This window comes from Nipponia nippon, unplaced genomic scaffold, assembly GCF_047370975.1.
Source record: "Nipponia nippon isolate SJK-2023a ecotype South Korea unplaced genomic scaffold, ASM4737097v1 scaffold_6, whole genome shotgun sequence".
NCBI lineage: Eukaryota > Metazoa > Chordata > Aves > Pelecaniformes > Threskiornithidae > Nipponia > Nipponia nippon.
This window is the reverse complement of record NW_028262380.1, coordinates 30885833-30957507: the sequence shown is the minus strand read 5'-3', so window position 1 is coordinate 30957507 and position 71675 is coordinate 30885833. Positions and strand designations below refer to the sequence as shown.

General features: G+C 43.4%; 1 protein-coding gene across 1 annotated transcript; it reads left to right on the top strand.

Moving 5' to 3' along the window:
* Positions 1–15613: 15613 nt before the first annotated feature.
* On the top strand, positions 15614–47623 carry KDR (kinase insert domain receptor). Its single transcript, XM_087736969.1, has 30 exons — positions 15614–15817; positions 17101–17191; positions 17706–17902; positions 19083–19207; positions 19535–19703; positions 20952–21091; positions 21287–21455; positions 22405–22516; positions 22610–22773; positions 23601–23757; positions 24861–24981; positions 25580–25688; positions 26414–26758; positions 27680–27826; positions 27979–28110; positions 29773–29879; positions 30284–30419; positions 30691–30795; positions 32031–32144; positions 33374–33462; positions 35193–35349; positions 36829–36929; positions 38276–38398; positions 38534–38645; positions 39034–39133; positions 39250–39355; positions 41237–41388; positions 44836–44932; positions 45039–45127; positions 45908–47623. The coding sequence occupies exons 1-30, from the start codon at positions 15766–15768 to the stop codon at positions 46125–46127; spliced, it is 4038 nt and encodes a 1345-aa protein (XP_087593095.1). The 5' UTR covers positions 15614–15765; the 3' UTR covers positions 46128–47623.
* Positions 47624–71675: the final 24052 nt, after the last annotated feature.

The window sequence follows — 71675 nt, the reverse complement described above, 5'->3', positions numbered from 1 at the left end:
AACAAGAGACTATGCAAAAAATTTTGGATATCTGTGGACTTATTTCCCCCAAGTAAAGCTACTGAAAGAAACCTGTTAAAAAGGAATTAGATATTTAGACATATACAGCTTCCTCTAATGTTTTTTTCTCAGATAGTGAGTACTTGGGCAGTAGACAAAACGAAGGAAGGAATAACTTCAAAATGTGGGAAAAAAGTACCAAAGCCTTGTGCATAATTTCTTCCCGGACTGCGCATTGGGAACGTGTAGAACCATTGAAATCAAAGGCAAGATTTCAGCTTGTTTCACCATCAAAAGAATCGAGCCCCAAATGAGTGTAACTAATCCACGAAATTTAGCCGGTACACTGGTGCAGTGTGCTGGACTATCTGTGAAGAGCCTGCTATTTTCTGTAAGTCTAGTTCCACTTTAGAGCCTTGAGACACTTTAACTTACATTATGCCTTACTAATTAATTGCTCTCTGATGACTAGAAATCCAATAGGCTGGCAATTCTTAATGAAAATCCATCTGAGGGAAAATTATAGGAGCCTTCCTGGATTTTTCTTTCTTTACTTTTACTCAAAGTTGATAAGTTCAGAAGTTTCACCATAAATTATGTTTTCACTTTCCCCTTACTTAATCTTTAGTCTTGAAAGCGCAGTGTGCTTTAGATGATAATGGAAAAATGTATGGTAATCTTCACTAGGCTGGGATATAGAGCAGCCCCTTCTTTAAAATGCACTATAGGAAGTGGGATGGGGTGGAACTGCGTACAAAATAAGAGCTCTGCTTCCTGGCAGTTTATTTTCCGTCATTTTATTTTATCTAGGTCTGGGTGTGCTTGCCACTTTCACTGGAAATCCGTGTTCGGCTCTGAGTTTTAAGGCGGGATTCAAGAAGTAAAAATCAAATGGAAGTAGCCCCCATAATGAAGGGGGCTATCAGAGTCTTTTGCTACAAGATTCCTTTTCTGTGCGAAGTATTTATTAGTCCTTGCCTGTTCATTACTTGAAGGGATATCTGAACTGGTGTACCCTTAGGGAATCATGAGGGGAGCAGAGGGAATGTTTACAATGAAAATGGTGCTTAATCTCCATGAATGACAGGAAAAGATTAAGCAAACTACAGATAAACCATCTTATCATTCAAAAGTATACACGCTGAATGCGTTGTAAAATAAATACACAGCTGCTCTTTAAATCCTTTGTGCATCAAAGGACCAGAAGCACAAAAAGGACTTACTCACCTCAAACAGGATTTACGTGGACTCTCCATCCAAAGATTTAAAAGAACTTCCACTGATCAAGCACCTCAGTCTAGCATCTAAGCTGGTTTGGAGGTCCCTGTTGGAAACCAGACCTGCTTGTTGAGCTGCCTCCATAGCCAGAGTGATGCTGGCTTCAGCAGCTCTGTACCCCTCTCCTCCACTGAAATTCAGAAACGAGGCAAAGTGGCCTCTGTTCCTATGCTGGCTTCACTGGGCTATTATATGACTATAGAGCCTTTATTTTAGGAAAGGCTGCCCGTGGTAGCCCATTTTATATATAACACAGTAGTCAACTCACATATCCAAGAAGTGGGTGGCTTGGGTTTTATGCCCTTTCTGGTTGATGGTACTTCAAAATTGTAGTTGCTAACACTGGATTATGACTGTCAGGCTCTACCTGAACCTATGAAAAACCTAAATATTTAGAGAACATGACCTCTTGATTGACAAATGACATTTTGAGAAGAGTTTCATAGAAGGAAAAATTTCTGTGCCTATAAGACGTTTATCAATAAGGTGAGAGCTCATCAGATATTTTTCTCACTAACGTGTTCAGAAGGTTGTCTAACCGTTCAGATACTGTGTTATTTTCCCACTATAACATTCTCTCTGACAACTAGAGCATTTTTCTACTACTAAAGTTAACGTACCAAACCCAGAGATTTCCAGCCTTCATAAAAGTTCATTTTGCAGAGCCTTTCCTGGTGTCTGACACTAGACGAAAGCTCTTCTTCACGCAGTCCATTACAATTCCTCCGAGGCTTAAAGGCTGCATTTCCAAAGTGCCATATGGCTGCCACTAAAGATGATTGCAGTGGCTGAGCTAAAGATAGGGGCGGTTTCATCTGGCCCTGGAAGAGGACAATGTACAAAACCTTGAGTGGGATGGGTAAAGCGTGGAGCTGCCTGATTTGCTGTTGTGCCGTGTCATCTCCCAAAGTACATCTCTTCCAGGTTAAGACTGTCCCCAAATATCACCTTCAAAATTTGAGACAAGGATTTTCCAGTATCAGAAGCTCACCTGTCTATCACTGGGTGTTGATGTTCACTTGGAATAAAATGCTCTCTCTGTTCCTACTGCATAAAACGCCCCACCATGTTTACGATGGATGATTAAATCTTTCTCTACTCTAATTGACAAAAGAAATGACTTCAGGTAGATACTTGATGAAAGCCAACCATTAAGAATGAAATCTAACCTATTCATACTGAAGAAATCTAGACTGACTCCATGGGTGGAAATAACCTTACCATATATTCAAACCAATTGTAGCTGAATTCTACATATATGTTCCTGCCCCAACACAACTTTTTAAGTTGTGGTTCTTCTGTTTATAAAACCAACAGATTTCTACAGGCTGGGCAAACACTTCATGATAGGTGAAAGTCAGTGTCCTTCTTTGCGTAGGTCCTTTCTCACACATAACACTGACCGTTGTTTTTAAGAAAATAGATCTGACATCAGCTCAAGGGTGAAATTCTTTTTACTAGTTGGTGGAAGCGTCTGTGTGAGGACTCTAGACACTGCAACCAGAATATCATATTTCAGATGAAGAATTACTTGGCATTTCTACTTTCGTCACACTGAGCCAAATTCATTATCAACTTCAGAGAAATTAAGGGTTACTGAATTTGGGCCACTGTCAAAAGGATTATACAGCACAATAAGTCTATCAGAAATGTTGGGGATTTTTTCTGTGTCTTTTGGCACCCTCAGGGGGAGTTAGCTTTAAGTGGCATTTTAGACACGCTAACACTAACCAGTGAAGGATGTTCATGCAGAGTTTTCCAGTCTGCATCAGTGCAAACGAGATCAGAACCAGACTGACAGAAGCCTAGTTCCTTTGGAAGCACTGTGGTTTCTTTTTGGAAGGCACCGGCCTTCCAATATAGACGTGCGATAAATAAATCCAAGGCGCTTTGGCATTTGGCACCTGAAGTACATCTGAACACAGTAATGCATTAACACATCGGGTTTTTGAGTAGCAGAACTAGCAGAGCTTAGTTTCCCATGGACTTGTGTCCTCTCAGCAGTCTCCCAGCATGACCCCGGCTCCCACGCCTATTTCCATGCCCGCTGGGCTGGAGCTGTACCTGTGCTGCGGGCAGTCAGGCGCTAGGAACCTGTTGACTGGCAGGCTGATATGTGTATGCCCTTTAGCTATCTAGCTGCTGTCAAAGAGATTACCTGTTCCCTAGAGGGATAGTGAACTGAGTCTTGCTTCTCTGTCTAGCCACCGGTTTCCACAAACATAATTATCTGTGCTATTTCTAACCCCCTTTCAACTTTAACAGAAATTGGCCAATGAATTCAAAAGCTCGTAAGGAGAGTGGGACTTACAGATGGACAAACATTGTGATGGCACAGTTTATTTCCTTAGGACAACAGGCTAAAGCTCCAGAAGTGTGCAAATCTCTCCCAAGAGGTTGAGCTATTTTGTTTGTTTCCCGTTTGAGCTGGGCATGGAAAAAATGGCAAGTCAGCACATATTAGACCACTTCCAGTCCTGCCTAGGGGAGACATCCAGCTGTGAGCAGTAGGATTTCTCAGAGCAGTAAGGTTTAGTTAGAAGTTCCCCATTCCCATCTGGCCCAAAAGAGACACAGAATGATCTTTGATTTGAAAGCATTCTTGATGCTCAATCTGGATTTCTTCTGAGTTCAGTTGCTTCATTTATGAAACTCATTTTGTCCACATGTAGCCACAAGTACACAGAAGATGATCTCAGCATTGAGAGAGATGCAGTCCTGGTCCTACTGCCTTGGTGATAAGGTTGGAGGAACTGAAGTTAGTAACTATTTCTAGACAAAGGAAAACTTTGTGGTGAAGCCCGCATTAATATGTTTGGGGCTCCCGTGGCTTCCCAAAGTCATTGTGCAGCCAAAGGGTGTTGTGCTACTCTTTGGCCTGCCTTGTCCTCTTGGGGAACACAGCACTGGGGACTCATCTGGGAGGACCCATCTCCACTGTTCAGTCGTTGTCCTTCAATGGTGCAGCCCAAACAACAGCAAATGGGCAGTAATTTCATCTTCTATAGCACCAGGATAGCAGCCATCCTGTGAGTTGGATCAATAAAGGTAAGAAAAAGATTATGTTGAACTCTAATGAGACTGAAGAGACTTTTTTTCTTCCAAGCCTGAACATTTGGGGACAGACACATTTCTCCTCCTGGCTCTGCCTTTTTAGGCTGGTTTATTTCTCCGTTAAACTACCTCCTTGATGATGTCTCCTGCTCAGCCTCTAGCTGCAGCTGTTCTCTTCTGTTTTCTTAAAAGAAACATCTCATAAGGAGAGATGCTTATCCTGGAAAAATTACCAGAGAAAAAAATTGGGGGGAAAAAAATGGGATTGGGAATATTGGAGAAAGTGTAAATGACTCTTTTTCTGGCACTCACAGCAGCATCTCCCTTGGAAGAAGAGGACAGAAGCATTTGGAGAAATGGAGCTCTTCTTTTTCACATGTACTGTCACCACTGTGTGCCATTTTGCGAAGGCCAAGGTCTCCATCCCCATGAGGCATTCATCATCCTACCCAAAGAGGCAGCAAGCACGATGCTACGTGCTTCTTGGTTCCTTTTTTTACTGTTCAGCTATCCCTGCCGCACATTGCAGTGGAAACACTGCTTTGTTTTCCAATCGCAAGGATGGTTTGAACCCAAATACATTTCCATCACGCAGCTATCATATGGGCCGATGAACATAACGAACCCTGGACACGGGGAAGGTACAGGATGTGGCTGTGCTAGCAGAGCCGGTGTGCAGGTGGCGAGCCCTCTCAGCAGAGGAGCCAAGGGTCAGGAAACATGTGGAGCTAAAGGGGCGGAAGAGAAAGTATTGAGCCCGGACTCAGTTTTCCTGATGACATGCATATCCAAAAGGAAGGCTAGAGGCTGCAGAAAATGACTTTCGCTGACTGAACCAAGCGAGTGTGGTAAACCTCCCTACTTATCTGTGTTCTCCTGGCTGGCTGGGGCCGTGTTCAGTAGGTCAAATGGATTAAGGAAGTGAAGCAGAACGCAAAGTCCTTTAACAGCTTTTAATCAGGACCTGTCATTTTTTTTCCCCTACTAGCTAGAAACCATATACCTATATTTTCCCACTTGCTTCTTTTAACAACTGGATAATGTTATTACATACCAGTAGGTGTGTTATTCCCTAGCATATTTTGACATCCATACCTTGGGTTTGCCTGAAATATTTTTGCACCAGTTCAATCAAAATATTTTCACAGGTTCACATGAAAAAAAAAAATCTAGTGACTGAAATGATGACAAGAGGGTAGCAAATCTGAAGTTAAACTGTGTGAATAAAGTAAATGACATTATAGATGAGTCAGAAGGAAAGGAATGAGGAGACAGGATTATTCAACATAGTGAATGTTCATACATCTGTGGATGTTAGAGAGATTTGTTCTTCACTGACTGCAGTTGCTACATTTTCTGGGTTAAAAAAAAAAAAAACTTCATTGTGATTTTTAAGAATTTAGAAATGGCAATTTTATGCTTAGATTCTCACCCTTTATAAAACACATATTCCTGTACCTCTAAGTCATCTAAAATGAAATAAGTCTTGTTGGCAGGTATCAGTGACCCTGAGCTCAATGTCTTCCTTCCTTGAAGTGCTCAGTTAGTTACCTTTTTCTTGGCACATGACAGTCAGCAGATGTCAAAGAATAAGGAGGCGAGTGGTGCCAATGCTTCAGTGCTGGCATAGTATTTCCTGCAATAAAGAGTCTAATTTCAGGCTTATGGAGAATTCCTGCTGAGTCTCATCCTGTGTCATTTTATGGAAAAAACTCCAAAACCAGATAATCTGAAGTCCATGAGAATCCTGCAAGGTTTTCACCCTAAATGGCTGCTTGCACCACTCATTTCTGAGTGGCGAGAGCTGTGGCTTCAGGAGGAAGTCCTTCCTACCAATATAAGCCTGGAGATTTGGCATCCCTGTCTACTTTTGCATCTGTGTAGCTTGCACCATGTATTTCTTGGACTCACAATTCCCATCTCACCTCTTCTCCATTGCCCAGCACTACTCTGCTAGTCTCAGATGGAAATGCTACCGCTGAAGCATAACCTCTGCAGAAAAAGCAACACCCGAGAGGACAGCCTGGCAGCGCTCCACCACATGGCCTCCTGTGTATCGGTTTTCCTGGTCTGTGATGTTTTGTATCCAGGGCTTGCCTGGAAAATGTGATCCTGAGGATGGAAAAGAACAGAGCTGGGCGCTCTCCCAGGCTGCTCCCTTTGCTGCAGGATGGGTCTCTAGGAAACCCTCCAGCCCCTCCCAAGGGTCTGGGCTTTCCTTAGACCTTCATTGGCCTTATTAGCCTTAAGCAGCTCCCTCTGAGTCTGGGCAGGAGGAAAGGAGTGTCAGTTCTTCCTCACTGCTTGCTATGAGTGTTACAGGGTAGGGTCACCTTTTTTATTCCCACAACTGAAAGGATGGGGATGGTAACGCATTTCTTGCAAGCACTGAACCAGCAATTCAGTGAAATGAAATAATTTAAAAATGCTGATCAGCTATGTTTACTGTGTAGTTAATAAATGCTGTACTAGTAGAATTCCAGAAATACTCCTGACCTCCCACAAAGTACAGATATATATGCATATATGTACATGTATATGTATATATTATAGCCCCCATATATATGAGTGTACAGTTATTGTTTGTCTTTTTAGAATATTCTCAACACAGTGGTAAGGTTGCAATTACATACGATCCTAAAATCCTCCTGGATAACATGCAAGCTCTGAGCCCCTCACAAACTATTCACTGTCTGGCTCTAACTTCAGTCAGGCTCAAGCTGCTAGTAAATAGTCCTAATAGCAAAAAAATTGCACTTAAATAATGAAGAATGGCGCTCCACTGGGCTCCCTGTATTGCCTGCAGTTTCCAAAGGTCAGACTACATGTCCTAATATTTCCTTTTGGCCTTAATGATGATTCTATGAATTTTGTGCACGGTTTCTTTGGGCGTCCCCCTCCACAAAACAAAGTGGAATGTATTTTTTAACCTTTGGTTGATGACAACCTTTGGTGAGACAAACTCAGTGGGGAATACAGCCAGCGCCTGGTGACTTCCTTTTCCTTCCTGTTGATGCTTTTCTTCTGGGAGCCGTACTGCCACACATCAGCTACTAAATGTTCAGAGGATTCATTTAGCTACAGCCACAGCAGAAAACAGGGGGAAGGTGGTATGATATTTGCTATGATGTTCCTGCTTGGATGAGACGTGTGAGGAAATAGTCAGGTGTTAAAAAAAAAGCATAATCAATCAGTCAGCTTGTTCACAAAGGCAAAATGTGTAGAAAACAGAGTTTTGGGTTAGGGTTTCTGGTTTTGTAGTGAAGACTCTGGTTGCAAGAACTGGGGCAGTCCACTTCTCCAGACTGCAGAAAGTTGATTTGCATCCTTGTACATAGAGGAATTTGATCAGCAAATAAGCTGAGACATTCTCCCTGTTCCTTTTCAAACCTCATTAATTTGTGTCCTGGAAGGGGAATCTGAACAGAAGCAGAACTTGCCACTAGTGGAGCAGTTCTTTTCTTTGGGACAAATGATGGCCAGTGTCTCATAAAAGTGGGTATGAAGTAAAACAAGGAAAAAGATTAACAGGCAAATAGACAATTAGTTGCGATGAACTTTTATACTTTGTAAGAAAAAGGCTTTTGGGACATGGGTGTTAAAAATCAACTTGTGTATTACAACTTTAAATTGATGAATCACATTTCGGATATCAGCTGCGCAAATAAAAGTTGACTGTAGCATACCGGAAACAAGGTCACTACTGAGATAAAAATAGTTCTTCGGAGGCACTGTGAGAGCCAGGTGTGCTAGTACCCCAAAAAGTCTTTAGAAGAATGGTAGAGTGATGGAGATCGCTCCTGTGTCTGTAGCAGCCCTTGCTGTGCGCTTTTCTGGATCTCATGGTTCTTTATGTTCTTATGTCCCTACATTGTGAGGACCCTACATTATGTCCCACAAGACTATTCAGTTACCATCCAGTTCTCCTGGCTGTGAAAATATTTGTGAAGAAAGTTAATTACCTGGAAAGAACCAGTTTGGACGTTTCCCCAAATGCTGTTTAAATGGACTGGCAAGCATTAGTTGAGAAAGAAGTCACGCACTATCGACACATGTGGTATAAACTGCTATTTGCACTGATTTGAGAAAGTTGTTTTACATCATTCCAAACCATCGCTATAAAGTGCTGCTCATACTTTGGCAACTATTGACACATTTCAGAAGTCCCCATCAACTTGTGCTCTGAGGTCTCTCCCAGGAGTTCCTAGCTGGAACTAGGGCTGTGTGAATAATGGTTTGGAGGTTGGTGGGATTTTTTCAGTTTAGTTGCTGAACACAAAAAAATGACAACAAATCCACTCACTCAAAGGTACCTTCCAAAAAAAGAAGTAGAAGAGGTATCAGCTCAGACTGATCATATTAGTTCTCCCAGCTGAAAAGAAATACTGAAATGTCGTTGTAGGCTGGATGAAACATTACACTTGACCCAATGAAGAAGTGCTTCATTTTGGGGCTGTTTTACTGAAGAACAGGAAACCACAAATTGTATTCCTACCAATCATGAATACATGGGACTTGAATAAACCTGATACCTACTTCTATTGTAAACCAGAATTAAACTTCGTCCTTGACAGAGATCTTTCAGACCCGATCTTAAACACCTCAATTGATGCCAGTCCCAGACTCCCCAGACAACTATATTCAGTGCTTAACTGCCCTGAAAGTCAGAAAATGTTCCACGTTATCTGAGATAAATCTCCTGTCCAGAAAATTTGATTATTTCCTCTCTTACCTTTGGTGGCTATGAGGATAATTGATCAGGGACCTCCAGCCTTTCCCCACTGGAAGGCTGTTATCACACCTGTCTGTCTGATCTCCTCTTCTTCTAGATTGAACAGCCTCAAATCTTTCGGCTTTTCCTTGTAGGTTGGGTTTTCACAATTTCTGACAGTGCTTTGCTCTCCTTTGAGTTGCTTCCAGTTTCAACTTCTAATCCTGTCCTATGAAGTGCTGGCAGTTTTCTCCAGTTGGTGTGACTTGTAAATTTTAGGCTGGTTTCCTAGGGAAATAGGACTTACCTAATCATGTTTTATGTCTCTCTTTATTTTTCTATCATCTATTTGACTGATAATTTTTTAACCCTTCTTCCAGTTTCAAGCAAACGTGACAATGGTCAAATATCTCCAAGATATTAAGCCCATATATATTTCATTTAAAAAGTGGTGAGATGCAGGAGAGACATCTCATTAGAGCCCTCACCAGTCAAAGGCTGCAACATGATAAAATCCTTGGCAGACACTGAGGCACCTCCATGGCAGAAAGGTGCCGCAAACAACCCCAAAACCTTCAGTTGGAGATTGTTCCTTATGCAATATGGGGGACACAAACCCCCTGGGAGCTGGGGGTGCATTGCTTCTACTCCTAATCTTAAAGGTCTTTTCCAACCTAAACAGTTCTATGATTCTATGATTCTATGCCTTGTTGTAAGAATACGTTGGATAGGCTGGCTCCTTGTCAGATACATTCATAATTTTTCTTTATTTCATAACAAACCAGTAACATATATTTTTGGCAGACTGTTTCCCAAGCAGTTAGACTTCCACCACCGTGGAAATTCACCTGTGGAAGGCCTGGCTTCAGGTCAATAGAAAGCCTCAGGCACCATGCTATAGCGGATGGGCATTTCAGGTTTCCTGATGCCAGTGTTCCACATGGAACAAAATCCTTCAGTATTTGCAGGTGCAAGGGCCAGAATCCAGGTCTCTCCTTCAGGACCCTCTTTGTGAGTAGTGTGATGTTTGCTCTCTTGTTCCGCTTCTCCTTCACTGAATATTAAGGGAATTGGCATAAAAAAGCAGCCGTGTGGACAAAGCGATTAAGGATGCTACTTTCCATTCCTGCAGCATGGAGTTGAGGGTACTCTTGTGAGATGCAAATCTCTTCATGGGACAGGGTGCAGTGAGAGCATGCTGCACCAGTGAGCTATTGAAAAAAAAGATTTTTGTCTTTCTCCGGCAGTTTTGTCAACTTAGGCTTTGAGACTTTGTCACAGACTATCGACTTTGAGCACCCTCCAAAAAAAAGACAAAAATGAAAAAAAAAAAAAAAGAGAAAAAAAAATATTACGTGTAACTTAGTTCTGTGTAAGAATCTGTAGCTTGTCCCTGTCACCAGTTGCCCATCCATTAGCCTGACTGACCACACATCCAGGGGCCCAGACGCTGAATTACCCTCTGCTTCCTGCTCAGAAAGTGACGCTTCAGAGCTCCTTCCTGCTGCAAGCGGGAGAGAAATTTCCAGAGACTTCAGCCACATAAACAACTAAAGGCATTTGCCTCCTCCCCACAGAGCCCTTGCCCTGCAAAGCATTTGGGGGGGAAAAAATGAACAGCTCCTTGAATGGAGGGTGCATAGGACCCAGTTGTCCTGGCATGATGTACACGTACAGAGTTTTAGGACATGATGGGGGCAAGCAAAATAAACGGTGAAAGAAATTGAGTTTTTCAAAGGTGTGTCCCTAAAATTCCACGTGCCTCCAACCATAATTAGGTGCCTAGGAGTGCAGAGATGTATCCAAGGCAAGTTAGACTAGTCTGGGCCTTGACAGCAATGAACCTGCTCCTCCAGTTTTGTTACCATCAGCATCCAACCAAGCTAGAATAAAGCCGCTTTGGGGACGTCCACACATGCCGAACTCACACCTCCTGTTTATAGCTGGACATAGCCAAATACAAGTGACACGTTCACAGATTCCAGCAAAGGTCTCAACATTTTTGGCATACTCAAAACAGGGTCATTCAAATTTCTACCTTTAGGCAACTCTGTCTGAAAATGAGTGGGTTTATGCTTTCTCATTCCTGGTTCCATAGCTTTTCTCACCTGGGACAGTTATTATTTCATTTCTAGCTGACACAGTAGATTTTGTCCTTTGCAATGCCACTTGCACACATTTTTTGGGGCCTATGCATGGAGTATGTGTCATGCTAAATGTATTTCTGCTTTTGCATGTGGTTTATGAAAAGTGATGGCATTCAATATTAAATGGATGCCTTCTCATTTTCTTCTTGTAGTGGCATCTTGAACATGCTTCCATGTCTGCCTTAGCAAGGTATATCAGTGTACTAGTGAAGCATGCCTGATGAAAGCCACACTAAGGCCATACTGCCTGGCTCCAGTGGTTGTTGCAAGGGTGCAGGTTGTTGCAACAGGGCAACCTGCAGTGTAGACAGAGCTGATGGTAGCTTCCATGCTAGATTGATTGCATATTAATACAACTGTGTACAGTGTTAAACCAGCTCCTTCAAGCCAATCTCTTAGTTTCTTAGCTTCCCCTGAGAGCTCTCAGGGCTGCTACCCACAGCCACAACCTGCCTCCACCCTTGCATTAGGCACTGAGGTACTTGCAGCCCCAGATGTGGCACGCAGGTGTGACTGCTTGCGAGTCCGGCCGCTGGCTGCTGCATCCCAGATGTGTTCTACAGGGCATGCTGAGCATTTGCAAACTTATTGAGCTACGTGAGCAAGGAAGCACATAATCAGTGTTCCCAGTGCCTGCCCTTATCTCCCCGCAAGTTGTTATTTGAATAATTAAGCAAACAAAAGGCGGCTCCTTTGTCTGCTCCTGTGGCCACAGTTGCTCTGGCCAGGCTTCTCGATTGGGCTGTCCGGGAGGCACTGATGGAGCTGGCGAGCCCGGGGGAGTCGTGACAGGTTGGGGAGGAGAGGGGAGGGGGGTTGTCCGGTTCCTCTGCTGCTTCTTTGTGTCTTGTTTTTAATGAGCCTTTGAGCGACCAGAGGAGCAGATGCGTAAACAAAAGCTTGTTGGCCCTGTTTGCCCAAGGCGGGACTTTGTGTCCCCTCACATCACACAGACTGTTCCCAGGGTCCATCCACGGACACAGAGTATCCCCTGCACAGGGGCTATGGCAGAAAGAAGATGCAGGGAAGGAGGAAAATAACCCTAGGGACTGGAAACACACTGATTTCAGGATAGGAGCTGCTCTCTGAGGGGCTCTGGGAGATGCTGTGTGAGCAGGGAATTGGTATGATGAAACATGGAGTGATGCACATGGTCTGATCGCATCCCGTCTGTCAGCTACCTGCAAATATCCAGGTCCGGTCCCACGCTGGGCTGAGATCTGCTCAGCATGGCAGCAGGGCTGAACATTCATGCAGCTCCTTCCAGCCCCCTGTTTCTTTACTGGTATTGTCTGGCCAAGACAGGGGAAGACTTTTCTGAACTAAGCCAGATTTTAAATGTCTTGATGGGATTGCCTGTCATTTAAAGCAAGTGAGGGTGGTGAGACAGAGAGTGGGATAGCCTTAGAAGCCATTTCATGTTATTTTCAGGATCCTGGGAAGTTTCCCAAATTGAACTGTCTCTGAGGAGGGAGGAAATCCCACCCTCTACTCACTCACTAATGCAAATATATTTGGCTTCTCTCACTAGCTCCCCGTGGTTCAGCACTGATAGTCTCTGCTGTAAGCTGGGCTGTGCTAGATACTGTACAAGTCTGAAGAGTGGCACAAAGGCTGGATAAGAAAGCTTCCATCACTTGAATCACTGGGGTTTTCGTTTTGTAACCAGACATCTGTTGTCCCATAGCTATCACCGTAACAGTGTATTTAGATGAATACATCACTTGGACTTTAGGTGACTGTCTTTCTTATGTGCTCAGGCCGATTTTTCTCTCAGAGGTTCCCCATGGCATCTTCCAGTGGCAACCCACTTGAGAAAGCCCCATCAAAGCTCAAAATAGAAAAATCAGTGTAGCAAAACACATATGATACCATACACGTTGTGTCGGTAAGGTCACTTCCCATCTTTTCTAGCTCTCACTTTCCCCAGACACTCATCATTTCCAGTGGTTCTTGGCTATAGTTTTTACTTGATCTTATTAGAGGATTAGTCCCACAAACTCCATGTAGATAAGTAATTTGATTCACATGAAAAGCCCTGCATCTGTAGAATGACTCTCCAGAGCCAAGTTATTCTTGTGCTTAAATGTTTACGGGGCTGGGACGCCACTCAAGTACCTGGAGGGTAAAGAATTTATCTTCTAGTTTGCTCATTGGTATCACAAATGTCCCTGGTACTATAGGAATGGCATTTCATACAGTGAAGCAGCAGTTCCTGCAGCATTATTCTAATTAACAAGATTATACTGACAGCCAGGCAAAGTACTGAAGGATTGTGTCCCATTTAGGAAGCACAGTATAAAACTGAGATCTCAGTGGGATCACTCAGGGAGATAAAAACACTTTGTGCTTTTGAAATGTGCACTTCTCTGTGGATGCCCAGCATTCACAACATGCAAGCTCCTCACTGCCAGCTGCTCAGTTCAGTGTGTGCACTGGCCAGCCAGGAGGTTTGTGTGTTTGAGGGGTCAACCTCCCTCCTTTCCTTCCCTTCCTCAGCACACCGCAGGGGAGAAGGAGGCAGGGGATATGGCAAACGCCAAAGGGCCTGTGGAAGGCTAGCATTCATCTATCTTTGCTTAGATATGCTTAGGGCAAACAGTGGGTATTTGTTCCCATAAAGCTCAGGCACCAAAATAATTTTCAACAATGAAACCAACCTCCCCCTTCCAAACCACTGACTTAATAGCAACGACTGTGCATGAAAACAGAGCTTAAACGGAATTGCAGGAAGCTCTAGTTGCACATCATCTGACTAAATTTCAGAAAAGCCACTTGTTAAAATCAATATAGTGGCATGTTTTCTACAGATCGCGTTTTTGGAAGCTCAAGTGGGAGTGCAGAAAGCACTAAGTGAGCTACCAGTGATGCTACTGTATTCTATGGATCCTATAATACTTTTATGTGAACATTTTTCAACTTACCCTTATAATTTAGTTTGCTTTGTTGACTAGCTAAACTGCTTTGGAGGCAAAGAGTTCTTGCAGGTCATCCATCCCCTATCAAAATGTTGCTCTTTGTAGTCAAACCCAACAAAACCAGCACCACCACAAATAAAGTTATCCAAACTGGCTCTTTAGCAGTCGGTACCCTTGGTTCTTGCTAGGTTTTTAGCACTACCACATAACCCTATGTGCAGCCTAGTCTCAGCAAGGGTCAGTTGTTTAGTAATCACTGCCAGAGTTCCCAAAATCACAGAAATACCAATGACCTGACCTGCAGTATGATGGAGGTGGGGATATTAATGAGGGCTACCAATTTTCTGGTTTAAGAGCTCATAAGAATAGCAAGAACACATTTTATTTGCACGGTGTCGACTTGCTGCCTCTTGAACCACATGACTCTTCTTTGACTTTTCATGGGTTTTATTGGATCTCTGGGAAAAATCAGTATAGACATTTGGCTTCTCCCACTCCCTGTATCTTTCTGTGAGCAACAGGGGTGTAATTTCGAAGGAAATTACACTCATCCCCCAGTACAGTGAAACAGCTGGAATTGCATAGCATGCAAAATAAAATCACTTCTTCATTAACTTAGTCATTTGTGGATAAGATCACACGCAGATTTGCAGGAAAGAGAAAAATGTAGCATGTAAAAGTACATGTATGTATACGCATGCGTAGCTATGTACATAGCTGTGTGTTTCTATCGACCTGATTATCTACCTATTTGTCTATGTATCTGTCTACACAGATGTATTTATTTCCCCCAGAGGCTTTATGGTCATGTGTATGGATAAAACCATTAATAACCACGTGTTTATTTTCCCCGAAGGACTATCTCACGAACTTCTCTTTCAACAGTCACAGGTTAATAATTTTGATTAAAAGGTACATGATTAGCTGGGGGTTCATTTTCGGAAAAAAATCAAACCTTTGGTGTGAGAGGGGAACGGTTACTGCCACCGGGTAGCATCCCGCAGAGAGCGGGGGTGGGAAGGGTGGCTCTCGCAGGCGGCCGCTGGATCCCGTTAGAGGCGATGGGGCCGGTTAGGCTGGTGGGTACATGCTACATGATTCGGGGGCTCCCACGTTGTGAACTCAGCACTGATACCGCCAGGCACTTCAAGCCCGGCTGGATGAAGTCGCAGCCAGCAGGAAGGTGGCTGCGCCTCACTGCCTGTGCCCCGTAGGGTCCGTCCTTAGGGTGATTTCTGTTGAGGGGATGTTAAGAAACCCCAAACATGCGCAACGAAAAGCCTGGCGACGTTGAATTGCCCCACCCCACCCCGGGGCCCTCCTGCCGCTGACAGGGAGGCGACCTCCCGGGGCCCCGCTCCGAGCCCAGCACCCCCGCCGGGGCCCGCCGCGGGGCCCTGGGGCGGGGCCGAGGGGGCGGGGCTGCGCCGGGATAGGCGGGGCCGAGGCGACAAGCCCCGCCCCTGGGCACAAGAGGGGCGGTGCTGCTCGCCGGGGTCCCGCATCCCCGCCGTGCGGTGCGGCGCGCCTCGGCTCGGCTCGGCTCGGCTCGGCGCGGCCTCGGCCCGGCTCGGCTCGGCGCGGTTCGGCTGCCTCCCCGACGGCGCCGTCGGGCAGCGGGTTCGCTTCGCGCCCCGCAGCGGCCGGCGGCCGCGGGATGGAGCTCGGTGCGGCGCGGCTGCTGGCGGTCCTGCTGTGCCTGGCTCCCGGTAAGCCCTCGGGGAGCCCCGCGTCCCCCGGGTCCGGCCTGTCGGGGAGCCGCCGGGGTCAGGCAGCCCCACGGGGCCCCGCGGAGAGGGGGCGCGGGGATGATCGGCGCGGGTGCGGGTTTCCCGTGGGGCTGTCAGGGCTGGTCGAGTGGGTGAGGCAGTGAGAGCCCCGGGGTGGGACGGGGCGCCCAGCGCTGCGGGCGTGCTGTCCTCTCCCGTCCTGTCCTGTACTCTCCCATCCTCTCCTCTCCTGTCCTCCTGCCCTCTCCTGTCCGGCCGGTCGGTGCCGGCCGGTCAGAGAGGGCTGCCTGCCATGGCATAGTGTCCTGCTCGCTTGGCTCCAGCACCAGCCGTCGTTTCCGAGAGCAAAATGTCCCTGGAGCCAAATGCGGGAAACCCGTCATCAGCGAAGAACCTGCTCGGGATGCCAGTGATTAAAGCGCGGGGAAATACTAGGGAAATAGGGAAGGTCCCGGTCTGGCCTCACTTTCTTGTTGCCCATCGTAGCTGGCCAAGCTGTCGTGGTTGGGGCTGCTGGCTCGCCCCGGTGAGGCGGGATTCCTGACGGTGCTGGGAGCAGCCAAGGCGGACTGAAAATCTCTCCCTGTGGTCCTTGCAGATGTTACACAAGCTGGGCTGTTGCCTCAGAGCGAGCACGGGCACCCAGATCGCAGCCTTCACAAGCACGGGTGGCTCGGGGTGGGCGCAACGCAACCCCTCGTGTGAATAACGTCTGGGAGAAATAGATTTTTGCCTAACTGCCTAGAAGGAAAGAGATTACCCTAGAAAATCATGGGATAAAATAAATTCATGTGATTTCGAATTTGTGACAAACTGGGTAAAATAGTTTCTTCACATAATTTGTTGATCAGTAGTCTCGAAGAACATAAGTATATTCGATTTATTATAAGAAAATTTGGTAATCCCTTTCCCCGGGGAGTGAGATCATCAGATGAAGGTTCACTTCATTTCAATGTTCCACATCCTCTTGTTAGACCTTGAAGTTGGCAACACAAGAAAACAGGAACTCCACCCTGGCTGGCTGAATTGTAGTGCTCTGCAGCTAGCTCCTGACCATCTGCCTTTGCTTCCTGTTATGACAGAGTTTTTGAACTTTCTGGGATGTGTGAAAAGTCATTATTTACCCTTCTCTGCTAAGTAGGTGATGTGAAAGTGTCCGCTTAAAACATATCGCATGTTGCTGTATATGAGGCTTTTCTGACTGAGTAGCATTTACTTTGTTTGTTGCATTGATTTGAGGGTTTTTATACATTTTTTTGCAGGTTTATTTAGTTCTCTGGATCAGCCAACCCTTAGCATCCAAAAAGATGTCCTCACAATAACTGCAAATAACACTCTAAATATTACTTGCAGGTAAGGGCAAATCTGTCCAGCATGATTTTGATGGGGATAATTTATGTAGTGAGTTTTTGTACAGAATCGTAGGTGATTCGGTCTCTCTCCCATCATCGCTCTTGTTTCTCCCTGGTCCCTCTGTGCCCCCGGCTCACTTTTCCCTGGCAGACTGTAGAAATGATTGATCTTAAAGGGTTGCAGAAGGAAGAGGTGGGGAGCGCAGGGTGTCCGGGAGGAGGAGGCATCAGCCAGGTCCTCGTGGAGCCGGCTGGTGGGCCACACTCTTGACTCTCCCTTTTGGGTGCTGTGTCACTTAGATTCAGCAGAACATAAATCTCAGGTAGCTTCCTTATAGGTAGTAACGATAGGTCGATTTACGTGAATTTATCCTATGTGGCTTAATGCTCCATGTGATGGGATGAAGCCTGTTCCTCTCCAAAGCTGTAGAGACTAGTGGGGCTGAGGTTCACCACCTTGGATCAGTGCTGGTGCTCATCGCATGCTGACGCTCCTCTAACGTTTGCTGTCCCAGCGGTCAGAGACCACTGGAGTGGTCCTGGCCAAGCAACCAGAGCAGTGCTGAGAAGCGTATCTCTGTGACAGACTGCAGTGATGGCCCCTACTGCAAGACACTTACTCTCCTCAAAGTCATCGGCAATGACACAGGGGACTACAGGTGCCTTTACAGGGACAACCAGGCAGCTACAACCATTTATGTCTATGTTCAAGGTAAGTGCTTACACAGTTCTTAGGTGGCTCTTCCCCTAGCCTCAAGAGAAAAAAGGAATATCAAGTATCTCAAGACGGTTTTGACATTAAAATTTCTTAATCTTAGAACGTTTGATCCTGTGAAACTGTTATTTTTCTTGTTTTCATGTTGAGTAATTACATAACCAGTACGCTAGTTGCCATCAATAGAAAAGCCTTTGTACCTATAATTTTGAACTGACCTGTTGTATGCAGTACTTGGTCTGCTCTTCTCCTCCACCCAGAACTTAGCATACATATCTCCACTGCGCTCTGAGCCTGTCCTTATGAATGAAGAGCTGTTACTGACCTCAGCAGGAGTTTCATATGAGGGAGGATTACAGAGATTGTATACAAAATGTATATAAATATATATATAAAACAACAGATCCGATCCCTTCTACAATTTGTACTATCTGATACCATTCAAAAAAAAAACCCCAAAACATAAACTTCCATATATTTGCTGACCGTAATGGTAAAATCTATTTAGGCTTTAAGAGCTAAGTTTTCAAACTCAGGCGGTCGGTTGTATTGGTAGGAATGGAGCTGAGCATCGCAGACACTGCAAAGCCTCCAGTTACACACTCAGCTTAAGTAAGCGCATTCATTGAGGCATCTGCCTTTTTGCACCGATGGCTTGATACCCCTTTTCTGGTGCGCCCTGCTTCCTTTTTATTGTTAACTTACAGTTACCGTTTTGAAAAATGGAATGTTATTATATACACGGGTTAGCTTGTTTTATAAGATCACAAACTTACATTTTTTTTGGTCTGACTTTGGAAAGGGTGCTGCCATTGGGGGAGCCAATATAGCATGTCACTACTTTTAACTGGTATTTCCTGTAATACTTAGGCAAGGAAAGTCGCACTAGGGTAAATTGGATTTTTGTCGGCACAAAGACTGCGGTGGCAGGAAGCTATTCTCCAAAGTGCACGCTGCTGCTGATAGCTGTTTTGAGAATAATGATATGGTAAAGCTAGGGAGAGGGTCTGTAAAAATATGTCCCCCCTATTTAGTCTCATCGTTTAAGTGTTTTACCACATAGAAAAGAATAAAAATTATTTGAGAAGAAATAGACAGGGAAAGAATAGAATTGGAAAAGTTTCCTCCGTAATCACATGACAAATAATATCCATTTACCAACTGAATATTCTTCTAGATTACAGATCTCCATTTGTGACTTCTGTTAGTGATCAGCTTGGCATTATATACATCACTAAGAATAAAACTGTGGTAGTGCCGTGCCTTGGAACCGTATCAAATCTCAATGTATCTCTACATGCGGTAAGGGAAAAAAAAACGTTATTATTATAAGAGTTAGTTGAAATCACTGTGACATAAATACATTGCCTGAAGTATAAATATGTTTCCTAAAAACTTCTTTCCATCCTTGGGAATTTTACAGTCTCTGATTACAAGGTGAGTGCTGTAACTGTACGTGTCCATGATCCTGCACTCTCAAAGTGTGGAGTGATGGCCTATGAAAGGGAGATTGCCTGAGCTAGGATGTTAAAACTGGGACCCTGTGGTTATGGAAAATGCTGGACTTGAAAATTCAGGGTTTTTTGATTTTTGAAATCTGACTATGTATTTTATCAATATTTCAAACAGAAATATCCAGAAAAGATATTTGTTCCTGATGGTAAATCAATTTCATGGAATAATAAAAAAGGCTTCACTATACCCAGTCATTTAATCAACTATGCGGCCATGGTCTTCTGTGAAGCTAAAATAGATGATGAAAGCTATCAGTCTGTGATCTACATAGTCGCAGTTGTAGGTAAGCCAAAGGTTTTTTTTCCTCTATAGCCAATGTTATTTCGCTCACTACAACATACTGAACCAATTACATTTGGTTGGACCCTAGGTTATTCAATACTGACAGTGCAGCTAATGCAAAATGGATGTTGTGATATATATTACTTTTCTTTTAAATGCAATGTATTGTGTTCTTTCTGGTTGATCATTGGGATAAGTGCTTCTATTTTTAGTGTTACATAGATGCCAGGGATTTTAATTTTTTTTCCTGACAATGCAAGCCTTTTTCATAAAATCACTCTATTCTGTACTTTATTTGCTTATCCAGGATCCAAGTCATAGTTGAAGGGAACTAGAGGCAGGCATCCATCAGCAGCAGATAGGAGGGAATTGGTCTGAGGCGTTACCAAGGGAATGGGGGATCTGAAGGTCGAACTAGGAACTGGGTTGTCTTGTCTCCTTCAGACCTATGTCCTGACTCTGACAGCGGTTTATGCTGTCCTGGTATATTTTGTCAGTTGCTCATCAAAACCTAGAAATACCAGGATGATTCTGTGGAGGCTCAAGCCTGAGCTGAAACTGCAGCTATTTCTCTTTTGAGTCCAAGGACACAATGACCACTTCAAGTGGCCAGTTGGCACCAAGGCAGTCTTGCCCTGCTTGGCAGGAAGACATAGCAGCCCTCCACCCTTTACTCTGTGCAGCAGGCTCTTGCTTCTCCACCAAATTCATCAGTCTTCACTCGATTCAGAGCAAATTCAGAATTTCTGCAGAATTTCTGCATTCAGAATATTCTGGTTTTTAATATTTTAAATATTTTATTGCACAAAGTAAACTCGGGATGATTTTACCAATGCCAGACTGTCATTCTTAATAAAAAGTTCCCACTTATTATTGGGGGTGGGGATGTATCTCCTTTAGTTTCAGGTCTCACAAGGTTAAGAAGAAGGTGTCTAAGGCAGAGGAACTGTGTGGATCACCATCTCCTGCCTGCTCCCACTGCTGGGGGGGCTCCGATCAAGTGCATACATCCTGCTGTGCCGTGTCTGACACAGCTCTCGGATGGGAAGTGCTCAGAGCAGGCACATCCCATCTCTCCAGGCTCCTTTGTACGCCTGTCATTGTGCTGCACTGGGGCATTGAGAGGCCTCTTTGTAGCTGGGGTTTTGGTTGGAGTTTCGGTGAATTCACCTGGGAAATTTGGTGCTGAGTGCTGTAAAGAAGTCTTTTCTTACCCCCCTGTTTTGTGTGTGCCTTTTTCTTCCTCTAGGATACCGAATTTATGACCTGACGATGAACCCGCACTACCAAGTAGAGCTTGCAGTGGGAGAAAAACTTGTTCTCAATTGCACCGTAAGAACGGAGCTGAACGTAGGAATTGATTTTAAATGGGACTACCCTTCTGTCAAGGTAAATCCATGATAATGTAAAGGTGCCAACATCACAATGAAATTTTATTTAATTATAATGTCACTCCCCTCTTTATAATATTGACAAAGCAGATGATAATATACAAAGAAATTGCTAGTATATACAGGTGTGCAAAGTGTGACAGGAGGAATAACAATAAAATTCCCAAACACTTCTGTCTTTTATTTATTACAGGAAAAACGTGCAACCATAAGGGATTTAAAAACCACTGCAGGGGAAGTAAAGAAGTTTGTAAGCACTCTTACTATTGACAATGTGTCCTTAAGTGACAAAGGTCGATATACTTGCGCAGCATCCAGTGGCCGTATGAACATGAAAAACAGCAGTTACTTCATTATCCATGGTATGGCATCTTCCACTTCAGTTTTGTTGGTTGCTTCGGATTTGGGATTGATTACTGGGATGCAGAAGGCATCTCAGTGATGAATCAAATGACAGCAATGAACCAAACTGCAGCTACGGTATTTCTCTTGCACCCACTATAGGATTATTTTTATACCACAGGCTTAGCTAATTATAAGATTTTAAAGGATTGCCAGCATGAGAATGGCCCATTTTTAATCACTGAGTCTGACAAAGGGTTTTCCTGAGGTCTGATTTCAGGGGCCTGAATATTAATGGCTCTTTTTCTTTTTTTTTTAACATTCAAACTTATTATGCAGCACAGTGATTCAAGGTAGACTCAGTTTTCTCCTGGGTTCTTTCTGTTTCCCTTCGGGAACCAAAACCAGATCATGTGCTATAGTGAGTGTACCAGATATTAAGTTGATACCATCCTAAATCTTAGCCAAAAGGCTAATCACTGTCTTAGTCTGAATGCAAGTTTATAACTTATAACAAGTAACGTAAATCATTTCAAAGTATTCTGTGACTGCAATGGTTCACATACATACTTGAGAAGAGGCTGAAAATATCTAACTTTATTACATTATAGTTTTGAATACTATTATTTCCTGGAATGAGTAGATCAAGCCAGTTTTATGATATTTATTTATTTATAGATATATATAGGTCTGACAGTTGGTGTGCCATCCTGAGAGATGAGTCTTGTCTCTGCTTTCCAGACCTCCCCGGTGGGGGAACTGGTCTGCTCCTCTGTGCAAGGAAAAGGACTGGGTTTTCATGGTGGGTCCAGAGCCCACCAGCTCTCTCCAGTTTGGAGACGACTGTGCTTTACCAGTGGCGTCCTATCACTCTCCTCTATTTGTCATCTGCTCTTAAGTGCTAACCCAAACAAAGACCACTTACGCTTTTGTTTACGTGGAAAGACAATTTCATTTAATTTTTTTCAGAAAGTCCTTTTATTCACCTGGAAAGAATGGAGAATGCAGTCGAGACAAGGTTAGGTGATACAGTCAAAATTCCCGTCAAGTTTAAAGGATATCCTCCACCAGAGGTGAAATGGTAAGAATCGGGACACAATGTGTTTGAAAAACTGAGCTATTCTTAGTCAAGGTAAATCTCTAAAGTATTCAAAGTGCTCTATATTTTCTTCAGGTATAAAAATGGAAAAGCCATCAATGCAAATCATACAGTTAAACTTGGCTACACATTAGTGATCACTGAAGCAACTGAAAAGGATGCCGGGAATTACACTGTTGTCCTTACAAACCCTACTAACAAGATGCAGAAGAGACATACATTTACCCTGCTTGTGAATGGTAAGTGGTGTACAGGGATACCTTTCTTTCACGCGTGGATGTGGTGTATTGCCATTCTTAGGATTAAATTCATCCCAGAACTATGAAGATTTAAGTGGGGGTGGTGGCCGGGAGGAGAGCACTTGAACCTGAGCCCTAGGAGGGCAGAGGTGGCTTGTCTCTCCTGGCTCGAGAATGTGCTGGTCGAGAGGCTGCAGGCTTCTGGTGTTGTGATGATACTTTGTGTGTGTTTTTTGTTTTCTGTATATTATTTCTTTGCCTCTGCATCCTGCTCTTTTCCTGCCTTCCTTGCTGGCCGGGCTGCCAGAGTCCTCCCCCACCCCACTCCATCCTGGCCCTGGCCCGCCTCGCCCATCCTTCCTGCCCCACACAGGCTGTCCCTCCTCTTCTGCCCTGCCTTGTGCAACCCTCCTCCTCCTCCTCTTCCTCCTCTTCTCTGCTCCTGAGGAAACAGCCTAACCCCCATGCTTTGAAGACAGAAGGTCTTAGAAAGGGCAGCGAGGCTACATTCAGTGGGATCAGGGCTGGGGAATAATATGCATTTAACTGTTGGGGATGGTGGTGGGAATTCAAGGGCTGCATTTTAAACCAGGAGGTAATAAAGGAAGATTTTATAGGAGATAGTAAGCATTGTGTCTTGAGGGCCTGATCCTCAAAGTGTTGGGCAGGTTCACCTCTTCCCAACACGTCCTTGTTCCTTGGAGGTGCTCTGCATTGCACTCGGACGTGGGGCACAGTGTGCATTAGTCACCGTGGGTCTAACACGTGTAGGCGGTGCCGCTGGGGAGCCGTTGGCGGGCGGTGTAACCTGCTGCTCTCTCCTCCAGTCCCCCCTCAGATCGGCGAGAACGCGCTGCTGGCTCCCGTCGACTCCTACAAGTATGGCTCAACGCAGGCGCTCACCTGCACCGTCTATGCCGTCCCACCACCCGCCACCATCCTCTGGCACTGGCAGCTGGAGGAGGAGTGCACTTTCAGCCCCCAGTGAGTGCTAAGCCCTTGCCATCTTCTGCGGCTTATGTAGCTCTTGAGGGTTGTTTGGGTTGGAGGGGGTTTTTTGTGTGCATCCCTTGTCCAGGCTCATTACTGAGCGCAAACCCAATGGCCAATGAAGAAAAGATTGTTGTACTTAATAGGCAGGTCATTGCTGGCAGGCTCTGCCGAGGTTGTCATCATTGGCAGTGAGTTGCAGAGGCAAGGGCCACCCGCAGCCAGGCGCCAGCAGCGCCTGCATGTTGCCATCATGCCTTCTTGAAGGGCATCTTGGCATGCGCGGGATTTCAAATGCAGCTATCTGCGTGCCCTCCCCTCAGACCTCCCCGTGGGATGCAGGCCCAAAGCTCCATCCCAAACAGCGGAAACTTGCTGTTTATGCTAATTATGGATCTTGGTGGTGGTTTTTTTCTTACGCTCAAGTGCTGAGCGTGATGGTGCTCTTTATCTGTGTGAAAGTGTATCTCGGAGGAAGTGCACTGATTGATGTTGGGGAATGATAGAGAGAGTGCCTGACTGAGATTCACGCAGCTTCCCTTATCTGGGCCTGCCATAAGCCCAGATTTCCTTTTAAAAAAAAAAAAAAAAAGCAGAAAAAAAAAAGCATTCTTCTTTCCTGTTGTTGTTTTTAAAATCATTTCCACTAGTTTCTTCCTTTGGTGCCTGGTTGCTTCCTACACAATGGCTACTGCCCTCAAGAAATTCTTGCAGGGAGTTCAGTGATTTCTGTGTCTCTCTGTCTTCCTTTGAACTAAATTAACTTGAATCATCTATTTATGAATGGAGGTTTGTTCCCAGAATAGCTGCTTCCCTCCAAGCATCCTGATTGAGCTGACACAGGCAGATTAATTAGGAAATTCACCTTTCAGCTTGGGGGTTTCTTATTTTACAGAGCACAAAGGTCTCAGAAGGTTATAGGGTGCAATTTAATAGAAATGTCTCCAGAAACATACTCTTCCCAGATACAGGCTGTGGCCAGTGATGCATCTGATTTATAGCTAAATATCTGCATATTATAAAAAGAACATAAAGCCACTCTCCTGAAGGGCGAATATTCATCTTATATAATGCATATGTCTCTACTTCTGTCTCAGGAAGGTTCGCTCAGGAGCCAATCCGTATGCATGCAGGAAATGGAAAGTGATCTCGGAGAGAAAGGGTGGGAATCAGGTTGAAATTAAGCACCGAGTCGTTACTATTGCCGGGAAAACAAAGGTGAGCAGATTTTCTTTCCTGTTGGTTGGGGATGATTAGCCCTGTTCAGCAGTCCACATATCTGGGAATATATCACTAGAGATGAGACTCTTTTCACGAAACGTTAAACTTGGGGCTGTACTTGCAAGCTTCTACTGAAGCCAATAGGCAGAGGTAGACACTTTCAAGTCCTTTAGACACTGACCCAAAGTGAGTCTCCATTGAGGAACATAACTTACTTTTAGATTTCAGTGCTTACCTTTTAGCGGTTTGAAGTTAGGTGATTTAATCTTGCCAATTAACTGTAATAGGGAGAAGCTGGAGAGACTGAAGACCAGAAAAAGTTGTGGGTGCAGCATTTATTAATACATATACTGAAATCTGCCTTCTGGCAGGCTGCTTTTTCTTGTTTTCTTTTCCTGATTGTTACAGACTTAAGGAAAAAGATGTAAACATCAGGAGGGGACTGTGCTCCTGCTGTGCCGTGGATTTGTGCTGCAGAGGGATTTTTGGTTGTGCAGATATCTGCAGAGCACTTTGCTGAGCTGTTGAGGTGGTTGGGCTCACATATGTACTTGAGCACTGGCTCAGTATGAAATGCTCGATTGTTCTTTTGTAGACGGTGAGCACCCTCATGATTCAAGCAGCGAATGTATCTGCTTTGTATAGATGTATGGCTACGAACAGAGCTGGGTCAAGTGAGAGAGTTATCTCCTTTCATGTGACCAGTAAGTATACCCTGTTGAGGACAGCCATGTTAAATTAATGTTATTTCATCTGTTTCGCTAATGATAGGTGCCTCAACATTGTTGTCTGATTCTTGTCCTTTATAAAATCCTTTCATTCTTTAGGAATTTAGGTTTTTCTAATGCAGCCTTTAAAGTCACCACCTACCTTCAGCCAAGTAGTTAGTTCTGCTGGCACCAGTGGACTGGGAGTCCCGTGAACATGATGCAAAATGGGCACTGTTGTCTCGACAGTGATTGCTATTGGGTTTTTGCCATCACTTAAAAGAGCTACAGAGAAATTATGGTAGCGTCACAAAATGAGTAAAGATGTATTGTAAAAACTAAGACTAACATTTTCGAAAACAGTAGCAAACAGCTTCTGTCTTCTTGAAAATCAGTCCCCATATTCACATACTGAAATAATATTTTAATCCAAATCTAAAAATGAACTGTAAGATAACGCTAAGAATCATCGTAGGTTGCCAGAAGTTTCTGCAGTAAAAGGAACTATATTCTTTACACAGGTCTTTCTTTGATCCATTTTAAATGTATTGTTTTTAATGAGACTGTACTCTACATAAATGATTGATTGATTTTTCAGTGGTTTGTTTCCGTATTTACAACTGGCCAAGATGAGAATAAGTCTATATTTGTAAAATGGCTTTTTCAAGTTGCTGTTGGCAGCAAAATGTGCAACCTAACAGGAATTTTTTTTCAACTTGCAGGGGGTCTTGAAATTAATCTCCAGCCTCGGAATCAGCTCACAGAGAAGGATAACATGTCCTTGCAATGCACGGCGGACAAATTCACCTTTGAGAAGCTATCATGGTACAAACTCAGTGCTCACGCTTCACAGACTCCCTTTGGAGGGCTGCCCATGCCTGTTTGCAAGAACCTCAATGCTCTCCAGAAGCTGAATGCAACAGTTTCAAATACCAATGGTGAAAATGTCACCTTAGAGCTCATCCTCCGTAACATCTCCCTCCAGGATGGAGGAGACTATGTTTGCATTGCTCAGGACAAAAAGGCTAAAACACAGCACTGCCTGGTGAAGCATCTCACTGTTCAAGGTATAGATCTCTTACTGTGAACCAAAATGGGTGGTTGTGTATGAAAATAACTGCAGTAGTGTCAGTTTTTGGCAGGCCTTGCATGTGTTGGCTTAATGGTGCACACAATTTGTTAAATAGATTTAGACCATTTGTTGTAACATGGAGGTCTGGGGCTTGTCCAGGCAGCAGGGACTTACTATTTCATCAGTACCAGTGAGGAAACACTGACCGAGCCACTGTGCTGTGCAAGGAGATGAGTTTGGCTTTTGCACAAATAATGCAATGTGTTTAGCTCAATAGCCTCTCAATTTTACTTTTCAAAACACATTTTTCCCTCTAGCTATATATGCCTGTGCATATTCATAGCGTTAATGCTACTGCTTTGTGTCACTAACTCTTGAGTTTGAAGTAGTGTCTATAATTTAAAACTGTCACAAAGCGATGCTGGTATTCAGATGCAAGCAACGCAAGCTGATAATCAGTCAGCTTTTCACACAAATAGTGGTGACTTTGCTTTGGGACCTAGACATCTAGGCTGATTAGGCAGATTCAGGAAAATATCTACGCATGTTCATGGGCTGTCCTGAATGGCTGTTTGATGGACCAGCAGTATCAGGCTTCTCCTAACGACCCTGGAAATAGAAATGTGAGGGAAGCAGTTTCTCACCTATTCCCTCAGCAGCCTGAGCACTTACAAATTAAACCACCTAAAGCAGGTTACATAAATACTGTTAAAATTTTCTTGGCTATTATAATTTTTCCATGTCACGTGGAAGTTTAACTATGATCTTAACATGAACGCCGTGGCTGTTGGTGTTATAAAAGGATCTGAGACTTTGTTACTGGGTCAAGCGTGTAGAGTGTCATCAAGTGCTGTTACTGCAAAAATGGATGTTTTCTTTAATGGTCAGTAATTTTGCCGTATTTTCGAACCAACAGAGCCCATGGCACCCACACTCGTAGGAAATCTGGAAAATCAAACAACAAACGTTGGTGAAACCATAGAAGTATCATGCACAGCGAATGGTATTCCTCCTCCAAACATCATGTGGTTTAAAAATAATGAAACCCTTGTTGAAGATTCAGGTGAGGATTCCTCCTTCACTGTAATTTTCTGTCACTTAAGGGCTTTCTTTCATGGGACTCACTGCTGATTTTCACCATGAAAAGTTTCATTTTGAATTTTTAACACAAAGTAGCATAAAAATAGCAGAACTAAGAATCATTATTTTTTCCAGGTATTGTTTTGAAAGATGGAAACAAAACACTGACCATACGTCGAGTGAGGAAAGAAGATGGAGGGCTATACACCTGCCTTGCCTGCAACGTCCTCGGATGCAGAAAAGCGGTGGCTTTTTTTTCAGTGGAAGGTTAGTGTTAGCTTCTTTCCCGATTGTACATGAAATCTTCATAATCACTAAAAGGAAAATCTGCTGGCTATCCTGATTGGAGTTCTGAAAAAAGATTCGCAAAAAGTCCTGACCATTCCTATCAAGCTCAAATTGGGTGCTGTCATAGCCATCGTAATCCCAGCTGTTGAGGCTGATGCTTTCTTCTCCACAATGTTGTTTAGTGCTTTTCAACAAAAGCTGAATCTATCTTACCTGTGGTTGCAAAGAAAACTCTGCCAGTCTATATTACACACAAACTTATACAACAGAACCTACCCAAACTTGCAGGTGTCCTGGGGCATCTCTATTGTCTTGGTAATGTAATTCAAGTCAGTAATGTCATACTATGTTTTTTAACAGTTGTAACTTTTTAAACTATGTCATTGCTGTCACAGCGTCTAAAAAAAAGAGTGAAGACTTTGTGCAGTCTGTTGTGATTGCCGTCCCATTTCAGTGATAGGAACAGGTAGTGGTTTGGGGTTAGGGGACTCCAGCCTTAGTCCACCAAGCTCTGAAGGTAGTGTTTATGAGGCCCGTCTCTCACTTGTTCCAGTCCAATTGTGGCACACCAAAATGCAATTTGCAATAATAAACAATAAATCCTAACAAGAGGTTAGTCTGCAGTCTGAGTAGCTGGAACCATAATGGACTTTCCACCAAGAGCTGCAGTGAGAAGCCTTGAACTCAAAGCTCCTTGCCCTTGATATTAGTACATTTGCAAAATTTAGTCACTGAATCCTTCACAAACCTCTGTTTTATAAGTCAGAGTGATTGTGCGATCTGTTCCGTTAAGGTAATTAAAGCAGTATCCTGTTATTCTTATAGGTCCCATTAGGATATTAAGATGTTGGGCAATATGTTTACATGGGGTGGAAATTATCTGCAGCTGACATCAATGTAGATTTCAGCTGATGTGGTAAATATCACTGGGGCATGTCTGTAAAAGTTGGAAATCTGTGTAGAACATACTGTTTCACTCCAAGAAATTTATAGTGCAGCTCACTGGGGTCACGCAACGGAGTGTGCTACTGTGTAGGAAAATCCATATGGTGCAAGGGATGAAATACAGGAGCATGATGTGGCAAACAGAAGCTGAAGAAGAGAGCTGCTCCTGTGGATTAATAGATGTTCAAGTGGTATCTGCTGGAGACTATTTTACTGGAAAAGGGATGTTGTAAATAAGACCTTATTTTCATGTGTTCTTTCCATGTTTTTTCATGCCCCGGCTGAAGCATGTAAAGAGACCAGAGAGAGATTGTTCTCTGGGTCATTCTCACAGCACTTTATTTACTATATGATGGTTGTTTTTCAGTTTCTGGAGAAAAAGTCGTTCATTTTGAGTATTCTAAAACAATGATTTCTTTTTAAAATGTAAGATTTTACTTTTTTATGTTTGCCCAAGGTCCAGATACTGTCCTTGGAACAAATCTGATGCTAAGAAATTGGTGGTGTGTAAACCAGCATGAAACTAAGCGTAATATTCCAACATAAAAACCCAAGCTTTTTGTTTTGTTTTGCTTTCGTTTCCTTGCACTTTTAAAACGAACCTTCAGAACAAGGACCTCTATTCTCTACTTTAATGAATGAACAAAACCAATATGCTTCCAACGATCACTCAGATATTCATTTATTTCTTCCCAGGCGCTGAAGAGAAAACAAATCTGGAGCTCATTATCCTCGTTGGCACTGCAGTGATTGCCATGTTCTTCTGGTTGCTTCTTGTAATCATCCTCCGGACCGTTAAGCGGGTAATGAAAAAAATTCTCGTACTGTCCTATCAGCACTGGTCTTGCATGACAAATGAGAGCTGACTTGAGGCCTTTTGTGTTGTTTCTTTCCATTGTTCTTAAATCAACAGACACATTTTTTCTCTCCATTCCGTAACATTCTTGCCTGGAACCGGGGGCACAGAAATTTGTTTTTAATTGAACAGGCCCTCACAAGAGAAAAAATGTTTCAGCTTGTTTTGTTTATTAAAAAAGGAAAAAAAAGTGCAAATAATTAACGATCACACTCATGATGACATGGCGTAGGGAAACGGTAGCCTGGCATTTCTGGGAAATAGTGGAACACTACAAAGTGAGAAAATGGCACTTTGCCTGCACATCACCAGCAAAAAATCTGTGCAACTACAACTAATACTATTTTCCAGGCCAACGGAGGGGACATGAAGACTGGCTACTTGTCAATCATCATGGATCCTGATGAAGTCCCTATAGACGAGCACTGCGAACGGCTCCCTTATGATGCCAGCAAGTGGGAGTTTCCCAGAGACCGCCTAAAGCTAGGTGTGTCTTCATTGCACGAGCCATTTAGTGATACTGCAGCCAGCCCTGTGCTGGGGGGTGTTTCAGGTCCTGGCTTGCCAAGGGGCTGCCCTGATGCAGGACCCCCAGGTGGGCTCTGTGGTCCCATAGGGCGTAATGCATCCTCTCCTCATTATCAGCCCTCTGTTAACTTCTGATACATAAAATCAGTTTAGAGTTTCTGTTTGTTGTGCATGTTTTGCCCACTGTGCCAGGCAAATAAATAGGAGTATGTTCATCTTCTCACTTCAAGGTAAACCTCTTGGGCGTGGAGCTTTTGGCCAGGTCATAGAAGCAGATGCGTTTGGGATCGACAAAACTGCTACCTGCAAAACAGTGGCAGTCAAAATGCTTAAAGGTAAAAATGATGACTAAAACTTCACCTTGAATACACAATATAGGGATAATTGCCAATACTATAACCAGTAGACAGAAAAAAATCAAAATGTTTGTACCAATGGTGTATTGAAATTTAGCTTAACAGTTGGTGTCATGAAGCAATGATTAGAGAAAGTGCATGCCTTTATCTCATTGATAATTGGAGCAATGTGACTATGGTTTCTTAGCCACTGCTTTATAGATCTACTCAGGTTCAGAACATAAACTTGCTCCTGCAAGAAATTCGCACGTGTCCATTTTTGCCTTACGCAGCCTAGTAGGGAGCTTTCTGCAAGTCTCAGACAATGGCTTAGGCACGCTCCAAAATAAGTAATAGTTTTGAACAGCTTTCTCCTCACTTTAAATCATATTATAGTGGCTCGCGTTCGCCACAGGAACGTTGAAAGCTGCGGTTCCCAGACATGCTGTTCCTGAGGAGTACATAGCTGGGACAGAAAAATGCGGCTCCCAGTAGCCAGGGGCTGTATCCCATCCTGTGGTATACTGGAGGAAGGGTGGGAAAGCTGGGGGATTTCTGACAGTACAGTGTGAGCAGGCACAAGCACAGGCAAGACCTGTTGCAGATTCGTTGCAATGGGATGAGCGTGCAGTAATGACAACAAAAATTAGAAAGCCCTGTCCCTCCAGCTTCCTAATGCTCATGCAGCCTGCAGACAGCTGCTTCCTCCGCTCCTCTCTCCCCACTGCTTCAGCTCTTTCCTCTTCCCCTTCTATGCCTGCGGGATGAGGACACCAGCCATGTCTCCAGGCTTTTGGTAAGGCTGCAGGGTCAGGCATGTTTGGCCCTGACCCTCTCTCCCCCAGTCCGTGGACCCATTGGACCCTTAGCATGGACCCCAGCAAAGGCTATGGGACAATGTTTCTAGCTCCTCTTGGCTGGGAGGGACAAATGGCAGAGTAAAACTGCTTAAAAGGTCTGTAGGAAAAAAGATGTTTGCTAATCTGGATTGTTTGTATCCCTGTTCTGATGTACGGCCCTTGGCAAACTTTGGAAAATGTTTAAAAGTAGAGCAAAGCCAGCCCTGTCATGCATGTGCCTAGCTTTCATCAGTGTCCTGCAGCATAGCTGATCCAGGCTACCAACCAACAAGGCTTCCCACTAGATGGGCTGGAAAAATAACAGAAGAGAACGCAGAGGAGAGGAAAACCTTTCTGTCTGTGATGCTTCTGATCTGTGTTGTTTTACCTCTGCAGAGGGTGCAACCCATAGTGAGCACAGAGCACTTATGTCGGAGCTGAAGATCCTCATTCATATTGGCCACCATCTCAACGTTGTCAATTTACTTGGAGCCTGCACAAAGCCAGGGGGTGAGTAACTTCTCAGTGGGTGGAAAGGTACTAATGAAAACACTATTTCTGCCATTTCTGCTGCATAGAAAATTGAGTTTCAAAATTAAGATCTGAAAGAAATTTTCTTAATTTTTTAAAAAGAAATTGTGATAAGAGTGAGCAGGTTCAGAGGTGGAATAAGGGCTCAGAAGCTTTGAGTTCTACATGCAGCTCCATCCCTTAGTTGTTCTGTCACTACTTTTCTGTACCTCAGATCCACTTTTATAGTGAACACGCCACATGTAACAGACTTTGGGTCTGAGTCTAGTACCAGATTGAACAAGTTAGTCTTATTCTTGTCCCCAGCTACAGTGCAATTGCAAGCTGTGACTTCCCTCCCTGTCTTTGGATGGGCTCTGGTGCCTCTGTGTGTGTGTAGGACGGGAGACTGCAATTTGGAGTCCAGCTCTGGGTGGATGAACCTATTTTACTTTATAATCGGGGACAGATGTTTTGTTTAACAAATCCATCACTGCAGGCTAATTTGGAAGAAATTCAGTGTAAAGTAACTCAGTAATAATTTTTCAGGGAAGCTGACTTGTTGGCTTACTGTGGGATCAGAATTTAATTTGTAAAGTTCCATGACAGAAGTGCAGTAGTTGAAGGAAACATAATCCATAAATATTTCTTTCCTTGTTTATTCCATAATAAAATAGACATGGCCAGTATCTGGAACCTAGGATGGAAATTTATCATTGTAGCATATCCTATACGAAGCAATTTGGGCATGAAATACCACATTTGGACTGTATATTAAGGCATGTATGTCTGAAACTGAGATTCCTGTTTTAAGTTTTTAGGACTTAAACTGCCTGCACAAAAATGCGTGGATAATCGTGTGTGTACTTTATTGCAGATGAGTGGTTAATTGAACTGAAGTTCATTCAAATGTGTATTTCGCATCCTTACAATGTCAATTAGCACAAGTAGTTATTGGCACTTTAAGTATAAGGACAGCACTATACATTTTCACATGTCAAATTACGCCTGTGATTTTCAAATGTGCTCTCTTTTCCTTCTTTATACAGCAGAAAAGGAATCCTTTCCCTGCTTTGATTAGATTTTTTTTTTTTGTTACTGGTATTTTTAAAAACCTCTGGGTAGTAGAATACTTTTTGAAATGTATGTACTTCTAGGCACAAACTATGCTGTGAGATAAGGTGGGATATAAATGATCTTTCTAAGGAATTGCTGTATGTGTTATACAGGCCCACTCATGGTGATCGTGGAATATTGCAAGTTTGGAAACCTGTCAGCTTACCTACGGAGCAAGAGGAGTGAATTTGTCCCGTACAAGGTAAGGAGTCAAGGTTAATGTTTGATTTGGTGGGTTTTTTCCACACACGATGTTTCTGTTTCTAGTGCCGACGATAGTGGCAATCCTTGGGGACGCTGAATATCTGGTACTTCTCATGGGAATGAGAGATGGCAAAGACATCAGAGGTCATCTAGTCCTTCCCCTGGCCCCTGCAATGTAGCTCTTTTGTTATTGTTAGCTTAAAATGTGCAAAGGAACTGGGCTTCCACTGTTTCCCTTGGCAGATTATTCTACACTTGGCCGTATGTGTCAGGAAGTTTTTTCTGATTATCAGCCTGAATTTTTTCCTTTCTTAGTTAAGCTCCAGACCACCTTAAATAACTGCACTCCCTGCTTAGTGTATATATCCATCAGATATGTGTAGGTATCTTCTGTCATGTGATTATCCTTTCTGCTATCCCCTTGGCTCATTGCTGAACCAGGTTATACGTGTTTTTTTTCTGTTAATCATTTCGTATAAGTGATATATCTCATGAGTTTACGTTCAGCTTTTCACCTCTCAAGTCCTTTGCAAAGCTGAGTTCCCATCACAACAGCCCCTCTTTGCACCCTGGTTTGAAAGGAGAGTGGGGATGGAGATAGATTGGCATTTTCAAACTCATTTCTGGTTGCCTCTGCGAGGGGATCTGATTTCTGGAGAGGGTTGGGAGGATCCATCCCCTCCGAGGGTCAGACTGCCGGATGAAGAGCATGGCTGCGGGTACTCAGCACAGAGCATCATGCTTGGGACCCTACCTTTTTTTACCCATAGCTGGGAGCGAAGCCCCTGGGCTGTGCTCTACCATGCTGGTAGACCTGAACTTCAGTCTTCCTGCAGCTGCTGTGTTTAGATAAGAGCTTCTTCAAACTGCTTGTCAGTTCTCCAGGGGGTTATTTTTCTTTATCCTTGGAGTCATTGTTTACTATTTTATATTGGCAAAGCCAACTTGCTGCATCCTCTTGTGAGGTAAAAAGGATAAACAAATATCTGAGAGGCCTTGAAGGAAGAGGCAGGGTTTCACAAGGGTGCTGACCCTTGCTTACACAAGCAGTGGGGATGGGAATCGGCAACGGAAAAAAACAGCCCTGCCAGGGCAGAAAAATCACCAAACCAAAGCAGGAGAAAATGAAAACATGGTGGAGGAAGCCTGTGGGGCTGGCATCCTCTTTAGAGGCATTTGGGGGCTTAGAGGAAGAAGAAAATAAATCAGATGTTGAGGGCTGCTAGGGTTTTGGCCAAGGTAGAGGTTTAGCGGAAGGGTCTTTGCAGCAGCAGGAGGTAAAGCTGTAGTAGTACGGAGAGACTCAAGAGTATGAGAGGGGGTTCAGCAGCATCCACGTGTGCTTCACAAGTGGTGGGCACCAGTGAGCTGAGAAGGCCAGCTCATCAGCGTGCATTTATTCTCAAGCACGTGGATATGTTGATGGGGGGTGGCTGGGAGAATGTGGGAGCAGGCTAAAGCCATGCTGTGGAGCGGCAGAGGGGACTTGAGCTGGTGAGCCTGCATGGCCTTGGGTTGGGGTTTGCCGGCACCGTCACTGTGCTAGCCTGGTGCCCCAACCAGAGCTGGCCTGGAGCTGAGCGGCCGGTCATGCCAGTGCTGGGCTGCCCTCCCTGCCTTCACTGGTGCCCTTGGCACAGACAGTGGGGAGTGTCGTTGCCTCTCCCGAGGAAGCTTCTGGCACGTTTTCTGCTTCTAATTTCTCCCACCCTCTCCTCACATTTCTAGACCAAAAGTGCCAGGTTTCGGCAGGGGAAGGAGAACTATGTTGGTGATGTCTCTGCGGACCTGAAGCGACGGTTGGACAGCATCACGAGCAGCCAGAGCTCAGCAAGCTCTGGCTTTGTGGAGGAGCGGTCCCTGAGTGATGTGGAAGAGGAGGACGGTAGGATATGTCTTCTCTTGGTGTTGGAACAGCTGCCATTGGTGGGGGCTGATGAGGGACATTGGGGACCGTGTGATTTCCAAAGCTCCCTAAAAACTGTGTGCAGGGTATTTACTGGATAACCAAAGTTCCCAAGCTATGGATCATCTAGTTCAGCATCCCAAACCCCTCAGCCCAATCCTAGGTAATGTTCTGTCTGAAAAGGGTGCATTTTTAGTGCACTGCCTTTTGGAGATCTGTCTGTTTAACATTGCAGGGTCTTCAGGGAAAATCGCAGAGCACAAACTCTGAAGGCAGTGCAGAGAGGGATGTTCCAGGATGCTAACTGAATTTCCTCAATGTTTAGTCAGAAATTAATGTCATGAAATGCCATCTGCTTCACTGCTTTAGCAGAGAGGTTGATCTGCCTTCCCTCTGTGCAGGTCGTTTGCCAGGAACAGGAAACCTGAATTATCCTCTCATTCAAAGCCTCCCCTGGATATGCATACCCTCTGCAGCAGTTTCACTGATGCGTTTGCCATGTTCTTCATTGGCAGAGAGAGCACAAAGTGCTCAGTGCTGCCAATATGTTTCAGAGACTGCTGATTTCAGCAAGTGGTGGGATCAGGCTGGTCAGGAGTGAGGCCGTAGCTCAACCGCCTGTACTTTTACTAATAGTCATTTAATGCAAAGGAAAACATCAGTATGTTAACAGGGAAGATGATCTTGTGGTTTCAGTGCGGTCCTAATAGGTAATGTCAGGCATGCACTTTATGCTCCACACCATTTTGGTCCTTTTCAGACCTCTCTGGTGTAACCACTGGCCCTCTGAGCTGGGATGTTGTAAGAAGTACGTAGACCTAAAGCAGGCCTTGAGATGAGGGTTTTAGCCACCAGTGTTGTAGTTCTTGGTGGATCTCCTCTTAAAATCAAGAGCTGAGTAAAGTCACTGAGTTATTTATTTCAGCAGGAACTAAATGCCTAGGTATCTTTGTTGGATACTTGAGTACGTTATTCCTCCAGGTCACTAGAAGATGAGGTTAGGCTTCTTCTACCCTAAATTAGCAGGGCTTTTTGCGAAATTCAAGTCTTTCTCCCCATGGCATATTCTTCCCCTGTAAGGACTAGGTGGGGCCTCCCTCTCATCGGTTTCCAAATTCATCTGCTGAAACCACAGCAAGCTTTTCCTGACCTAGGAACTCGTGAGCTGAGTTTTGGTTGTTTTTCTCTTGGTATTGTTTCATAAATCTTTCCACTAGTGGGAACTCTGGAAATAAGCAAGGAGGCCTGGGGTATAACCCATCATCTCAAAGTTTATTTTACACAGGACCAATTTGGTGTAAAATGGGTTGTTAGTGATAATCATACAGCCAAAAAAGGGCTTGGTTTGTTCTTCCAGTTCAATGTGGCATAAGGTTAACATGGACTTTTACCTAAGAAGCAGTTACGGGTGAAATCAGTGACAAAAGGCATGTTTGACTGTCATCTGATTCTTTGCAGCTGGTCCTGAAGACCTTTGCAAGAACCCTTTGACCATGGAGGACCTCATCTGTTATAGCTTCCAGGTGGCGAGGGGAATGGAGTTCTTGGCTTCACGCAAAGTAAGGAACTTCTCAGGAAGAGTGGCATGTTATTTATTTGACTGTAGGAAATAGTGTTGTATGTCTATAGAAGGAAACAGCATGTTCATCTTTGGACTAGCAGTCATCTGCAACATTTTCTTTTTGCCCTAAGACGTACCTGGATCATTAATACTACAGAGTGAAACAGTGCATGCATTTATTGACACAAAAGTTAGTGATCTGTATAAGGTTTACGGGTCACCAATTCATAGAAGAATGATTAAGTAGTTGGAGGAGGGGAGCTGACTTATGAGGACAATTAAAGGAATTAGGGATAAATCCCTGGTAACCAGAGATAAACTGAAGTAGGAGTTTGCTCTGAGGAGGTTGCCTGTAACTTGTGCAGTGGGATTGGAAGGGCAGTGTTGGGAGACGCGATGCTCACCTATAAAACTTCGTGGATGACTCCTTGGAGAGTCTCTTGCCAAAGACACCCTGGCAGTCAATAGCACCTCACCTGCATTTTGGCCTTCTAGAAGTGCTTTTCTGTGGTTTGATCGTAAATATGTATAGTACATGTTTCAAAGGATGTAAATTCCAGCAAGAACAAGGAATTGCCTGCAGTTGTATAGAAACAGAAAGTACTTAGAAATGGGAAAAGGAAATAGAAGCAGGGAATATAACACTGCTCTAGAGTGCAGGCTGGGTGTTCAAGAGCAGACTTCAGAATCTTCTCTAAAAACATACATTTGTCTACATTTTATACATCCTGGTTGGTGTGTATATGTAAAAGGATGTCTTTCCAGAATCTGTATTTCTAGGCCATACTAGAAGTAAATCTGCAGCCACTTTCAGAGCCTGGCTTTTTTACTTCAGTCTATTGAGGCGTGAGTTTTGAAGTCTTTGGGTTGCTGGCTAAGCTGTCATTCTGCATAGGTAAAGGCATAGACTTTTCTGTCTGTAGTCAAGATTAATTTGCATTGGAATCAAATTGGTGTTTAAGTGTGGTATGTTTTTCAGAGAGAGAGTGGAGTACACAGATTTGAGTGAACCTAAGTAAATCTAAAGGTAATCAGATCTGAACCTGTTTTGTGTCAGCTTCTTAGGGTAATTAATTAGCTAACTTCAAAGGGCCTCTCTGCATAGTGGATAAACAGATGTATGTTTGGACTTGGGAACACAAGTCTCCCTGAGCCAAATCAGTTGTGACTATCACAAAAGCACTTAAAATCAGTAACTGTTGATGCTGAGGTTTCTTTTTCTTAAAAGGTTTTAAGAATTATCTGGCCTTTGAGGGTAGGAGAGCACATATGTGAAAGAGATCAGCCCTGTGGACGGAGCTGTGACGACAGGCAGCATATGAAGTTGTTTACTTCTCTTTGCAGTGCATCCACAGGGACCTGGCTGCTCGTAATATCCTCTTGTCAGACAATAACGTGGTCAAAATCTGTGATTTTGGTTTGGCTCGAGACATCTACAAAGACCCAGATTACGTCAGGAAAGGAGATGTAAGTTTCAGATTCTCTATTTGAGAGAGAATTAATATGAAGTCAGGACTCCCTATTTTTCACATTAAATGGGTTTGTGGAAACTCCGTGTTTTGCTAAACTGTGATACCTTTTTGTTTACGGAAATGCTTTCAGGCCAGACTACCCCTAAAATGGATGGCACCAGAAACCATTTTTGATAGAGTATATACCATTCAGAGTGATGTATGGTCCTTTGGAGTTCTGCTGTGGGAAATATTTTCATTAGGTGAGTCTCTTTAATTTTACTGAGCTATCTTAAATTTCAAACAGTCTGAAGAAAACAGTCAAAGTGTTCGTGGATCCTCTTTAGCATTCTTTTTTACTTCTTGAAAATTTCCTGGTTATTTTCTCCATCAAAATAAAATACTCAAATTTCCTTAAAAATGCAAATGTAGGAACATGGACTTGAAATGCTTCTTCATACAATTTCAGTATGTGATTATGTGCCTCATTTACTCAATCAGTTGCTGTTGCCATCATAAATACAAATTGTTTGCACATCCAAATATACCAAATTACCTTATTAACTCAGGCCATAGCAAATTATTTGTTTGAAAATTAATCCCAGAATTTAAGAGTCTAACGCATTAAAATTACTGTTGCTCTCATTTTAGGTGCGTCGCCATACCCTGGAGTGAAAATCGATGAGGAATTTTGCAGAAGACTGAAAGAAGGAACAAGAATGAGAGCACCAGACTATACAACACCAGAAATGTGAGCAACTGTTCTTCCAGCTACCTACATTTACCACACAATAATAGCAGGTGCTTGAGCAAGCAATGGGTGCTGTTTTCTTTTTGCTGATATTTTAATGGGCTTTGTCCTTCTAGGTACCAAACAATGCTGGATTGCTGGCACGGAGATCCTAAGCAGAGACCAACTTTTTCAGAGCTGGTGGAACACCTGGGGAATTTACTGCAAGCCAACGTCCGTCAGGTACATGAAATGTATTCTCTGGTTGCTAAAACCACCAGCTGAACCCTGCCTGTCCTGCCGGCCACCATGAAAACCCACAGCCGGGTACTGTCCGCTGGAGCCATTGGGAAGTGGAGGCTTCTTCCACCGCTCCTGTTACTGACCAGCGGTTGGGGCAACTGGAAGAGAAGAATGACCTGAAGGGCAAAGATCGCAGATGTCTGTTGTGGTAACCAAAAGCCACCTTGCCCTGCCAGCAAGGGCTTCCCATGACACCACCGCTGTGGTTACTTAGCTGTCTTGCTGAGAAGTTGTTGACACAGGCTCAATTCCCTGATTTCTCTGCATACTGCAGAGGCATTTTGGCAGGTAGCTCCTGTTGATCTTACTGTGCCAAAGATAGATATCTTAGCCTATGTGAGGATGTGGGACGCAGTGTTTTTAATGACTCTTCTGGAAGACAAGGATACGGGCATTTCACTGCCTGTCAGCAGCTTCATACAGATAATTGTGTTAAGACTTGTCCAATGTATGGGTGTTGTGGTAAGAGAGCCCACTGCTTTCAGGTGGGGTACACAGGCCTCCCTCCCTGCTGGCTTCTCCATCTTGTGGCTCCCTCTTCATGTACCACAAATGTGGACAAGGCCAGGGCAATAGATGTGAGCACTCAGATGAAGGAGGCTGGATTTTGCCACATGCTCTCCTATTAGACTAGTTCTCCCTTTCCAGCCTATTGGTAGTGATGGGAATTACCTGTCCTTCCAAAGTATCGTGTCTTCTGTGCATACCAAAACTCAGAAAGGATAGAATCTGTTCGCTTTCCTACGGAGCAGCTTGAATCTTATGTATCACAGAATCATAGACTAGCTGAGGTTGGAAGGGACCTCTGGAGGTCATTGGTCCAACTGCCTGCTCAAGGACCTAGAGCCGGCTGCCCAGGACTGTGTCCAGGTGGTTTTTTACTGTCTCCAACGATGGAGACTCCACAGCCTCTCTGGGCGACCTGTGCCAGTGCTTGGTCACCCTCACAGTGAAAAATGTGTTTCTTTGTATGTTCAGAACATACTGTATGTATATTTGCCCATAACCTAATATGGTTGTATTACTAACGAATTAGGCTCTCTTGTCATAAACTGTAGTGTACTGTGACTATAGAAGACAAACATGATTTACTGTCTGATAACTAGTAGCTAATTATACATGTGTCATATTGTAGTCCAAAAGGGTTAAATGCAAAACATTAGAGAAAAGGGGGAATCTACAAAGTTATTTCTTATGGGACTATAAATAGGTGTGCAGTGCCGAAGGGTGCATAATCCAGTTTTTCTCTTCATACTTTAGACCAGAAATGTAAACAAGAGGAAGAAATTTTTAAAAATGTTATCGTTGTTATTCACATCAAGTTAGATGCCAAAGTATTGATAGAAAACTTCTCTTTTTGCTATCTCCATTTCATTCTTTTTTTCATTTACTTCTTATACTTAGTTTAGGCTTTATGATTCATATGCTGTAGTCCAACTCAATCTCACTTTCAGTTTAAGGTTATTTTTTTTCCCTTAGGGTTATGTTCTTTGTGTCATTGCAATTCAAACATTCCTAAAATTTAATTTTTTTATTTCAATGACATCAAGAAAAAGTTCAGTTTACGCATTATGTTATGGTATGTCATATATAAATCTCTTTTTTTTTTAATTGAAAACTACTTGGCAGTGGGTCTTACTAAGTTTCCCTCTTTTAATGAAGCTGCTACTGTGAGGATGGTATAATGCTCATAGTTTAATAAAACAACCAAGGTAGCTCTGTGGGACTGCTGTATTCTACACATATGTGTGTGTAGCCCTTTATGTCTGTGTATCTCTGTAGCATTATTTAATTTTTGTATTTTTTCACTGCATTCTACAGGATGGTAAAGACTACGTTGTCCTTCCTTTGTCAGTATCACTGAATATGGAAGAGGATTCGGGTCTCTCTCTCCCAACTTCACCTGCTTCCTGTAGGGAGGAAGAGGAAGTCTGTGATCCTAAATTCCATTATGACAACACAGCAGGAATTAGGTATTTTATATGGTGGACATCCTACTGGGGCCTCTGGGCAGGTTTTGTTCATGCTGGGGGCAGGGAAAATGAAAGGAAGAGACTTCAGCTGCGTGGTCCATATTTAACCTCCTCCATAGGGATAAGAATGAAACTGTAGAGTTTTTGCAGGCAAAAACTAGTTTCTTACCTCCCCAAATGCTAGGGAATTTTTTTTTTTTTGCTACCCTTTCAAGATTTGGTATCCTCATTCAAAAATCCACAAGAATATTTGTTATTTAGTTTTTAAGAACCAGAACAAATACAAAGTTTTACCAATCCAGTTCAGTTGTGTTCACACTCTTGTATTGCAGCTCCCTAAAATGTTAATGGTAATAGATCTGTCATTAATAACCTCCCTGGCATTTCCCCTCCTAAAGTGAAATGTTGGTAAATATGTCATGAATTGATAGCCAAGCGGAATACAACCTAAATACTGTCATCACTGGATTTTGTCTGCTGCTTGCTTCTGCTGGGCTGCTGAGGCATCCACAATGGACCAATAGGGGTAGATGCTGTTGGGTATTGTGGCAGAGGTGGCTCCCCTGGTAAGGAGGTTGTAATAATGCAGTTAAGCAGTGCTTATGTTGGACATTGTGAGGGCCTCGGGCATAGGATGTAAGATATTTTCTCATCCAGTGCTGCCTAAGATCAAATTCAGCTGCTTAGAGGCTGGGAGCCCTAGGGTGCTTGCTGCAATCTCAGAAGGAGGGGAAGGATAGGAGATGGATCCAACTGTCAGAGCAGAGATGGATTCTGCTGGCAGTTTTCACATGGTTTCCACAAAATGGAGCCCTATCCCTCACTGCTTGTATTATATCCACCAAAGACAAACAAAGTTCCCAATGATTTTGAGTACCACGGCATCACATTTTCATGTGGTCCTGGAAAAGACTAGGTAGGCACAGTGCATTTCGCACTTCAGTTGAACTTATGGTCCTAGAGCTGAACTCTCAACCCCATGTCTTAGTAGTGGGGCAGTCCAAAATATAAATATTTAAAAGGCACAGAAGCATGATTTAACACTGAAAACATCACACCTATTTTCCACTTCTAATACTTCCTACGTGGCTTTTCCTGGTCCCCACTTCCTGTTATGAACAGACGTAAAACCTCTCCATCAACCTTTTAAAGAGACTTTGAACCTCTTTCTGTTGTCTTACGGTGTGACAGGGGTTGTAAGAAAGCACTTCTGGAAACCATGGTAGGAGAGGCAAAGGGGGGACATGTTTTGAGGCTTTATACTTCTGTTCCGGTAGCTGAAAACGATTTTGTAGGCACAGATCTTGCTATATGCATTGTGGAAAAGATTGATCTGTTCAGTAATGTCTTTATCAGTCTTCACAAAAGTACTATCTATGAGCAGAGGCTGATAAATACAATCTCTAAATCAAAGCTGTAGGAGACGAAGCAAGCACAGGGAAAACACAGAGAATATTAAAGAATATTTAAATTGCTGAGGTAAATTAAAATCAGCACAACCTCCTAACATCTGCGTATTTGGCTTAGGAAATAGATACGCGATTTCTGAACCTTGAAAGGTTGTCATTAAGAACAGTCAGGTGAGGTAAAGAAGATTTAAGAAAGTGTAAAGATAATGCCTGTCTTTAGGAAAAACAGAAAGGGAGTCACCCTGAAATCAGGTTAACTTGAGTCCTAGGAATGATCCTGGAATAAACGATCAGATAAATAATGGTAAATGCCTACAGGAAAATGAAGTAACTAAAAATGGCCAGCATGAATTTGTCAAGAAAAAATCAAGTCAAACCAATCCAAGTTCCCTTTTTTTGAAAAAAATAATTGGTTTGATGGATAGCGGGGAAGATGAATTTTGATTTTCTGTAGGGCATTTTTGGCCCTTTTTTTATGGGACAGTCTATTACAAAATGCAAACACGTGTCAGCAAATACTGTCAGGAGTTCAGCTGAGCCCTCATCGCCACTGGGCAGGAGGCAGGCTCCATGTGTGGCCTCTCTCTGCCTGCACACTATTTCTGGTCCTGTTTGCACGGTAGCTTGGCTTAACCAGGAGGATCTCATTGATTGTTGCCCATGTAGGCTGACTCTTGTCTGGGCTGAGCAGAGGCGGGACTCCCATACCTTGGAGGTCGTTCAGACCAAGAGGCTGGGATTCCCAGTCCTCACCACCCTGGTAACTGTAGCCCTGGCCATGCAGTTCTGTGCTGTGTGTGGACGATTAAATGCAAGCACATGGGGAGCTTTCAGACTAGGAAGGCAAGTTGTGGAATGAACTTATCATTCAAGGTCAGGTTGTCCAGGAGGGTAAGTGGACTAGATTGTCCATTAGATGTTTTTGGTCCTGGGAGGGTTGGGTGGGAAGTGGATTAGATACCGTTGCAGAGTAACAGGAGCAGAAGACATGGTCAGTGCAGAGATCTTGAAAGAACTGATTTTGTTAAGTCTAGGAAGAGAAAACAGAGAGGGAACATAGTAACGGTTCTCAGTATATGAAAAGTTGCTCAAAAGAGGATGCTAATTAATTATTCTGTGTCACCATCAATAGGGAAAATTTTATTTGCAGAAAATACTTGGGTTTAATATTTGAAAAACATTCTAAAGTCTGATTGAGCACCTGAGCAGGCTACACAGGGAACTTGTAAAATCCCCACCAGTTTAAATAAATGTGTGTTGGAGATAGGCAGGACTCAGCATAGCTAGACTCAAAGCTGGGAAGTGGAATGAATGGTGCTCTTATTTGCCTCCAGCTTTGCACTTCAAGTGGATGCAGGCTTCTTTTCTAACTCCATAGCTTTTTATTCGTTAGCTGTTAGGAACATAAATTGTCCCATTTAACTGGGACAACATCCATTTTACTCCATATCCACTTAGACAGAAAGCTGTTTTGTTTGCTGTATTAGTACCTCTGTGAAAGTCTATTTTATTTTTTTGTCCAATATTTTTTATGGATGTCATCCTGACCAGAGGGCTTCTTTTGGAGCAGAGTCTTCAAGAGACATGTAGCACTCCCTGTCCTGATCCCCACGGTTTAAGGGCGGCAGTCTGCTGAGTCTGCTGTTGTTGTCCTAGGTCCAGCCAGGGGTCTCAGAAGTGCAGTCCAAAGGAAGAGACACATGTCTGTGCTCCAGGCTCCTCTGTTTATTATACTTCTAAGTGAGGCTTGCAGGAAGCAAAGCCCTCCAGTGTAACTGAGGAAAGGAGCTGTTTTCTCAAAGCCATTTCTTAGAATTTGCTCAGAGATCACGGTTGTCAGGAGCAGAAGGTCAGAAACATGCCACTTTCTAGACTGTTCGTCCTTTTCAATAAATGGATATTTTGAGGTTTGCATAATATGTTTTGACAAAAGGATTAACTTTTCTGTAGAGAGATAAAAGGATTCTGATATCATTGTGCTGTTTGCAGCCAAGTTGTGGATAGTGGACACAAAACTTTTTTTGTTTTTTCTTTTCAGTCAGTACCGACAAGGTAGCAAAAGAAAAAGCCGCCCTGTGAGTGTGAAAACATTTGAAGATGTCCCATTGGTAACCACTGTAAAAGTTGTTCAGGAGGTGAGTTTGTCTGTTGTTTGTACGTCTTTTCCTTCTGTTGATGTCTTTTTTCGTGTTGTTTTTTTTTTAATCCCTTTCCATTTAATGCCTTTCTAACAATTTGCAGGAAAACCAGACAGATAGTGGGATGGTTCTTGCGTCTGAAGAGCTGAAGACATTGGAAGAGAGTGATAAACAAGTGAAAATACCCTTTAGGTAAGGCTCTTTTCTTCCTGGATTTTTAAAAACACAAAGCAAAATTGTGCACTGTACGCCTGGTCATCCACATTTGGTACCAGGAGAGGAGTGGTAATGCAGCTTTTGGAAGCATCAGCCAGCACCACAGAAAGGACTTGTATTTATCAGCTGCAGAGTATCAACGACCCCTCGAAGGAACTGAGCCAGTGCACACAATTGAGGGTATTTGTGAGGGCCTGTCTGCAATGACAAAGAGGTCTTTTTTTTTTCTTTTTCTTTCTTTTTCCCTAAAGCTGACTCTTGAGTTTTCAGGATGTACCTGGGTGTATTTTCAGAGCATTGTACAGGGGTTGCATTGTGCAGTTCACAGGAAGCACAATGGCATTCGTGGAGCTGAAACCTCACGTATGCTCTCTGAGAGCTTCTCAGGAATTATTTTTTCCAGGACAACCTCAGAGCCAACAAAGGTATACTGCAGTTATGATGGCACCACAGCTGAAATGTGTGAAGACTCTCAAAGTTTTCTCTCCATTTCATCTCCGGTCGCAATCTAACTCCTTGTGTCATCATAAAATTAAATATCTTTTTCATGCATTAGTGAAGTTTCGGCGTATAAAAAGGTCTCTCCTCATAATCAAGTGCATATTTAAAAAGGCTTGAAGCCAGTTTTGCTAAGTGCACCATTTTGCTTTGGTTGTTGCTGTGATGGAAAGCAGCTGCCGGCAGGAATAGCCCACCTGCCCTCCAGAAGACGGTCTCCACAGCTCTCTCAGTCCTGTTTCTGCTTGTTTTTCGTAGCACCCTGGTGCCCAGCAAGAGTAACGAGTCCGTCATGTCCGAAGCCTCCAACCAGACGAGCGGGTACCAGTCGGGGTACCACTCGGACGACATGGACACCACCGTCTACTCCAGCGAGGAGACCGAACTCTTGTGCGCCCGGGAGGCTTCGCCCCCGCTCTGCCGTGTGCACGGGCTCGCCTATGAAGGCACTGCGCCGCTTGCCTCCCCGCCGCTCTAGGGCGAAGCTGGCGGCTCCGGGTCTCCCCGGGATGTGCCTTCCTTGTCCGGACTGATGGTATTCAGGTTTGATGTATAGAAAGACGGCGTCCGTGAGACTAAGAAAAGATGTTTATTTTTCCTGAAGAGGATGCAGAAGTATCTGGCAGCAAAACTGCACCGTGCCAGGCTGCAGGGTGCTTTGCTCGAGAGATGCTGGCAGCTGAGGGTGCAAAACCCCGGCTGCGGTGTGCGAGTGCTGTGCCGACCCGATGGCAGAGGCAGTGTGGTGGCCTTTGGGACCCCAGTGACATGCCGAGCGTCTGCCCGATGCAGGCAGTGGCACGGTGTTCAACTTAACTGTTTCTAGTTGTACGAAATAACGGCACAGCCCTGCTCTTTTTTTCTTTTTTTTTGTTTTTGTTTTTCCCCTTGTGGCTGGACTCCAGGAAGGAAACAGCACGGCACTGGCTTCTTGTTTCTCAGAGTTATCCCTTGCTTGCACCTCCACAAACAAAAAAAGGAACCTCCAGCTCAAGGCTCTGGCACTCACCAACGGCCTGAGACTAAACATAGGCTGGGCTAAATATAGGTGGGGGCGATGGTCTCTGTCCTTGGCAGAGAAAAAAAGTTGCTGTACTAGACCCCATGAGCTGCATTTCCTTGGAAGACGTGCCTGGTGAGGTTGGTTAGTAGGGAGGAGGCAGAGCGTCAAGCCGAGTGATGGGACACTGGTGCTGGGGGCCTGCATCCCCTCTGGGGGTGGCCTCAGGGTGGCTCTGCCTCCCATCCTCCCTGGCACCCTTGGCCCATGCCAGGCACCTCCCTGCTTCTGAGCTAGCCTGAAATGGCTGCAGAAAATGCCCCCCGCTTTGAATCACCACTGGGGCAGTCTCTACAACAGGTAGAAAGGGCAATGTAATCTACCTTAGGACTGTCGGGAGCCCTGTGGTCCTGCTTGGGTATCCTAAGGGCACCCTACGGGCGCCCTACCTTCTCATCTCATCCCCTCTCCCTCAGATGTAGGTCTGACTCCTTCACTTTGCGAACTCCAGGTCTGTTTGCACCAGCAGAGATCTTGGTTTATGTATTCTTGGGAATCCGTGACTGGTTTCATGGCAGCTCTGATCTTCTCCGAGTGGCGAGATTGTGACTAATTGTTGGACAACTTCTTACCTGTGCTCTTGTAGTCCCAGAGCTCTATTGATAGACAAAGTGCAGGCTACAAGATTTTAAAATGTAAAGCTATTTCTACTGAGTTCTTTTTTGTATTTTTATAATGGTTTTTTTTTGTTTGTACTTACTATAATGTCAAATGCTGGGAACCATGAATATAAGGCATATACAGTATTTATAGCCTCTTTATGTAGAAACAAATGTAATATATTAAAATATAAATATATATATTATATAATGGATATTGTACTGTTCACATTTTTGTATTGGTGTTCTGTAGCATTAGAAGGGTTGCAAAATTTTTAATGGCTAAAACTTTTCACTTTATTAAAAGGGACTGGAAATTTAGAGTTGGGGGTCATGAGTAGATCTGTTTGCTTTTCTTGCATGTATTTGTCTGTCTGTTGACAAGGAAGTTTATCAAGCGCTACTTACTTCAAGTGCCAATTAATGAATCTAGTTATTTATACCATTGTACAGGTCTGAACATTTCTGTGGGTATTTGTAGTAAAGAAACTTCAGCTATTTTTAGTAGTTGGCAATAAGTGCCTTTAGAGGAGTGGTCAGAGGAACAGACTGCTTGTACAGACTGAATCTCCTCTGAAAGAGTTTATTGTGTTCAGTTAGGGAATGGTTGATCTAATTGTATTGCAGCTTCTGCCTGGGGAGTAGCAGTTTCCCTAAAAGCCTTATTCATCTTTTCCCGCTGTCTTCCATCTCATTTCTTATAGCTGAAATGTTGTCCGTGCTCTTGTGTAGCAATGTCTTCCCTTATTGTAAATCTGGACTTAAAGCTCCCACCTTTTCACTCTGTCCTCCACTTTTTGACCTTCGCTTCTGCACTGTGTACACCTTCGTCCTCAGTGCAAGGCTGGCCACCGTTGGGGTATCAGGACTCAAGGAATCAGAACAGCTTATGCTAAAAAAAGTACAAGAGAAGTTAAACCACAAAGTTCAGACTTTAATTCACTTCTCTTTATTGCAGTTTGAAATGAGACCTTTGTAGGATACTGCCCAGTGAGAGCACTTGTCTGGGAAGCAGGAGATCTCACTGCTAAGCTTTCCTGAGGCTGAATATGGGACTAATACCTTCTACACACTATGTGCATGTCCCAGCTACAAGGCTGTGGGATCTCAAGTGTCAAATGTTTCTCCATTCCCCTCCCTGAATCTAAAGCATTTTACAGCCAGGGAAGCAGGAGCTGGGAGGTCAGGTAGAAAAATAAGGGAGAGGCTTCCTAGATCTGCTGTAAGGGCTCCTAGGAAGGACTTGTATTTTCATGTATATATTTGACATTTACCTTGCTTACCAGGCAAGGGTCTACCCACTAGAGTACACTCAACAGGCAGTGCTACATTCTGTAACATTCCCCCTCCCCAATATTTTTAAATATCTTGAATGAAAGTGTTCTTCTGTGTGTTATTATATGATGGACATAAAATACTGACACTGGCAGAAGCTTGGTGGGTACCCTGCTGAGCCACATGGTGGAGAGTCCTGTCAGAGAGGTGGAGATGCAGACCTGTTATCAATGTCCATCTGCCCTAGATCTGGAGCTCCCCAAGGTTTGGGATGTTCAACTTAGACATCTAAATTTTGTAGTTTTGTTTCCTCTCCAGCCTGGTGTAACACATGGTGCGTGCCACATACGCGTAGTCAGATGCTTCCCTGTGTGTTTATAGTACCTCTAAAACACCCATCATAATGCAGACTGATGAAGTTGCAATATAGCCATTGCAGATAATGAGTTTTCTCGTTTATAATCCTTGTCAGTCAATGAAACTGTCTTGTGGGTCCAAATCATTTTAAAGATGCTTGTAAAATGTGGGAAATAGCACACACCTGCTTTAGGAAAGGAAATAAGCTTCTTTTTTTAAAAAAAAAATTACATACATTCAGTTTCAGGAGCAAGCAAAGCTTCTATAAATGTGTTCATATATTTGGCACCCAGTTGCACAATTCTTTTCTTAGACTATCTTACATCCTTTAAAGCACCTGGACTTTTTGTTGTACTCTGAATACAGCACGTTCAGCTAAACCCCAGTCAGGCCACGTGTGTCTTGGTAGATGTTTTAAATTCCAAAAAGGGTATTTTCAATGAAACGACAGGCATACAGTGCACAGATTTGCAAAAGCGTCGCAAACCAGTCCCGGCTTTATCTCTATTCTGCAGCCATGCAGTGAAGTGTCAGCATGTGGATCAGCATCCTTATCCATGAAATGCATGGGTGATTCCAGCCTGGATTTGAGCCCAATGAGCTGCAAACAGAAGGGACGCTCGTGAGATTAGGGATCCAAACATATCACTGTGAGCAGCTGGGTAGGAGTGGGGAGAAACAGTGATGGGGTTGACTCCTCCTGTTCAGAAGAACTGCCAGAATGAACTGGAATTGCTGGTAGGTTTGGATGTGGGGAATCAAGCAGAGCCATGCCTGAAATAAGCAGTTGCAGGGCTTGAAGATGGCTCATGTCAGCTCTTATCAATGTAAACACAGCCCATCTGAAGAATGCAGGGGCATTCGAGCATGGTAGCTAGGTCCTTCTCCCTGCAAAAGACACTGTAAAATGTATTGCATTCTTTGCATGGAAAATCCAGTCCTTGCCTAAGCGCTTCTTATTAAAGCATCTCCAGTCACAAGCAACTCTATTTCACATAAGCATAAACACATTCAGCTGAAAGCGTTATGATGACCCTCCATGTCTTCTGATGTGATTATCCCCAAGCACCATGCCTGGGGACTTTTGGGATGGAGTGCTCGTTAATTCTAAAAGCAACGTGTGACTAAAAAAGATGACAATCACAGAGCCATTAAAATTGGGGACAAAAATTTCCTGCTAATTGCATCTCTTTTTGGTGGTTCTAAGGCTGGAAAACATAGTTGGGTAGCATGGATAGCCTTCAGATATAGAGCTGGAATTTGCTATTTTTATGTGAAACATTCCCAAACCATGAATCATCTGAGGTTTCCCCTCATTGCTGATACTTGAGTACACACCCTGTGTTACCTCGCAGTATGGGACCTCACAAAGCAACAGCAAGGGCAAGGAAAACAAAGTTAACGTTTGTTCTTCCTAATTGACAAATTTATTAGGGACAGAAGTTAACCAACAAAGACCTTTTCTTTGGACTTCAGCCCTGGATTTTCATTCTGCCTGGCTGAGCGTTGCATTCTGTGTCATAATATATGTCCTCAGCTCCTCAACCCCTGACATTCGGGCTGATTAAGTCCCAGAAGGTCATTGGGAAACATAGCAGGAGCTCGTAACATATGGTGCTGATAAACATCTCAGCATCAGAGATAAGGAGCTGGTCAATGTAATCTTAAGAAGCTCAGGTTTTGTTACCATAAAACTATACAATGTAAAGCCTAATCCCTACACAGATTTAATTAGCTGTTAAACATATCAGGTTCATGATGAAGGGCGTTCTGGTTACTTAGATGTTATTCACTGACTGCCACCAGTTGGTTCAAATGTGAAGTATCTCTGCCTTGCAGCTTGTTAGGATGACATGTTACGGTGAATGATGGCTGCTCTGTAAGTTTGGGGGGGGGAGGGAGCAAATGAATTCAGTTTCCAGACCAAGCTGTAGTGTCAGACACAGCCTCTGGTGCCAGGAAAAATGGCAGCGCCATGTGGTTTCCTGAATCCTGGTCAAAAAAAAGACTTCCTTAAAAGGTGGAATATATGAACTGAGGTTTAATTCTGTTTTCCAGGGGTGCTGAAGACATTCAGCATCCCACAGAGCTGTTTTCCTGGGCTCCATGCTGCTCGCTCTCTCGGTATAGTCACGCTAAGTGGCATGATTAGCAGTGGTTTCACAAAAGCGAGTAGCTACTTTTAGTTTTATTTCTCTTGGTCTGTTTTCACACGACAGTCAGAAGCATGATTGCATCACACTGTAGATAGACGCAAGATAGTTTTCATCCTGCCATGCTAAGGAGCAGTACCAGCGAGGCTTCAGCAGCCTGGGCTTCTGCTTGGTGCAGCGTCGCCCATCAATAGTGGGGCACACAGCAAAGCCTGTGCTGCTGGCACCAAGCTCACCAGCAGAAAGCCAGCCGCAGGATAACCTCTGTATGTGCCAAAGTCACACCTTCAACTGCAGCTCATCCACATTTAGGAATAACCACAGGGATGGAAGTCACGTTTGGTTACTGGAGTTTCTTGCACTTCTGGGTGAACTGCACTAATCCATGATTTACCTGTGTCATGCACTGCGGTGGCAAAAATTATCTGTGATGTTTCATTTCTTTGGTTTCAGAATGTCATTCCCACAATCTCTTCCCAGACTCGGTTGAGGCTGGAGACTGCAGTTTGTTTTCCACCACTCGTTCTCGGTGTGCCAGACCCTGGCTCTGTGGACCATGTTTAACCCTGGAGCCGATGGGACCAGCAGGCAGCAGGGGCCTTGGGTTTGGGACGGACACTCTGCCTGGACTCAGCAGTGCTGCATTGGCATGGAGCAGGGGAGAGGAGCAAAAGGCTGAAAGAAAGTTTTAGTAATTGTATATGTCCTTTTCAAATATGCATAGGTCCTTGTACTAGAGAGGTGTACTTTAGCACCAGGAATTGAGGAAGAGCAAAGGGGGTTTGCTCGTTAGAGACCATGGGATTGCCCTGTAGGCCTGGAAGACCAGCGTTGCTTACTGCTAGTCCTCTGGAGGCTGCTTTGCAGTGCATATTGCATGCAGAAATAGGGCCCCTTTCTCCCTAAAGTTTTCTAGGATTTCACTTGCAGACTTGCGGAATGCACTGCTTACTATTCTGCTCACCATGCTCAGGCTATGGTTTAAAAGCTGATCAGTTGGGCAAGGCATTATGTTTAATATCCTTCGACGGATTTTCCACTTGCTTTTTGAACCCATGTAAAACCCTCAGCATCTGCAACATCCTGCAGCAAGGTCTTCTTGCATGCAGATTTTCACTCGATGGCTACAGATATTTTCCAGTACACTGACCAAGTATTCCCTACTCATTTTCTCCATGTTATTTAGGATTTTATGGACAGCTATCCACTCAGTCCTTTCCTTTCAAGCCAGAATATTCCTAGCCTATAGTAAAATCTGTTTGTATCTCCCAAAACCTGTAAATAGGGCCCCTCGGTGAGAAGGTGACATCTGCTTGGCGCGATTCCCGAGCAGGTCTCCACAAGATACCCGGCTTCCGTCAGGAGGAAGGAGGGTGTGGGACAGTCAGCAGAGGACAGCGTTATGTCAACTGATTCGCACGACAGATGTACTGCAGCATCGGCAAACATCGGTCAATGTCAAGATCTGACTTTGACGGCATCTTCCCAGCGTTGCTATTTTTGGCTGATGAAATGTTTCCAGGGGTTGGACTGGCCCTGTCACCTGGGTGTGCAGCGTCGCCCCATTCCCAGGCTGTTTGCGCTGGCTCCTGGCTGGCTGCGGGGAGGGATAAGATGCAGAAAGCAGAGGCTATATGGCTCAAACGCAGCACGAACAGGGGCACCATTTACCACGGCAAACTAGCAGAACAGAGTGAAAGCATGGCCTATCTTATCAGTTACTTACTGCGTTAAGACCCGGGGGTATAAAAACTCTCTTTAAACTCTGGGTAATACCCATAAACGGAGCCCTTAGGAGATAACTTCACAAGTGGAACTTTTTGGGTGCACTTACGTGTAGTTTTAAATTACAATCACAAAGACATCTTTATATTGTCTGATAAACTTCTTAAACTGGCAACAAGTATTTAACATTACAGTTTATTTAAGTACTAAAACAGCAGGGAGCATGCAGCTAAAGCGATACAATTATTAACGTATGGCTTGGTAATGCTGTCAAAACAATAGCTTTAGGCATTTCAAGCCTGCTCTCAGGCTAATGTCGCTAATTTTTCAGGAGGATTATTAAGTTTTATTAGCAATTTGCATCTCAGTATAATTATATGGAATTAGAGAAATCAATATTGTATAATGTAAAGTCCCTTAATGGTTATACAGTTTGTTGAGTCTGTTATGGGACCAGATTGGAAGTCAATTTAAGGAGGAATCTTTATCATTCTGCTGGAACTGGGCTTTGCATGATGACATAGGTGCCTTAGACATTGAAGAGAGGGTTGCAAAATCTGTCCTCAGTCTTGAATCTTTGCGTTCAAGTGACAGTTTTACAAGTAGACTGCAGAAATTCAATGCTGTACGTTTAAACATCTTCCCCCATTCTGACTCCTAAACTTCATTAAAATTCCTGACCACTACATAGATGTCAAGCAAACGGATATATTCATATAAATATGTTTATTCAAACCACCATGCCATAAGCATGTTCGTCACCCATTGCAAAAATTCACTGATCTAAGGTGGAGAACTGTCTGCTACAGAAGCGTCTGTGACAGATTTACCATCTGAATTGTTGAAGTGCTTTTTATTTTTCATTATATAGTGTTTTTTGGTTTTTAAGGGCTTTTCCTTAGGTCTGGGCATATGACAGTTCATCAGAGCTTAAATATCATAACTTTCTTTTGTGCAAAAAAACCCAGGGTGCATCTCAGGCAGTTTTCGTTTCATGAGCTATACTTGCAGTATATATACTTTCCGTATAGCTCAGTCTAGCATTTCCCTGACATTTACCACATAAGGTGGTAACTTAAAGAAACAGCCCTCAGGACCCTCAGGCTTAACCCTTACCCACTTCTGCATGCTTTTTTGTGCCAGCGAAGCAGCTGCCCGACCACAGAGTGAATCCAGTCAAGAGACAGAGCTGACTGAAAAAAATTGTGGTTTTTTCGTTTGGTTGATTGGTTTTCTCAGGTTACTTTGAACTCGAATAAGTCCGAGGATGCAATTTGCTAAGCACCACAGCTACAAAGGGACATGGCAGCCGCAGGAGGGAAAGCGGTGGGTGCTGGCAGTGGTGGAGAGGCACAGCTTCATTCCTTCATCCAGCTAACACTGCTTGTGAAACTAAAGCCGTTGTGGCCTTTTCCAGAGGCAGCACGGTGTGTCTGTGAGGCTGTAAGTGGGTACTAGCAGAGCTGCAAAGGGGGAGAGTGACACACTGCTCCATTTGGAGGATTTTTTGACGAGTATTTTTGCAAGAAAAGCATCTTTCCCTGGCCACTATGTATTGGTTTAGCTTCTTCACTATATGAAAGGATTTCAAGTAAACTTGGAGATATTCCTGCAGGTACTCAGCAAAACAGTTCTCTGCCTTTCCTTTATTTGTATTACAGAGACGAACAATAACACTTCGCTAGCTCCTCACATGAGTTGTAAGTATCTCACAGGAGAAGAGGTGTAGGGAAAAGCTGTTTTCAGTCTCCTCCAGCACAAGAACTAGTGAGGATCAGCTGACAGTACAGGGGACAAGTTCAAAACAAATACAAGCATGTAATTTTCATCTGTGCTCAGTGAACCTGTGCAATTCTTTTCCACAGGTTGCTAATATTTACATCAGTTCAGAAAACAGTGGAGCAAATTAATGGAAGAAGAAAGCATTCGGAGGTACTAACTATAAAGATGCCACCACAAGTTCAAGAAATCTCTGAGCTGCAAATCTTGGGAAACTGAGATAGGATATCTGGGAGAAGTTTTCTATGTGCTTATCCTGCTCTTTTACTCTTCCTTATGTTTCCACTATCAACTGCGAGAGCTCCTAGAAGGGTGCTTTGGTATGCTGTGGTGTGACCCCCCTTGAAGTTTTTATAAGTTAACTTGTAAGCTCTTACAGTTAACTAAAACATTGGCTTGACACAGTAATTCTCTGCAAGAGCTACAGTTCCCAGGCTGCACGTAAAAGATCCTAAGCATGTGTTTTTCAACACACACTTAAACAGCTCTGCACTGAGCACCATGTAGGTTAGTAAAGGGAATTCTGCTCCAATTGCTCTAAGTGGTCCTGAGCCCCCGGAAAATTCGTGTGTCTCCAAATAGCGAATGAAGGGGCAGTGGATCAGACACCGCACCTCCCGTGTTCGGATGCAGCCTGCAGTCTGATTCCAGTGATGCTTCAGGGCCACCGTGTACCAGCTGCACAGCTTATGCCTCCTGTCAGCAGCTTGTTGAAAAGTCATGCAACCTCTGGGTGAGAGACTGTAGGCCCTGATTTTCAGCCTTTTGGCTGCAAATAAACAATGCATTCCTGACATTTCAAGTACACAGTCAGAATATCCTCAGCTCCAGCAGGCTGCTGACAAGTTGTACAGAGGAAATCTACTACAGCCTCAGGAACTGATGGGTTTCCTACTCATTCTCAACAGATTGACTAGTGCTAAATATATATATCCTGTATTTCCACACAATCTTGGCAAAGAAGTCAACCTGTTTACTCTTTTTTTAAGACAGAGAAAAACATAAGGTAAATGTAAAGCGGTAATTAATAAAGGAAAAACTAAATCACATTTTTCTTATCACTCCATGCTTCTAGCTCAAAGTTCGCTGAACACTAAATCAGACCATGCTCAGCAATGCACAGAGAGGGAAAACTCATTGGCATCATTGGGAAGCAATGTGTAGTTAGTAATTTTACAAGGAAAAATTTCCTGGAGACTAAAGCATGGAAGTGCTAAACAACTGCTGAAGGTCCATGAGATGTAAAGCCTGTTTATTTCGGTGTCTTTGGATGTTCCCTTGCTTTATTAACCTTTAAGAGATACTCAGATATTCTGGCCTTGGGAAAATCTCCAGCAACAAAACACAGCTAGATACAGTGAGCGCAGTCCTGAAGCTGCTGGGACTTGCACATCCACAGCTTCTCTGCAGACAAGGAACTGCCCTGATTATGAGCCTGAGCAGAAAAGCCCTGTCAGGTTTGAAGGTTGGTATTTGGTGCAGTTGAGCACCAAATACCTGACAGTATTGCTACAGCTCTGTCAGCCCGAGCGCAGCACGTGCTTACTGGCGTTAGGTGTCAGCGAGAGAGCTGGCTCCAGGGATTGTACAAGCCACGTGCGGTGCATACGGGTAAGAGACCTCCAAAGGACTGTAACACAGCAGTTAACCTGTCTGACTTCTTCCAAGCCTTTCCCATACAGCTGAAGAAACCAACCAGACAGCCTGATAAAGCTGCACTCCAGAAAGTCCATCTCCCTGTTTCAGCTTATACCTCACTATCTGTGTGCCTTTCCAGCAAGCCACTGCCTCACTTTAAGCCTTCTCCCACGTGAGAGACATGATATGAGCTTGTAAACAAGCTGCTTCTGCAAATAGTCCTCTAAGTCTGGGGTGGGGCCCCAGGAAATTTCAGAAACAAGTTACTTGTCTCCCCCTTTAAAAAGACTCTACCTTAAAAGTTGAAGATTAGGTGTTAAATATTCAAATAGTTTTTTTCTTGCTGTTTTACTCCCTTGCTTCACATACACACTGACACCTTAGCATTTCAGTCATCCTCCCCACTATCTTTAGAGCAAAGTAGTATAAATTTGGTCTAGCTTTCCTTAATTATTTCTGGGGATAGACGGAGATGCAAGTAAGGCTGTGATTGACATTGTCAAAGCAGGAGCTAATCAGCCCCGGGAACAAATGTTTACTGTTCTGCTAGTAAAGCAGTAGGGAAAACTCAAGTTACAGCTGGATTTCTCTAAACTCAGCCCTCTCCAGATAAGGGCGTTTTAAAATAAAACTTGTTAGAGGAAGAACATGTTAATGTTACCCGAGATTGGAATAAAAGGGGAAAGCAGACAAGTCTGTTTGCAGGAACATAAAGAGAAACTGAGTTGAGCCCCTGTTGACGTAGCCTCATCAGAGCTCCTTAATGCACTCAGAGCTCGATCTGTTTCCCTGCAACTCTGTGGTCTTTCCTGGGAATCTTATCAACCTGTTCACAAAATTTGCTGTCCTCCAGCCCAAATTTGCTGGCTCAAATTTTTCCTCCAACAAATTTAGAGAAAATTTGCTTTTCCTCCAAAATTTGTGGTTTCAGCTGGGAGCTGTGGGTCCTTGTGGGTGGATGAAACTGGGGGCAAGCATAGGAAATCCCCCGTCAGGAACAACTCCTCGTCTGTTGTCTGAGCCTGGAACCAGCAAAGCTGAACAAGCTGCACCTCCCGCTTTCGTGATCAGGTTTCTTAGTGCCTACTAAGTCACTAAGTCAAACTCCATTTGAAGCCTTTCCCCAGCACTGGACTGTATATAAAATAATAAAATGGAAAACTAATGGATTAAGATAGTCAGTGGATTAAAAAGTCACTGCAGGGGGCAGGAAGGGAAGAGAGACAGACAGACAGTATGATTGCATTAGAGATATTTCCTGCCCGTGGTCTGCAAGAACCATCAGAGCAACGTTATGCAAAAAGTTAAATGTCATACATACTATGTCACAACCATTGAATACTTTTTTTAGAGAGTTCAGGGAAAATTTACATGTTTTCTCTGAAGTTCACTGGATTTTTGCCCTCATGCAAACCTCCTCCTTATGAGAAACATCATCCTGCAAAAGGAACTGGGTGAAACGCTGTCCTCACTGAAATTTGGGAGTGTTTCACCTTTGATTTTAATCCAGCCAAGATTTTACTTGTTGCTATCTCTGCAAGATCTCACAAACTGTGCACAGAAAAATCACCTTTCACTGGTCTCACAGTTTCTGAAGCCCATGGGACAGTATCTGTGGAAAAAAACAACAAGGAAAATTAGACAACAATAACCCAGGCTTCTCCCTACAAAACAGCAGTCCCCTCCCAGCACAGCTAAAGGAAGCAACAAGCCAGATGAGGAAGGTAAACTTGGGATCTGAAAGGAAAGAGTCTCTGGTATTTATAAAAGTCAGAGGTTCACACGGAAACTTAGTTACAGCACTGATCCTCTCCAGTCTATTTCAGGACACATCACCCTTTTTCAGCTATAGTATTTGACTCATTAGTGTTGGAATATTTCTCCTCTTTTTAATTCTTTGAGCGGAAAACCTTGTACTGATTTGAAACCGTATTGACAGCTAGAATATATAAATTAAGAGCTGAACATTGAAATTTATTGCCTCAGTAAGAACAGAGAGGAAATTAAATCACAGCTTCAGCATGTGATCTGTAAGCAACAGAGCCACTTGACCCATCATGGTCTTCTGTGATGAACAAACCCACGGCATGGAAAAAGAAAATGGGAAACTGCCTGCAACAGATGCTGTGATGAAGTGCAAAGAAGGCTGATGCATACTGCAGTTCAAATGCTAATATTCTCGGAAGGAACAGCATGGGCTGCATTTAATGCCTTCTTACAGGATCATGGGGTAACTCAGGTTGGAAGGGACTGCAGGAGGTCTCTAGTCCTGTCTCCTGCTGAAGCAGGGCCAGCTCTGAGACCAGATGAAAGCATACTTCACCACCCCCTTTGGGTGGTTGCTAAAGATATTAGCAACCCTGTGGTACCCCACTCATTACCAGCCTCTAGGCGGAGGATGCCATATTAACTCTTTAAGCGTGATTATCCAACTAACTTTTTAGCCGCCTAGCTATCCACCCATCCAGATCATCATGTCCTAACTTGGGATACAAGAACATTGTGAGCGACAATCTCAAAAGCCTCACTAAAGTCAAGGTAAATTACATCCACTGCTCTCCCCTCATCCACAAAGCCAGTTATTTTATCACAGAAGACAATCAAGTTGGTCAGGCATGATGTACCATTGGTAAATCCATGCTAACTGTTCCCAATCACCTTCATTCCCTTATATGCCCAGAAATATCTTCCAAGAGAACTTGCTTCAAGATTTTCCCAGGGATCAAAATGAGACTGACTAGTCTGCAGTTCCCTGAATTGTCCTTTTGGCCTTTTTTGAAGATGTGTGTAGCATTTGGTTTTCTCCAGTCATTACAGAGAAGCCTCTCCCAATTTCCATGACTTTTCAAAGATGATAGAGAGGGACCTTGCAATGACAGCAGCCAGTTCTCTCAGCATCTTCAGATGCAGCCCTTCTGGTCTCTTGGTGTGACCATCTTTCATTTGGCAAACATTTAGGTTCTCTATATATTGGTTGTTAGTACTTGCAACCTGCAGTAGCAGTAATAGTACCAAGAAATTGCTAAATAGGATGCTAGAACTGGAAAAATGAACACAAACAGATTTTCATTGTGACAGTAGGTGAGTGAGGATAGCTTTCATTATCATCATAGAAGCCAAACTGAAGCAAAGGCTGATCTCATCATCTGTTCCTTCAGATTAAGAACGAATCCACTGCCAAGGCTTCACAATGATATAAATCTGTAGTGGCTCCACCTTTTGACCAAAAGCTTTTTCACATGTTTTCACCTCATTTAGTGGTATGGGTAACACTGAAATACTCATCTCTATTAAACATAGCTGTGGTTGTGAAATTGTCCATCGGTATTTCATAAAATCCATCTTCCTGATACCAGCTGAGGACATCGTCTATGCAGAATCTTTTAAATAAGTCAGCTGCTTTTGACATTCATTTCAGTAGACTGTGGCTACAACTTCTGGAGGGACCAGAGTCACTTTAATCCTTTAACCACAGAAAGGCAAGAAAGTATTTAAAGGTAACTGGTCCTCAGCCTTACGAGCTTATCTGGGGGCTACCACAAGAGTCTAATCTCTTACATTTTCTATCAATATGTCTATATGATACTAGATGGGCAAACAAAGGCTATAGCCTTTATATAGCTATAGAGACATGTTTGGTTTTGATTTGGCCCCAGACTATTTCTGAGAGCCTTTTTCCAGTCATGTGAGATATCATACTGGGAAGAACAGGTACTCTAGCTGAACTTCTGCTTTGTGGAGCATACCCTCCCATGCAAATGAGGTTAGGCATAAAAAAGATGCAGGCTCAAATTTAGTCTGTTGGAAGGTGGGTAAGTCTTTCATCATCCTGGAGAATATTTCTTGTTTTTTTGCCATTATACCTGGGCAATTTCATGTGAGTAAGTACTCTTGGTTGTGTCAACCAACAGAAATTGTCTATAACGCTATGTCTGCATTAGCATCAATGCACCTCTGTAGAACGAATCAGTCAGTGCCAAGGACTCAGTGACCACATTATATGTGGGGAGAGGAGGTTGCTTTGAACTGTTTCTAGCCTGGTCTCATAGCCTGAATGCCCAGTAGTGGCTGGGACATAATTGCATTTCTAGAGCTCACCTTTCCTTCAAAAAGGAACAAAAATGCTAATGTAGGTGCAGCCTGACTTACCCACTGTGAATACTGTTCTTGACTGTAGGAGTTTCCATACCGCTGTTAGTCCAGGCACATCTCCTCGCCTGAGCCCTTCCTGAGACTTGTTAATGTAAGCCTTTAGCTTTTCTCAACAAATTGGTTTGAACTTTCTAACCTCAAAGGTTAAGCCTGTTACTCAGTGAGTATCTTATATTATCTGCCTTTATAAACTGGAAGAGGGCCTGTGTCATCCCAGCTGTAGATGTTTGCTCCGCTCCTGGCAGGATTTTAAAATTGCAGGTTACACCTGTTTATCATCTGGAATGAGAAAAGCAACATGACTCTCTCTGTAGCAGTACCGTGTTTATCTGAGAGCTCAAGCTCAGGATCGTGGGATCCTCAGGAGACCACATTTCAACTTGGTATCCTGATTTGTGGCCTCTCATTATTTGTTTTGAAAACAGAACTGTCACCAGCATCCCTTGAAAACAGAGCTCTGGGCTTTAACTATGTTGTAGCAGTCACTTGATATTACTGCTAAAATGAGAGTGCATGTCGGTGTTAATTGAGGTCAGCATCAGATGTGTTTTATTGGCTTCTGATTGCTACCATTACAACCATTATTACTACTGCTTACCTTTCTATAACCTTCTTGCTCATCCATTAGGTAGTGTATCAGTTAAGTGGGTTTCTTCCCATCGTAATAAATAGCAAATGAGAGATAATAAGAAAGTTGGCTTCTGCTCCTTGAGATTAATGGAAGTGTCGTCATTTCACCAGCATAATATCAAGCTGATAGTGCTGAAAGAGATAGTATAGCATTTCCCTTGATATTTTTTTTTTTAAAGGGGAAAAAAAGGAAAAGAAAAAAAGACAGGATTATGCACTTAAATCGGTCCCAAAACTTAAAAGCCAGAATTCCAAAAAGGAATAAGGGAGAGCGGGACATCTGTCAGCACCACCACCTTGAGCAGTCCTGGCTTCTGGTCTTTTCTCTGCTTTGACTTTGGGAAGACATCCTACTTTCTGGATGCCTGAAAATAGTCCCAGGGCACCTACATTCACAAGTACATTCAGGTACAGTTGCGTCATAGGGAATTTGGTATATAAGTAGCATGACATGTTGGACAGAAATGCTAGGGACTGTCATACCATTCCAGACCATTCCAGGCCATCTCAAGCAAGATCCTGAGGTGGTGAAGAAACAAGCTAATATGGGCTAACAGGAACCTCACAAAGTTCAACAAAGACCTGCAAAGAACCAAGACATCCTGCATCCCGGTGCGGTAACCCCACACAGCAGCGTGGGCTGGGACCAGTTTTATGGAAAAAGGGGGACCTGCTGGACGAGAAGTTGAACACAAGCCAGCAGTAAGGAGATGCTGAGGGAGCTGGGTTTGTTTACCCTGTGGAAGCAAAGGCTCAGGAGGACTCAGTTGCTGTCTTCAGCTACCTGTTGTGGCATAGAGAGAAGCTAGAGCCAGGTTCTTCTTGAAGCTACAGCGTGAAAGGACAAGAGGCACTGGTCACAGGTAAGAGCACAGGAAGTTTCAGATGGGTATAAAGAAAAGCTCTTCACCATGAGCACTGGAGCAAGTTGCCTGGAGAAGCAACCTTGCAGATTTTACAAATTTGATGGACCCAAGGCCCTGAACAATCTGATCTAACTTTGAAGTTAGCCCTGGTTTGGGCAGGATGGACTAGATGACCCCCAGGGCTCCCTCCAACCCTAAATTATTCTATGACTCAAAGAGTTAGGTTGTACTGGGAAAATATTTCAGCAGAAAGCTTTCCATAGAACAATTGTGCCCTAGTAAAAATGAAACTATTTCATAGGACCATGTGTATTTTGACGTGAAGCTTTTCAAAAATCTCAAAAACACTTTGAAAAACTCCAAACTGAAATAGGACATATTATTTCAGTTGTTACATTATCTGTATACATTTTTTACAAAATCATACTATAAATATATACGTATATTTTCTATTGTAACACTGAACTACTGTGAAAAGAAATGAATTCTACATTATCAAATGACTGTGATAAGGTCTGGCTGATGTTTCCAAATTCAAAATGTTTGGAATACTTTCCGCAAATATTTACACACTTTTAGTTATTTCCTGAGAAAAAAAAAAGTCAGAAAAGGGGCAGACAGAAATTCTGTCATCTATAAATCATATACTAGATCACAGAAGTGATAAAATGTATCACAAGAAATACATCCTACTTGTATGTTGCATCACACAGAATCCACCCATGTTTTTGTTCCAGAGAGAAAATCTGCTATGTTATCACTGGTTGCTTGCAATTCTGATCTCTGTATCATCTGAGTGATAAAAGGGATGTGCTACCAGACTGAGGCAGGGAGTCTTTTTCTGCTTCATGATTCAGAAGCTATGCCACATCCCCTTTTCAAAACATTCGATGAATTTCGTCAAAGAAATAGGATCTTCTTTCACATCAGTTGTTGAAGTCCCAGGAATCCATGTTTAAAGGGAATGACGAACTCGCTCCTTTGTAAGCAGGGCAGCTTGACAAGCCCTAGGTTTTGTGCACGGCATTGGCACTCTAACAGTTGAAAGTCGTTCCCAACATTGTGCTCCTCATTCGGTAAAATGGATTATTTCTTCTCTTTCTGCTCCAGCTAGCTTGCATTTGTCTGATCGTCTGGTTTTGCTTCCATTTTTCTAAGTCAAGTTCCTGTTGTGTTTTTAACTCTTAGCGGTAATTTTGATTTATTTTTATTTAGTTTTCAAGATTTTATAAGGGAGCATAGGAGGAGAGAAGTTTTGCAATAACCCGATTCACATTTGCAGGAACATAATGGAGTTTGAAATCATGCTTGTACATTTGCTTCTTTTCCCCCGGTAAGTAAGGCTGAGAAGTCATCAACAACGGGCTCACACTGGCCTGGGAAAATCATAGAATCATAGAATGTCCTGAGTTGGAAGGGACCCACATGGATCATCAAGTCCAACTCCTGTCCCTGCATAGGACAACCCCAAAAAATGATGTCCTTCACCTCCTGGATGAAGTGAGGACAGGTAAAGATGAGTAGGCAGGCTAGCAGATGTTTCTGCCTGGCTGGACCTACTACCCAGAGAGACTGGAGGAGTGCAGTGAAAAGGAGACAAAAGTAACAGTGGGGTGAAGGCTGTCTCATTGCATTGGCCAAGCTGAACGTTATAGTTAGGACAATCTCTTCAAGAGGCTTGGGAAGAGAGAAAAAAAGTGTAAGAGAGAGCCCTCTCACTCCCTTTCCTCCAGCCAATTTGGGTAGTTGGAAACCTCATTTTCTTTTACCTTTAGTGTCTTTTCCTACACAACACTAGTAGCGAATTAACTGAGAAGCGTGACCAGGATGGAGCTCGCTCCGGCTGGTCAGGGCTTTACATCCTAACCTGCAGGGACAGATCCCAGGGGCTGAGAGGTGTGAAATGAGATGTGCTTGGAGGGATGAGGTTTAAACACCGAGCCATGTCCAAGCACTTAAAGGATACGGGTTCATAGACTCGCACATGGATAAACTGATTTTACCATCACAACTTGGATGTCATTAGCACTCTTCTTATCTGTCCTGGAATTAAGCTGCATGCTTTTAAAATAAAACATTGTGTTTATCTAGTTAATAAAAATGACTGGCAGTGTCCTAATCTTGAGGTGTAATATTTTCACAGAAAAAAAATATTGGACTAATAAAACCTTGTAATTAACAACAAGAAACAAGTGATTCATTCATAGAACAATTGAGCATAACTGAAGATTGGTACCTTAAACCGATCTGTTGAAAGACCCTTGGAAGAAAGAAAATCATCATTCATCTTTGCACATTTTTTGATTGAAGTTACTTTAGGGATCATCTTTCAGAAGGAAAACAGCCTTAGCATATAAACCACTTTGGCCATTGTTTATCCAAGCCAAAGCATGAGGACACAACTTAGGTGTGTATAAACAGTTAATTTCATGGGGAATTAGTCTGTATTTCAGGGATCAATAGGGCAGCAAGGTACAATGTGCTTCAAACTGCCACTTAAACTCAGAAATGTCTATGGCAAAAATTTTGGTAGAATATGTAATGTTGTTCAGAATAGTTATTTCTGTAGACATTTTTTCCACTCTGATATAATGACAACCAACAACAGCCGAGGTAACAGCAAAAATTAAAAAAGAAATGAAAGAAGGTGCACTTGTGCAGGCTCCTGTGAAGCCGTTCATGTGAAAGTTTGAAAATGTCCTCTCCCCCTTTTACAGGTGGGAAAATGAAGTGCAGAGATTAGAAATGACAGACTGAGTGCATGGCTGTTCTGGCAGCCAAGCCCCGTGCTGGCATTCGTGCCGCTTCTGGAGCTAGACGTATCTCAGTGACTGAGTGAAAAGGCTTCCACATGCCAAAATTCACAGCATCTTTAGCAACATTTGCAGACTGTCAGGTTTTGTAGGCTGGAATGTACCAGGAATCACCATTGTCTTCAGAGGTGAAAAAAAATGCACTGCAGAAAAGCTGCATGAGAAATGTCTTCCCGTTTCCTCATGGGTCTTTTGCACCAGGATCTTACTGGGAGCGGAAGAACCCACAACTGCCCAGTGGCCAGAGGAAAACTCGGAAAACTGACTTTCCTTACCTTGACAAACCTTAGAGAAGGTCTTGAGTAGAAACTGCAAGAGGAAAAACGTTCAAGTATTATTCAAATTCTTTTTTTTTAAATGAAATTTTAAAGAAAACCTTATATTTAAAGAATACCTGTGTCTTTTTCAGGGAAAAAAATATCCCTCCTTTTAATCCTTCCCGAGTAGAAAACTACAACAGAATAAATAACATTTACACTAAGTTTTTGGGCAAAAAATTGTATTTAAGAAATAATCAATACACAAGATAATGTCTGAAGGGACTTTAATTTAAAAAGTATATTTTCTATCTCCACTTTTGCAGAGTAACAGACTAAGTTGATAAGAATCAAAATCAAAAGCCACCTCCAGGTGTTGTCTCTAGCTACTCTTTCTTTACTTTTAAGTTTGAGAACTTGGAAGGCAAAAATCAGCAGAAAGAGTATGCAATGCGATTGGGAACATGACTTTTCTCTGGTCTCTGCATTTGGGTGACTGTTACTGGGCATTTAGCTGCTAGCATGTAAGTCCTCAGTTAATCCCAATCGTCCCATTTTATAACAAGTTTGCACTGTATTCATTTGTTGTATCTATGCAATAGTAATGGACTACTGGGGCAAAGTGGATTTTCCACGTCAGCCAATGCTGAGAGGTAAGGTTTGCCTGCTGAAATCTGCAAGCGAGCTTCACTGCTGCAGAGAGAGATCTGCCCTCCCCATCTCTGAAGGTTGCATTTTTCTTCAAGAAATCTTTGCCAACAGCTCACAATTACCCAGCAAGGGGGCAGTTCCTTGCATTCCAGCTGCAGGGCTTTGACATGAAACCACACATGTAAACCTGCCTTTTACTGGCTGGGAAAATGACGACGACAGTGGACCATGAGGCTGTTGTAGTCTCAACAGCTTCTGCTAGCTGGGGTGCCATGCTGTAAAATCATAGCAACAAAGGAGGTGGCCATAAGTATGTGGACACGTAGCCCTGATGCGTGTTTTAAATTGCAGTGTAGCCTGTAGGTATACTTAACATTTTTTTCCTTTTTTGAAATCTCTGCCATTTCCAGCAATATTCCTTGTGGGGAATTCCCCTGGAAATGCTCAGCTTTTCAGAATGACACATTTTCCTGGATATTAATTATCTAGGGGAATATTTATCTTGTTCCTACTTACTTATGGCTTTTAAGGCTAAGATACTGCTCTGGGGGCTCTGAAGTTAGTCTTTCACATCACGGCCTATAACAGTACCTTTTACATAGAAATGTATTACATAAAAATAAATATAAAGGAATCAAAGTATAAACTATACCATATAAATTGTGTTTTTCAGGCAAATTTCAAATAAAATCAGGAGCTGACTGGCTGTGCTTCTGTATGATATGGAATTTAACATGAAAAAAACCAAGTCAACGAGACCACCAGGGTTCTTACTTCCAGGAAGCAATCTATTTTTAATATTACAAATGCTTTCCTGTTTTCTTTTCTCCAAGATTTCTCCAGTGCATATGAAATTCAAGGGTTTAAACATTTATTTTTTTCCTTGGCCATGGCATGCAATCAGGGAGAGAGATCAACATTTCTTATTTATTTTAAGGAAGTCTCTGCACTATATCAGCTGAGCGGGATAACGTTGATAGGCTTTATGGTTCACAAATGTCACCCTTGTTCTAGGTGAAAAGCTACTGCTGCTAAGAAGCTCATGCACTGCATGTGCGTCTAGTGTACGTGGGATACATGTTCTGAGACTGAGAGTGGTCAGGATATCTACTGATCTGCAATTAGATTATCCATGTTGTTATTTTTAGTTCTTATTGAATTGGAAGCAAAGTGAGCTCAGAAAGAAACCATCAAATGGCTCCAACTGAGATCAGTGATAAACAATTATTTTTTCACACAGCAAAAAGCAGAGTAAACACAGGCCAGGGTTGCTGTGGTAGCAATGCTTGTGATACAGCAAGAACATCCTTTTCAAATTCTTGTCCAGGCTGTTGCAACAGGCAGAGAGCAGGGTGCATTTAGAGAAATTTCTCCAGGCTTTACGCAATCTCTGTGGCAGCTGCAGCACAGTCTGGGGGTGCCAGGGGAGCAGAGAGAACTATGGATATGCATGGCTGCATGTACAGCAGATACTCTTCTCATATAGATGGTTGGCCAATGTGTGGGGTCCTGCAGATTAGGAGGAAAATCTAGGGATGGACTTGATTGCCTCTGTTGGATAGTGAATATCTACAAGCAAATCATATTCCTTGTTTCAGCTCCACAAGAACTTTGGCAGCTAAAGCCAGCCAAGATGCTGGTGTCAGGGTGCAGCTTGATCATGCCCCAATTTGGCTTTGCAAGGTACCTTTCGCAGTGAGTGGATGCTATAGCAGTTTCTGAAAGCAGGTTAACTGGTTTTGCTGCAAATTGCCCAAACATCGCACAAACCACTTTTTAAAAATATTCTTCGTGTTTGGATTTGCCAGTGTATTATAATACTCCTGGCTTTTATTATAAATTCAGAAGCTGTAATGCTGTCCAAATGGATTTTTGAGTTGACCTCTTCCCTGAGCAATGAGATGTCTGGTTTTCAATCCCAGTTTTTGCCAGAATCCCTCAGTCTCCAGATGATCTTGCATGTCTTGCCGTATGACTACACTGTTTGTTGTTCTTATGCATTGTGTACTCAATAATGAAACACCTACAATTGCTCTTGACACATCCAGACTTAACCATAAAGCTGATTTTCATACCCTCAGATACTTCCCCTTCTGCTCCATGTCCCTTCCCTTATTCACTTCAGAGAGTGATTTGTATTTCTGATGCTCCATCCTCTTCTGCCTTGTGACCATTTCTTTATTTTTGAAACTGAATGGTTGCCCATTACAAACTTAATTTAATTGTTTTCTGGTTCTTCATGCTTTGTCATGAGTCATACCAGAACTGCTGATTCTCAGCAAGATGCAGAGCTGGAGTTACTAGGCTCATAATGATCTGCACCCATCTTCCTTGCTAGCACCTGCTTCCTTTTCTGGTGCACTACTACAACAAAAAATGTAAGTAATATGGCAAATTCCAGAGCCATTCAGAGTCATTTGGCGTTCATCCACTGACCTTGGTCTATAAGCTGAAGACCAGCTGAAAGCCTGTAAGTTGGTTCATTGCCAGTTTATCCTGGAAATCCTTGGTAGCTTTCTTATCCGCTACAAATACATGACTTTGGTGGTCCTCCAGCAGCTCAGGTAGAGTCATTCGTTTCCCTCCCAACCCCAAGCCCCCATGCCTTTGTCTTCACTCTCAGCTGTTTCCCTGGGTTGCTCATATTGCTGGCTGTCTCCAAGCCACAGACTGATGGTCTGTACACCATCCAGGTGATTCAGTCTGTCGTCCAGGGGACTGTTCTGCAACACCGTGAGAGATGCACCATTCATGCAAGGGCATTGACAGGTGCTACCATCCCAGGAATGATCTAGATGAATGGACAGAGTGCACACTCAGCAAGTTTGCACAGTACAAAATCAGGAGGAGTAGCTGACAGACCAGATCATTGTGCTGCCATGCAGAGAACCTGGACATGCCAGAGAAATGGGCTAAGAGGAACCTCATGATGTTCAACAAGGGAAAATTTGAAGTCCTGCAGTTGGGGAGGAATAACCCAGACACCAGTACAGGCTGGGGGCCAAAGGGCTGGAAAGCAGCTCTGCAGAGGTGGTCTTGAGGGTCCTGGTGGACACCAAGTGGAACACAAGCCAGGAATGTGCCCTTGCAGCCAAGAACGTCAACAGCCTCCTGGACTGCACTGGAAAGGATGTCTCCAGCAGGCTGAAGGGGGGATCCTTCCCCTCCCCTCATCACTGGTGAGACAGAGCTGGAGTGCTGGGTCCAGTTCTGGGCTCCCCAGTACAAGAAGGACATGGAAATACTGGAGTGAGTCTGGCAAAGGGCCATGAAGATGATTAAGGGACAGGAGCATCTCTCATATGAGGAAAGCCTGAGAGAGCTGAGACTCTTCATTCAGCCGGGAGAAGAGAAGCATCAGGGGGATCTTAGCGATTTGTATACATACCTGATGGGAGGGAGTAAAGAAGAGGGAGTCAGGCTTTTCTCAGTGGTGCCCAGTGGCAGGACAAGAGGTAATGAGCACAAACTGAAACACAGGAGGTTCCCTCTGAACATCAGGAAACAGTTTTTTACTGTGAGGGTGACCGAGCACTGGCACAGGTTGCCCAGAGAGGCTGTGGAGTCTCCATCCTTGGAGATATTCAAAACCTGACTGGGCATGGCTATGAGCAACCTACTCTGATCAGGGGAATTAGACTAGGTGATCTCCAGAGATCCCTGCCAGCCTCGCCCATTCTGTAATTCTGTGATCTTTGCAGTATCTGAAGTGGGATGATTCGGTCTCTCCCTTTCCATGGTTAAAAACAGTTTGGAAAACAGTCATAATAATCATAAAACTAGCCTGATCCTTTATTCTTGTGGATGACTTCTACAACAGCCTGCAAAACTTCTGGTTTCCTTCAGGAAATATTTCTGTGTGTTTCTTAAGTCCTTGTAGGAGCTCATTTCTGCTAGCAAGAGCCAACTTGGGCAGAGGTTTCCTAGTGCCTCCATATTGCTAGTCCATAACTGCCAGGATGCTGTTCTTGCTTTTCCAGACTGGGAGTGCTGCAGCTGGGCTTCCCATTTCTCCAAGAGTTTGCTGATTTTATCCATGCTTAAAAGAAAGCATCTCAGGCAAAATACCTTTTCTGTGCTATTTTTGTCAAGCCTTCAGATTCTGTTTGAAACTCTTCTGCTAAACATCCAGCATTTATTTGGGTGCTTCTTTAAATTCATGCATCATGGACCAAGTTTAAGGTATGGGAGAACCTCTACTATTTGTTCATTCTTGGTTCAAGAGGACCACAAAGTCCTGTTTTCTTTCCACAAGAAACCAGTCACAGTCCTGGACACTAGCTAATACTATCTGAAGCTCAGGGTTCCCCAGGAAGAGAAAATCAGGGGATGGAGTAAGATATCAGATATAAACTTATAAACTCTCAAGAAATGCATTGCCCTTTTTCCTGATTTTCCCTCAATTCAAATAGAAAAGAGATTAGATCTTTTACCCAGAAGTCCAAACATTTGTCTCATCCCATTAACTTCACTTCTTCTGGGAGCACTGATATGAAAGTTCAGTGTCTACTGCTCCTGTATCTTCATGATTAGTACCTCTTGCCTTTCTGCTGCTTTTCTCCCAATATCAGTTCAAACAAGCAATGCCTGGCCCTTGGCATTGCTAAGTGATTTCCTAGGACATACAAACGTACAAGGTGAGCCATAGGAATAGGTGAATGCTTTGGTTAAAGCCTTCTGCAGACTCCTGTTACACCAGTGGCTGCTTTGACCTGACTGCCTAGAAGAGCTTGATGGCTTCTTTATATTTTTCTTCAGTAAAAATAGACCAAATATAGGGAAGTTGTCCAATACATAATAAGGTGTACTTTACTGTCATGGACCTGGGTTTGACAGACTCTGGATTTGGTAAGACTCAGAAGTCACAAGCAATGCTCTGTTCCCCAGACCTCACCTATGCATGTAGCGTCTGACAACCTGCACAGATACTGTGCTTTCAAACAAGAAATCGCTGATGACTAGATATACAAAGCATTATGGATTAGCACAGATTCACCCCAAACCAAAATACACTGGAATACGAATTATTAAGCAATAATATGGTTTTTTTTTTTCCTTTTCACTATTCAGGAACTTACACTGTAGAAGTAGCCCAAGGCTCTAGCTGGTTCCATATTACTGACCCCCTAACTGCAAAGATTTGGGCACTGATCATGGCTATTTAATACAAAATATTGCTCTGCACTAGCACTTGCAAGCAAGTTTCTGTGGCTGACATTCTCTGCTATATGCATTAATTTTTAATTCCTTCACTTTCATTATCTGCAAGTTGTGATTTTTCCATTATATTTGTAAAGGTGCAGCCAAGAAAAAAAAATGTACGAAACAACAAATGGCCACTGGGCAGGAAATGAATCACTCTGGCGTTGAGCGTGCTAACTACAGATACTGCAAATATACAGAAACACTTTGAAAACTTTCCAAGGACAATGCTCTGTTAAAACTATAACATGTATTCTGGGGATCTGGATGTATTATTACACAACTCTTTGAAAACAAAAAACAAACGAAGCATGCAGTAAATAACCTGGGGATGTGTTTGGATGGGAACTTTTGTTTCAAATGGGCTGACATCTACTTCTCTCAAGCAGCACTCTGTAGTCAGATCTCCCTTCTCCTTTCTAGGAAGGACTCAGCAGACTACTGAATGCGAGTCAGGTTAACTCTTGCAGAGAATTGTCTTTTTTTCTGCACATCAATATCATCCCCAAAGGATGCTGCAGTAACATTTTGCCAGACAGAGATCTGTTTTGTCAGAGAATATGTGACTATTTTTTTTCCAAAAGTAAGGGGTTTCTCCATGCCCTGCTGTGACACTTGGCATTTTTCAGAGCATGTCTCTGGTCATTTGCCATCACATTGACAGTTTACATAATGTTTCCAGTTTGATTTGCTTGATGGGATCCCACTTACTCAAGAGGCCTGAAGATAGATAGTTAAAATCAAAGGTTGTCTCAGAAACTTTTCAGTCTTCTCTACTGCTACACTGTAATCAGAGAAGAATATTTAAAGAGAAGCTGCAAGTTATGGGCAAAATTCAATCATAACTCATCCTCATTGACTCAATTTAA

What these genes read in the sequence shown, in the direction of transcription:
- KDR (XM_087736969.1), top strand. Translation starts at nt 15,766, where the DNA reads ATGGAGCTCGGTGCGGCGCGGCTGCTGGCGGTCCTGCTGTGCCTGGCT. An exon ending in CCTCCACCAGAGGTGAAATG is followed by an intron (nt 22,517 to 22,609) that starts GTAAGAATCGGG and finishes TATTTTCTTCAG; the next exon opens with GTATAAAAATGGAAAAGCCA. An exon ending in TGATGTGGAAGAGGAGGACG is followed by an intron (nt 35,350 to 36,828) that starts GTAGGATATGTC and finishes GATTCTTTGCAG; the next exon opens with CTGGTCCTGAAGACCTTTGC.